The sequence below is a fragment of the Primulina eburnea genome, chromosome 14, assembly GCF_022965805.1.
Source record: "Primulina eburnea isolate SZY01 chromosome 14, ASM2296580v1, whole genome shotgun sequence".
NCBI lineage: Eukaryota > Viridiplantae > Streptophyta > Magnoliopsida > Lamiales > Gesneriaceae > Primulina > Primulina eburnea.
Window position 1 is genome coordinate 32,896,189 of NC_133114.1, and position 54,877 is coordinate 32,951,065.

Consider the following 54,877-nt stretch of genomic DNA (forward strand, 5'->3'; position numbering starts at 1 on the left):
ACCGAATTAATTTGGAAATTCGGTTCGGTTAATCGGTTAATTCGGTTTCGAAATTTTCAAATATCGGTTAATTCGGTATTCGGTTCGATTCGATTTTTGTAAAAAAATATCGGTTTAACCGAATTAACCGAATTATTAAATAAATATTTTTAATTTTATTTTATTATGTTTTAAATATAATTTATAATATTTTTATATTTAATATTGTATATTATAATTAATTTTTTTATGAATAAAGTGTTTTCTTATGATTAAAATAGAATATTAATTATTAATTTTATATATAATTTTTAAAATTTTAATTTTTTTAGAATATTAATTATTAATTATATATATAATTTTTAAAATTTTAATTTTTTTTTAAAAAAATCGGTTCATTCGGTTACCGACCGAAATAACCGATTTTAATTCGGTTCGGTTAATTCGGTTTTTGTGAAAATTCGGTTCGATTCGGTTAGTCAAAAAATTTTCGATTAAATCGGTTTTCGGTTAATTCGGTTCGGTTTGTAACCGAATTAACCGAATACTCACCCCTAATGCCAAGTCACAAAAATGGCACGTCCCCAAATCATTTATATCTGTTGTGAAAAAGTCAAAATTTATGATAAAAATTAAAAATATGAAACTCTCAAAATTACCAAACAACACACTTTATAATATTTTTTTGTCTACTCAATTGTGAATTTCTTCACAAATGGTGAGCCTACTTAAGAATTTCTTTACAAATAATCCAAAAATAAATACATCATTACATATATCATCACACACTAATTTTCAATATTCAACACCTAATTTTGAACATTCAACATTATAATTTTCAACACAAATATTTTTCGCATTTTCAACAATCTCTACTATTTTATTAAAGCTAAGATGCTCATAAAAACTGCTCCTGCGGACACCAAAATTTTTTTTTACCCTTTTGCCCCTGTGCTTGACCTCAATAATATTTTTCTCTCTCAAAATCACTCCACGTCTCAAAAAACCTTTCCACACACCTGCACAATTCTTTCATATTCTTGCTTTACCTTCAGAAATTACGCTTCCCTCACACCGACTCAGCACAATTCTCTCAGATATTTTTGTTTTACCTTCATAGATTTCGCTTCCCTCTTTCAAATCTTCTCTCTCAAATATACCTGAAAAAAACAGAGTTGCCGATCTCAATCTTCGTGGCTCTGGTGAGTTGATTATTTTGTTTTTCCTGTGTTTTTTAATAGACTTATGTTGCAGATCTTTTATTTCTTTTACGAGTCCCCGACTTTTGGTTTATTTCTTTTAGGAGTGCCCAACTTTTTGTTTATTTCTTTTACGAGTCACTAGAAATCGACATCTTGACGTTGTACCCATCTCGGAACTATGCGTTTGTGTATTTCTGAGAGATCGATAGTGCTGTGTCCGCCAAACTGGGCCTTCAGGGTTACATTCTTCATGAGAATCCGTTGAAATTGAGTTCGCAAAATCGGTTGGTTCTCATGTTGATATTTTACTGTTGTGTCAGATTCTGTCATATTTGTTTTACATTAATTGATAACGATTTGTTTTCAGATTTCAATATGTTGCGAGTTTAGGTACCTTGATTTTGCATGCATCTCTTTTTTCTGTAAAAAAGTATGATTAAGTGTATCTGCACGACATTTTAATTGAAGTTTTTGTTAATTGTGGCGTTTCAAATTTTTTATGGGCTCCGTCCTTATTTTGGTTCTAGGTATCCATGTTTTTTTTAAGAGGAAAGCGTTTTATTTATTTTTCCTGGATGTTGTGATTACATCATATTCGCTAGAAAATGTAAAGGTGACATTAAAGCTTGAATCTATTCATTTTGTTTACCGAGGATGGTGAATTTTCTCATTTGATATAATATATTCCACAAGGAGGATGTGAGAACCCGAATTTCAGCAAAAGCATTTCAGTAAGCAATACAAAATTTTCAGCAGAAGATAATATTCAGAAGCTGGTATTTTTCCAGCAGACATGTATTTTCCAGCAGACAGAATCCAGCAGCAGAAGAGCGAGGAAGCAGCAGACAATTACTGATTCAGCTTGGACTTGTAACTGAAGCATTTAAAACGGAATCAAGGCTGTTAAATGTAGATTATGATCATTAATATGGAGCCTAACAGTCAGATTTCGGCCTATAAATAACACTCTCAAACCTCTGAATTCGGTTACACAAATCTTGAGAGTATCACTTGAATTTTCGAGCTAAGACAGTGCTGATTTTCGAGCAGTAGATCCAGTAGCAAGAACTAGCAGATTTCAGACTTCTACCGAAACACTTTTAGCAAATTACAGTAAGTGGGCTTATATATATAAATATCTTGAAATCCGTTTGAGAATTATGTTCTAAAGTTCAGTTCCTGTATGTTTGATTTCTGATTTTGAAGCACCGAAACTCCCTAGTGAACTAATGGTAGGAATATATATTCTGAACATTTCTGAATTCTGATTCTGATTCTGGCCTCACCCCTTAGAGGAGAGAACATATAGGGGACTGATATCAGTTTAGCCATGAAATTCACTAACGTGCTCAGTGCTTACTAATTCTGATTTCTGTTCTGAAACCTACGAATTCTGAATTCTGATTTCCGTTCTGAAATACGAGTTTCTGTATATTATTGTATTATTGTTTCTGTATTAAAATGATTTTCGAAAACTGGGAGTTAATCGCGCCCCTGCTTACTGAGTGACAATCATAACACTCACCCACCAAACCCATCTCAGATAAGAGTACTGAAGAAATGTTAGAAGAAGAAGAGCAGATCCAGTTCTGGGGCTGGTGAAGAAGACTGTTGTTCTCAGTTTACGTTTATTATATTCCGCTGCATCTGTTAAGATACTGTAATATTTGGTTTTACATTTCCGCTGTAAAACATTATTAATTGAGTTGTATCAGACATTGAATATTCAGTATTATGAATAAAAGACGAGTTTCTGAAATTCTGTACTTTTGAGGCTTGTTGTTTTCGAATGAATATTGGAGAGCAACGCCGGTGTCAACCAACCCCGTCCCGGGACGTGACAGAGGACATCCAGGGATCCAAAGTCCCTTCAGACCTATGAATGAAATTCCAATCATTAACCTTTTATGAGAATGAATAATTTAAAATATTCACATTAATTTGAGTAAATGAAAATTTAAAAGTAGAATATATTAAATGCAGGAAACAACGGAAAAGTGCATAGATCATCTAAAGGTCATTATGGAATATATTATATCTATTGTAACTACTTTAGCGAGAGAACATAAGGCGTAATCGGCTGTAAATGTTTGATTTTGTTTGTGATGGCCGCTTCTCTGTGCGTGCTTTGTGATTTTCTCTATTTCAATATGATTGTTATTTTGCAGTGGATTTAGGAAATAAGAAGGTAGTGGGAAAGCTAATTATCGACTTTACGGCACTACCCTTCCTCTTATCACGCTTCCACCACCCTACCGCATTTCCATCATACAAACCAGTTTCTTATCTTATCTGTACGCATCAGTTTCCTTTCTCATGCTTTTATTTTTTTTCAACAGAATATCTTCTTCTCAAATTGTGCCAATACGTCAATGTTGGTAATGTTCTGTGAAAAAATGTTAATTGTAATGTTCTAAAACGTGGTTGCTCGTGACTTAGATGGTTGCATTTTAGTCGGCACTTCATGTATTGGTCATACTGTAAATATAGATGGTCGTGTCATAGAGCTCTTCTCTGTGGTGTGTTGGAATTTTGATGAATATAGTCACAAGTCACAAAATACTGACCAGGCATAACAATTTCTGCCGAAGATTGAGAGTTGCTTGAATAATTATTCTTTTTTCTTCATTTATAAGTGCTAATCAAATTTTCTATCAAATATTAATGGAATTTATATCGCACTCAAACCAGGTCGGTAACTTTCCTCTATTAATTGAATTTTATATCAAGTATTAATTGAATTTTGTAGTTTATTTAATATTTTTGATAGTGTGAAAGAATTAAATATATGAAAAAAACACAAATTTTTTATCAATTTGCCCTTTTGCTTCACCTCAATAATATTTTTCTCTCTCAAAATCACTCCACATCTCCACCAAAACCGTTCCACACACCTACGTTGCACGATTCTCTCAGATATGATTGGTTTAACTTCATAAATTTTCTTTCCATCTGTCAAATCTCCATCTTCATTATTCAATTTATACCTGAAAAACAAAGAGTGGCTTATCTTCATCTTCATTATTTACGAAATATTTAAGAAATCATAGGATATACTGGTATTTAAATCTTTCAAATCTTCTGGGAGTATTTGAAGAAGATGATCGAGTATATTGGTGTGCTTTCTCTGCAAATAAGGCTTGACCATTTTTTCTCTTTACTCTTAAATAGAAGATTTAATTTTAGTGAAAACCAAGACAAATTTAGTATGCTTTTCATTCACGTTTTTAACTTTTGGAGGAGAGTTGACTGTCTTTATTGTGCGCTAGAGATAGTCTTATTTTGATATCGTGTATTTTATTGAATCTATGCAATGAGTGGCCTAGCTTCTCATTAATAACTTATTCAACATGTGTTTTTATGTTGATTGGACAACTAAAGTTGGTCTCTTGATGATTTGTGTACATTTTGTTTACTGAGGATGTTGATGAATTTTGTTGAAATTTTATCGAATTCAGGCATAAATGATTACAACAATTAATATATTATTTTTTTTAAAAAAAAGTTTAGAAACAGAAGCTTATGTACATTTTGTTTACTAAGGATGATGATGAATTTTGTTGAAAATTTAATGAATTTCAAAAAATGAAGCAGCCTATATGAATGATAGAGATGTGAAGATTAATGTGTATAAAAAAATCAGTAACTGTGGTTAACTGATCTAAGATAAGTGATGATTCATTTCAAACAGAAACAGTGGTACTGAGAGAAAACTATATGCCCATGGTTGCTAGATCCCCCATTCAAATTTCACGCTTCAGGTGGTAGAGCCTTCGAGTTGTTCAATCTGAAGCCCGAGTTTTGTTCCTAAGACCACAAGGTTTGGTATCTACTCTTTGTGAATAATAACGTAATATCCGAGTTCTGACGAGGATAGAGTAGGATGGTCGAATATTAACCTCTTAGTTGTCTCATGAAGATCAGAAGTGGAAGCCAAAAACCAGCCTTTAGCATTAGTGGGCCTATGGATGCTTGAAAATAAATTATTATTATTTTAGCATTAGTTTCATAAAATTATTATTTTAACATGGTTTCATAAATAAGTACTTGACATCATTTACGTTTCGGTCTTTTAAGTAATCAGCTTTGAGTATTGGTCATGTAAGTTGTGTTTTTTTTTTATTTTGTTTCTATTTCACTTTTGTCACGCCCCGAGACCGGGGTTAGTCGACACCGGCGTCGTTTAACAATCACATAATCGTCAAACGACCAGCCTCGTAGCATAGTATACACCAAAACTAATTATAAATAAATGTATTTATAATTAAAAGATTGAGAAGCTGAGAGATCAAGGTTGCAAATATCACCTCATTTTAACGGGTGAGATCTTGTCACACACACAATTTTTAAAAAAAAATGGGTTCTATATATGTATGAACAAATCTTGGCCATCCAACTTATCATGAGGGCAATGCCCACATGGGTATGATGAAATAAACCCAAACTCACATAGGTATAAATAAAGATTAATTTGGAACATCTAATTGATATCTTCTTGTCGGTTTAGTTCAACCTATCCTTAGGACAATCTAACCTTTTTTTGTGTGTTTTCATCCGTAGAATGTTTTAGGTTAGGACCCCAATATATGTATAATGCAGTGCTCTTTGGGAGCCTTGGTCTTTTATATAATCAGCAAGCCAAGGCCCAAATTATATAATTTTAAAAGCATAAATAATGAACACCAGATTTGAATCTATCAAAAGTGAAAAAATGGTTTAGATGCAGGGGTGGCAGGAGCCAAGCCATTTGACACACCGATGGATCAAAACAAGAAGCTCACTAGCCATGAGCTTGATTCTGTTATGCAGCAAAGTCAAGGCAGTGTATCGGTTGATGCATTGCTGGAAGATCCAAGTGAATACCAGCGATTGGTTGGTCGGTTGATTTACTTGACCATAACCCGACTAGACATCTGTTATGCAGTTCAGTCTTTGAGTCAATTCATGCACGCTCCGAAGACATCTCACTTCGAAGCAGCTATTCGAGTTGTGAAGTATATTAAACAAAACCCTGGTCAGGGCATTCAACTGGTGCCTTCCACCTCTATGTCTCTTACAGCATATTGTGATTCGGATTGGGCTGCTTGTTCCATGACTCGTCGCTCTGTTACGGGTTATTGTATCAAGCTAGGGGCCTCGCTTCTATCTTGGAAATCAAAAAAACAACACACCATTTCACGATCATCTGCGGAAGCTGAATATCGTGCCATGGCTACCACTACATGCGAAATTGTTTGGATTGTTGGCCTTTTGCATGATATGGGAGTTAACATTTGTGGCCCTACGACTTTGTTTTGCGATAATATGGCTGCCATCCACATTGGTGCTAATCCAGTGTATCATGAACGGACGAAGCACATAGAGATAGATTGTCACGTAGTTCGTGAGAAGATCAAAGAATGGCTCATACGCACTCAATACATCCCTACACACCAACAACTTGGGGATATTTTCACGAAAAGTTTGGGAAAAACTCAGCATGCGTGCTTGCTTGAGCTTCTGGGAGTTCGTGATTCGCATTCACCTTAAATAAGGATTCTACCTTGTTGTGCATAATAAACGACTTCAAGCTTGTTGTTGACAACCACATCAAGCTTGAGGGGGGAGTATTATTGTATATGCTTTCACGCTTCTTTACTAGTTAGTCATTGGAAGTACGTTTCTTAATATTCTTGCACAGATTGTATATAAGGGAACACGATACAACGGTTTTACAATAATGAAATGAGATCATTTCTCTTAGCTCAGTGAGCTTGTTCTCAATTTCTTTACAATATTATTTCATTGACCTAAAGTTGGGAATGTATGTCGATATCCCTCAAGTGAAAGACAAACAATCCTATCCCATGTGATTATCTTTTACACAATGTCTGATCACAGTTACAAAAAAGAAATATTTACATTATACAATAAATAAAATCTTCCTTTCTCATTGAATTCCTCCTCCTGATGATACTATTTAATAAGAAATGGATCAAAAACAGTTAAATTAGTTAATTACATTCATGGGTTTGAGATTCCAGGCTGGATCCAATAGAATGTAAATATAGATACGATAAATTTTAGGTTTTATTCTATTAAGTTTTCAAAGTTCGATTTTGATCCACTAAATATTAATTTTCGATTATTTTGATCCAATTACCTATGTCGCATTTGAAAATTCGTTAATTTTCGATGTTATGCTAGCATTTTTTGATACAACATCAATAATTAGATAAAAATGACCGAAAATTCACTACAAGAAAAAATACATACGACAACGGTGAAACATCGTTGTCGTATGTTCTAAAAAACCATTGTTAAAGCCCATGTAGTTAAAGGGTTTGCCCAAAGACAACATTTTTTCATCGTCGTCATAGCTACAATTTGCGATGGTTTTCTTGAAAACCGTCACAAATAAAATTAGCGACGGTTTAATAAACCTTTATTTGCGACGGTTTATTACGGTTTGCCTTGAAGTCCGTCGCTAATTTTAGCGACGATTTTTTCATTATTTCGTCGCTAATATTTTCAGTAAAATAAAAAAATTATCTCAAAAAACTTACAATATTACTATTATAACAATATTCCTGATCTTAACTAACACTTAAAAATTTATCTTAAATCGAACTAAAATCGTGTTAAGATAAAAATTTTAAGTGTTGTGAAGTGGAAAAATTGTGTAAGAGAGAAAAAATTTAAGTGTTGTAAAATGGGGTGGAAGAAAATGGTATTTATAGACAGTTTTTTCAAAACTGTCGCATGTTTAAATTTTGCGACGGTTTTGCTTATAACCATCGCTATATTTAGCGACGATTGTGTTACAACCGTCGCTAAAATTAACAACGGTTTTAGTATAACCGTCGCTAATTTAAAAAATGCGACGTTTTTACTTTAAACCGTCGCTAAATTTAGCGACGGAGTAGAAACTGTCGCTACATTTAGCGATGATTTTACCCAAAACTGTCGCAATTTTGAAAAAAGCGATGATTAGAAACCGTCGCTACTTTTATTCCCGGGAGTAATTGTAACACCCCAGATTCGATGATTGTCCTCACTGTATCAAGACGGGTCTTTTCAGCGTGCTTATGTCCTCACTCACACGCACCCTGAGAAACTTCCCAGGAGATCACCCATCCCAAAATTGCCCAAGTCAACCATACTTAACTTTAGAGTTCTTATGTGATGAACTACCGAAAAGAAGATGCACCTTCGTGATATGAGTAGTACCAATCAAATCTTTTAAGCTCTCTTCAACTGTACATTCCATTACATTGAACAGTCTCGGAATCCCTATCCTTCCGGTGTAAGAACGGTTCATTCATGTTCCCTCCACCTAGAAGTCTGCCAGGAACCGCTCATTGTCTGTGCCACCTCATGGCACCGGGGATCACCCCCGTCGTCTTCGGTCCCGGGCCTCACAGTAATAAACAGAAAGAACAGTGTGTAAATCAAATTGTTGTTAGGAAAAATATGGACCTGACAATTATAGCCTCCAAATTCTCATCATCGATTGAAGGGCGGTAGGGATCAACAATGGGTTCTGCTTGCACAATTATCCCTGGTTTAACTGACTGAAGGGAAAAATTAAGGAAAGAAAATAGGCATATGTTTATCAAAAGTTGACATCTTCGCAGTGTGAATATACAGAAAAATGATACAATAGTGTGTTTCAAAGTTTTTGTGTAAACAACCAAAGTATGTTCATTCCACGTCATTTATAAAAGGAGAGCCTTCATAAAGTAGAATGTAGCATGCTTTCTAATTAGATTAGATCGTGCATGTTAGTATATCGATAAACAGGAAGTATATCAAATAGAATGCAGAACTCAACTCCAGCATCCACTAGTATATGCCATCAATCATGCAGCCATGATCATAATGCAGCGAAGGAAATCTATTCTTTTGCTGGCTTGAGAATAAATAACTCATGTCATTCTAACTATAACCATCTTCTTCACATGTAATGCGTACCTTTATGTAATCCTCAACGTGCTTCATTCTTTGTTCAATTGGCTCTATTAGATTAGCATACTGCAGACAGTGCTTAAAAACATCACAAGTTTGTCAACTGCTATTGAATAGAAAGAACATACATGTGTAGATCAAGAGAAAAATAAAGAACATGATAACCACATGTGACTGTTTTACATGGCATAGTTAGCTTTCTAAGATGATACATGAATACAAATAAAAACTAGCTTATCAGACCATTATAAATGAGATAAACAAAAGTGCGCGCTTTAGTCAAATCAGACTTTTGTTACAACAATTGATTATTTCCCAAAATTTGTCGGCAATGAAATTCATTATCTTTTATCCACAACACATGCTAAGGGGTGACAACTGTGACTGCAACTCCCAGCAGCATTCAGCTACTATTAACACAATGACAGCAACAAAGATTTTCTCACCACTTATTGATTACTTTGTCAAAACAAACGTCGCGTAGGTTCTACTCCCATATTCCAGTCATTTACTTCATTACATTCACATTTAACAATAAATCATAGCTGGACTCCAAACGTTTTTAGCCAACCGAGATTATCTTTTTCTTTATAAAGTTCACGTTCCGGATTCACACTTTCTAGCCACAAGGACAATTTTTTTTTTCTAGAATTATAAATCATGTGGCACATTATTAACAATCATTATACATGTCTTGAAAGTTCATTTTCTCAATTCTAAATTTCCAACCCAAAATAATACCCTTTTAAATTCGATTCAAACCCCCTCTAGATATGTAAACGATCCAAACCAAACCAAACAGTATCAGGCTTGAGCTTGGTTTGTTTAAAACTATTTGAGGCTCGAGCTCGATTCGAGCTTCTATTATCTGGTTTGTATTGAAATTACTGAGCTCGTTAAAAGCTCGAGATCGGCTCGTTAAAAGCTCGTTTAGCGTGTTAATAAAGCCAGCAGGCTCGAGCTTGATTCATTAATATCTCGTTCAACATGTTTAACAAGCCTGGCTTGAGCTCGTCTAAGTGTGTGTATATATATATATATATACACATGCACTTAGATTGAGTGTATTTATTTTGCATGCTAATTTTCTTGTATAAACGACTTTGAAACTGTATCATGGTCTCCTACTTATCATCTCAGCAATTACAAGATCAACATTGTTTAGATGTGTCGGTAGGCAATGGTCGGAGTAGGGGTCATTACCTTACCGGCTTCATGAATTTGTATGTTGACACAGATTTATTCTCTACAAAAAGAGAGAATATGATTGTTTCTCCTTTGTATACTTAAATGCTTGTTGAGTGGAATATGCGGTCGCTTTTTAGTTTCTCCTAAGCTACTTAACACACGCATTTCAGGTAAGGAGATGCTCTATATATATGTGGTGTACATTTAATCAATATAGAACACTGGAGAGTGGAGACACCATGTGAAACTCACCCCTATATTTATGTACTACTTTTCATCGAATTATGATGTAAATTTCAATAATGTAATAGTGGTTTTAAAAGATATCGAAATTAAAATCCAAACAATAATTTTATATAAAATAGTTACTCTAAAATCTTTGTACTTCTAAATTTGCCATGTATAAATAAATTTATATGTTATATATGTAGTGCTATCGCGGGATTTATCGGATTAGATAGATATCCCTCGGTCCATTTTCCTATCTCATATTTTCGATTACATTCATTTTCTCTTCGTCGATTTTCTCTTGGGCGATTTTCATTTGCTGGTAAATTTTTTAACTTTAATTTTTTATTTATTATCATGTATATAGTTTTATTTCATAAATAATTATAAAAATAAATACTTTTTATTAAATTATTTAACTATTTTTTTATTAAATTATAAAACTATTTTTTTAAATTTTATTTCATAAATAATTATAAAAATAAATATTTTTATTAAATTATATAACTAATTTTTAATTTTTTTATTAAATTATAAAACTATTTTTTTATTAAATATTAAAATTTTAGCTAGGTAAACCGTCGCTCGCTAATTAGCGACGGTTCGTCAATTAGCGACAATTTAAAAACAGTCGCTAAAATGTTTTGCAATGGTTAAAACCGTTGCTAATGTTTTGCGACGGTTAAAAAAAGTCGCTAGATTTCTTCCGTATATCGACGGTATTGAGAAACGTTGCTAATTCATTTAGCGGAACGACGGTTTCTTCCGTCGCTAAAATCGCCGTTAAATGCAATTTTTTTTTGTAGTGCAAGTAGAATTGTTATTGAAATCCAAATATCTAAAAAGAGTAATTCTTTAATACACGATCAATTTTATTTCTCAAGTAAATAAACGAATTGTTATTCGTAGAATCTGGATAATTCGGGTGGGAGAATCAAACATGAATCACCACATAATTAATAATTATTACTTTTAGTTTTAGGCAACAAATCAAGTAAATATTTTATTTTTCAAAAAATATAGAAAATAGATTTTGAATAATTTATTTTTCTTGGGATATATTATATATAAAATATTTTGAACGATTTGAATATTGGAGTCAAACGCGAATCCGTCGTTTTCTCCTTATTTACAGCAAACTATTAACTTCCTTTCTCTATTTATCTCTACTACATAAACACAATTAATTAACAAAAACCATTCTTTCTCCCTCCTGTCTCCGATCCACGGATTCCTCTGCATTCAGGTACATTAAGCTTTTTTTACATGATATGATTTTTGCATGAAGACATTTCTGCGTCTTTTATTTGATTTCGTTGATACATATATGCGTGTGTATGGAATAAATATAAACAGGAAAACACGGGGGGAGGAATGGAGGCTAATGGAGGTTCCTCAGGGTTAACTAGGAGGAGAGGATGCTCGTGCACAAAGGACGATTTTTTCCCGGAGGAGTCGTTCCAGAGCGTGAACAATTACGTGAAGGCTCTGAAACAGACACCGTTTCGATTCATAGACCGGATGCTGACACGGTCGAACGTTCAGGCGGAGCTAGATGCGAAGGCTCGTAGTGGGAATGCAATGAAGAAGACGCTTTCGTGGTGGGACTTAATGTGGTTTGGCATGGGCGCCGTCATCGGTGCCGGAATATTCGTTATCACTGGCATCGAGGCACGTGAAGATGCTGGTCCCGCCGTTGTGCTATCCTATGTTGTCTCTGGTCTCTCCGCCTTGCTCTCTGTCTTTTGCTACACCGAGTTTGCTGTGGAAATCCCCGTTGCAGGTATGACAAATCCAACCCCGTTGTCAAAATTCATAATAGGGAAAGAAATGCTTTCATATAAGTTCTTTATAACTTAAGAAATGAAATCACTGGAGTTATATTTCGAATTAACAGTAGAATTTATTTTTTATTTTTTGGTTGGATGCAGAAAATATTCTATAGTTTATGCGAATTACATTGTATCAATTATAAAAACCTTACTTGAGGACGAGGAGTTCTGTATGAAAAGCTAATACCGAAAATCCCTCACAAAATTGACCAGGGTCTCGTAGGAGTTTTTTCATGATTTGTTCTACCATTCGATTGAAATATTTAAAGAAAGCAAGAACGAACCACTATAACATTGAACTGTGATCCGGTTGACATTTCGACGAGTCAATAATCTCAAGCTCCAAAGTACTCGGGCCTATTATTTTTGTTTGATTTACCTCCTATCTTGCAGGCGGTTCATTTTCTTACTTACGGGTGGAGCTTGGCGATTTCGTAGCCTTCATTGCTGCCGGAAACATCCTTCTCGAGTACGTAGTCGGTGGCGCAGCAGTTGCGCGTTCTTGGACCTCCTACTTTGCCACACTCTGCAATCATAAGCCCGAAGATTTCCGCATCCACGTCAGTGGTCTAGCTGACGGCTACAACGATCTTGACCCATTATCCGTCGGTGTTATCATAATCATATGCATACTCGCAGTTCTTAGCACAAAGGCCTCCTCTCGTCTTAACTACGTTGCATCAGTCGTCCACCTCGTCATCATCATCTTCATCATCGTATGTGGACTCATCAAAGCCAACACCAGTAATTACACTCCCTTCGCACCATTCGGCCCCCGCGGGATCTTCAAAGCTTCAGCAGTCTTGTTTTTCGCCTATGTTGGATTTGATGCTGTTTCTACCATGGCAGAGGAAACCAAGAACCCGGCAAAAGACATCCCCATCGGTCTAGTTGGTTCCATGGTCATCACCACATTCTTATACTGCCTGTTAGCCATAACTCTATGCCTGATGCAGCCATACACTATGATTGATGTTGACGCTCCTTTTTCAAGGGCATTTGAGATGGTGGGGTGGAACTGGGCTAAGTACATCGTTGCTGCAGGAGCGTTGAAAGGCATGACTTCGGTTCTGCTAGTCAGTGCGGTGGGACAAGCCCGTTACCTTACCCATATTGCACGTACACACATGATGCCCCCATGGTTTGCGAAAGTTGATCAAAATACCGGAACACCTATCAACGCCACCATTGCCATGCTTGCTGCTACCGCAATCATATGCTTCTTCACAAAACTCGACATCCTATCCAACTTACTCTCAATCTCCACTCTCTTCATCTTCATGCTTGTTGCCCTTGCCATTCTAGTTCGTAGATACTACGTTAGTGGTGAAACCACAAAACAAAACCGAAACAAACTAATCGTCTTCATATTGCTAATCCTTGGATCCTCAATCGCCACTTCTATCTACTGGGCGCTCAGTGAAGGCTGGATTGCCTATTGCATAACAGTACCTATATGGCTCTTCTCCACTGCAGGATTGTCGATTTCAGTCCCTCAGGCCTGTAGTCCCAAGCTTTGGGGCACCCCGTTGGTTCCATGGTTGCCATCTGCATCCATTGCCATCAACATCTTCCTTCTTGGATCATTAGATCAGGAATCCTTCATCAGGTTTGGAATCTGGACTCTATTCCTCCTTTGCTATTATTTCTTGTTCGGGCTGCATGCTTCATATGACAATGCCATGGCAATCCAAGTGAAGACGACAGAGGACACTCCATATAAGAAAGCTGAAGCCGGAGAAACATCAATAGATACTGCAACTGGTAATTAGAATGATTTCTATTCCAATGGAAGATGTGCATAGTTTACTAACTTTTAATTCAAAATATGTTTATTTCATTCTTATTTCAGTAAAAGATGATTGTGGTTCTCTTGTAATTTCAAGGTGTCAGTAAGTATTGTTGATTAATCTAAGTTGGAACGTGATTAAGGTTATGGCATTGTTGATTGATCTAAGTTAACGTGATTGTTGCCAAAGAAGTTGTTTTTAAGCCACTTGTGAAACTTCGATTCAAACATGCTCAAAATATCTTTTTATTAAAAATTCGATCTTTTTCAAACCACCGTACTTGAGAGAAACATGTCTATATACAAAAAAATCGCATGTATACATGCGCAAGGAAAAGGCAACCCATAATAACTTAAGCAAACAATATATTTCAAGCTTGCATAACATCACATATCTATTTTCAGGAGAGTGTTGAGTGATGTACTGTTGCATCGTTGTGCAAAGCCCCGAATGACTAGGACAATAACATCACGAAGGCGGCGAGTCTGAAGCATCAAATCCACTTCATTCTCACCATCTATAAAAAATTCTAAGACGGTGTTGATCATTTCTGAATAGCTCGACCTACACAAGATAAACAAGTCAGGTAAGAGAAGGCAGGAATGCAACATAAATCATAGTCCAAGTACTATAATTTTTTTTATAAGAAACAATATTTTATTAAATATTCAAAGACTTTTAAATACAGAAAGTAGACTAGTAGTCCACTATCAACAAAATGCTGAACAATATCCTAACCAAATCAACAATACACAAAAGTCGAATATCTCAATAAATCTGATATTGAGTCATTTTCAAACTCAACATGAGATCAAATCCAAGTAGATATTTTAATCTTGATATTTCCCAACGCTCTTCACCCGTGTCTTCTATTTTGTCAAAATTTCTTCTATTTCTCTGTACCAACAAATGTCATGAACTACCACTCTCCAAAAAATTATGCCCCTCTTACCGAGAAACTGCACAAGATCCGTGGCGAATAAAGCTTGCGTCAACTTGGGCACCACCCAAACCAATCTCAATTCTTCCAAAGCCCTAGCCCACCATACACTTGTGCAAGTACAATGAATCAACATGTGGTCTTGAGTTTCCCTCTCCTTCCGAGACAACACACACCAATTCAGGCATAGAGCACAATGATACTTGAGTGTCATAGAAAGTAAAGACGATAATTGAAATTAAGGCAGCTTCACTTTGAATGATACAGTTAAGAGGAAGAAGAAAACGTACATGGAAAGGAGGAGCTTAACTTCCACGAATTTCTATTGAACTTGAGACTTGCCATTCCAGGAATCTGCAATGTTTATAATGGTGGAGTACATACATAAGTTCCGATATTTCTTGATGAATTATGCAGAAAACTGAAAATAATAACCTTTTTTGGAGATCGATCCTTGTCGAACAACCAATTAAGTTACACGTACACATCTACAGAATACATATAGCTTTTTTAAGAATTATTACAAGCGAAGCTATCGAAGAAAATCTTGAAATATGGCAAGTGTTTTTCGCAGATGTTTTATGAATTTTTAAGAATTGTTTTGTAGCTAGAAAATAAATATATTTTTCGCAGATGTTTTATGAAATACCTATTCGTGTGGTGTGTATATTGAATAAATTTTAATTTTTTTTCTTTTTAAAACATATTATATTTAGCTTATTTAATCAAAATTAGTGGGATCTTTGAAGATGGCTTCTCCCTCAAAATATATTTTTAAAAAATGAACTCCTTTTGTATATTTTTATATTGAGAAATTTTCATAATTTTTAAAAAAAGAAAAGTTGCATTAGCATCAGTAGATCTGAAATGAAATTATTTATAATCGTTTATTGAACTTCTAAATCCATGGATTTAAAAATTCAAAACATAAAAATAATTGGTGAGTAAATAATAATTTTTACATGATCGATGTCGTAGATCATTGACCATAAGCAACCTTATACGTCCCCCATCGACAGCTATGCTTCAGATTAAGTATGCTAAATTTGGAATCACTTAAAATTCATTATCTACCTTTTCTTGTACTCGTCGTGGGTTTGCCATTGCATCTTTTTTATATTTGAATTATTAGTAGTTAATTGTGGCATGGGATACGTGTATGCATATTATATTACGATATGAAATTTAATTTTAAACATATTAAATTCCATTTTTGTTATTATATTGATATGAATTTTTAGACTTAAAATGGTAAAGTTACACATTAATGATTAAACGGAGAAAATGTAAAAAACAAAAAAAAATGACAATTACACGACTCAAATTTACATGTTCGGCAAAACAAAAATCAATGTATTTGATTAACTTTTCACTTGGAAGAATAAGGTACATGCAAGATTTTGTAAAATGGAAAATATTCAACAGCAAGTTTGGGCTTTGTTCAGCTGTATAATGCTAAAAATATGGGGGAGGGAGAACAAATCTACAGACTAGGGGAAGGTTAGACTTCGAGTGAAATCGCTGTCAACTAAGGTAGAATGGAAGGAAAAAAAAATCATCTCATCTAACTACAAGAATCTTCATTTACGCCCATAATTTTACTCATGCACTTCTTATTCTGCATGAGAATCAACTTTTCCAATGTTTGGACCCCTGCCACTCTCTCCTGCAGATTGTGAAGGATTAGTACCAAAGTCGATCTTCGGATACGTCGATCCTCCACCATCACTCTTACAATTATCCATAGTTACATCAACTTTTTCCAATGCTAGAAGACAGAATAGCGTCCATTTTATCTGGCTCAACTGAAGGGGAGGCGTCTGGCACAACACCATCAAGTTGAGCTTCTGATCCGACTTGAAGCTCACCATTTGGTAAAGGTGGGAATTGAGCTGATTCAGATGCACCAACAGAACTTGTAGGAGGTACTTCAACAAAATCAGAACTTTCCCTCCACTCAACCCATTCTGATTGTTTTGTATGCCCGCTGTATTCAACCTCTTTGTCATCCAATTTACTGAACATATTGTCTACAACTGGTTTTGGTACAAGAGGTTCGGATGTGGCGGTGTCAGCATAATCCTCATCTTCATCGACCACGACCTCATCGTCATCAGCTCCAAACTCATGTGCCTCAATAACGGGAGTTGAGGAACCAATTGACCCAGTGGAAGGTTCGTTTGCTTTTCTTTCATTATCGAATGCAAACCAATTGGAGTTCGTGAAGAGAGATCCACTGCAAACAAGAGCACAAGTGAAGCTATAGCCACAAGCGGTAAAAGGAGAAAATAAAAAGTGCTGAAGGGAACATCAAGGAATGCAAACACTTGAATTAAAAAAGATAGTATGGGTGTCAAAAAATAATTCGCATTCGCAGACCAGTCCTGGATAATAATCAATCATCTTATGATTGCTGTCAATGCATCTTTCCCTGGTAGCAAGTCTTGAACCTCACACTTTACATGGATAGAAGACATCAAGTCGAATTTCAAGGGTTTTAAAAATTAAGTGCATCTCCCCTTCGAAACATGAAATTATAAACGAGATAACAGAACTTTACCAGTCCCAAAATGACTCGCACATTAATAAAAATGATGCCAGTAGAACTACAAAACTAAAGAACTAAAGAACTGTAACACGCCTCCAACAAAGTCAAATTGAATATTTGATTTTTGCTCTGTATAAGGTATATGAGATAATCAAACAAGTAATCCACTTGCCTTTCTTGGTCATTTCCCAAACGAAGGGAAGAAATGACAACTTCAGCAGATTCATCATCGAAATACATATCCTACAAAAGGAAAAAAAATAAGGAACTTTCTCACTCAAATGTGTGATAATGTATGTAACATGGTCCAAACACTCATAAAAATCAGCGATGAGAGGATGGATAGGGTGATGATGATATGCAGAAACTCAGAGCAGGTGCAAACACAGTTGGACTTCATGAAAAACGAAGTCGTTGCATACCTCATCATCCTGTTCAAGTGAACCACGAGCCTGCACAAAGTAAAAAATTTTAAAAAGTAACTATATTTTATGAAAACTATGTCGATGAAAACAATTAAAATCCTACATCTTCATCGACAATTAAAATCCTACATCTTCAGTCCTTCACTATGCAATTGAACTTCAAAGCTTATTATATAAAAATATTGACCTTCCAATCATTGAAAAAAGTTGTTTATAATCATTCTTGGCAAACTATTTTGGTAAAATGAGTGAACAACACTTTCACAATTTCGTTTACGCACTTGCCATCCACATTTCAGTGAATAGGGTCTCATCTGACTACATTACAAAAAACATAAGACAAATGATTCGGGCCTAGATCTTCAAATTTAGAGATTGGGTAAACATACAAAGATAGCCCTTAAATGTTAAGAGGAAGTAGAAGGATCCCAATTTGGAAGCGGTGTCTGATTCCAGTTGGTACATGGACAAGATCTAAGCTATTAAAGAACTTTTGAATGACACTACCTTAAAGTCGAGCTACATTGACAAGATTTTTAGGCATGCTACAATTTTTCAATAAAATAAAATGTTGTCAATATCACTGATTTGGCTAAGGTCGAGGATCATTGACCTTGAAAGGGTTAAAATACAGAAGACAACATATTGAAAGTAGTAGAAAAAAATATTGTATTAAGCTAGGTATATAACTGTGGCACCCAGAAAATATTCCATCGGCCATTTCCAATTTAACCCTGCAAAGCAGAATTGGAATTAATTTATCTGCCTTCAATCCTCTAAATATAGATTCTCAGTTGAGTGAGGTTTAAAAATGCGAGGACACAAGATGAGAAATTTAAAAAGAGTACAAAACAAGCCTCATCAATATCATTATTATAGATCCCATTTTGAAATGCTTGGCTTAAGTTATTTGCCAAAACTGCAACATCATAATCCCTGTCTTGGTAATCATCATCATCGCTATCTCTTGTCTGATCATGTAGTGAGTTCGGTCTCCTGAAAAATATAAAAAGAGAGGTTCATCTGTGAAAGAAAGGATTTAGGCATATAGATTGTGCAATAGTAATAACTGGAAACAAGCCCATTTTGGTCAAAATGATAGGAAACACACCTACATCACCTAAGACATAACAAGGGCCTAACATATAATACGCTTGAATTTTTAACTTTTCTGCCACAAGTAAACCTCACCAAATCGTCCACCCATTATACCAATATTTAAAATAAATTTCAGTGAAAATCTTTATTCCAACGCATACAACAATTAATTGTTGAATCCATCTCTTCTTATTGATGATATTCACCTTCATTAGGGAGTTTGAATTATGAAGTTCACCATACTAAGGATGGTTTTTTCTTGATATGTATATGAATGCCATTAGTTTCCAATATCACATTCAAAATTTGTCTCCTACATTAATATCTCCACCATTCAGGACCTAACATGTCGTGATATGTACATTCAAATTCAGCTGTTTAAAAGTTATAACAGGTCAAAGATTGAACCTTTGCCATAGCCATATGCACAGGAATAGCTCGAAAATCATAAATTAAATCTCGATAATCATTTGATTATTTTATGTTAAACATATGACTAGAATGGAAACGAGAAATATTAAATTTGAATAACCGAGAATTGTAGTTCGATTGCAGAAATTTAAATTTGGGAACTTGAGTTTAATAACTTAATTCTATTTCTGGTCCTTTTGAAGATAATGGAAATAATTGTCGAGCATTTTACAGGGCATTAAGAATGAAAATATATATACTTGATTATTTAAAATAAAAGAACTAATTAAGATTGAGTTGCCTTTGAGAATGTGTGTACTCAAATTTATTTTTCACGTGTATGTGATTTTCACTAAAATTTTAATGATCAATTTGAAAGAATGCAACTAGGAAATGTGTCACCTATGACCTAACAAGAGTAGATGGGTTGAAACAAACAAATCCATGATAAACATCGATTGAGGGAGTATGCATGCACTGTATCCTCGTTGCAATCGAATTTAGTTATATATATACTCAGGAAAGTTATCCATACTAGGTTCTCTTCAAAGTCAAATCGTAAACCTTCCTTTAAATCCACAAAACTACAAGATCTTCCCGTTAGTGGGTATAGCTATTGAATGAAGTAAGTTTTCTTGATTTTCTCTCAATTTTGATAAGAACCTTATGCACCAAGGACTAAAGCTAGTGTTAATGAATAACCAAAGTACTCCTGTTTTAGTCCAACTACTAGTTGTAATTCGTATATGAAGAGTGGAGAGGAACAAAGTTAGAGGAAGGTAAAATATCCCATATTTTCTTTATGAATTGAGTTATGGGAATTTTCTGAATTCAAGAAAACAATCTTAAGTTGTATTTTGAAAATTGAATGAATTAAACGAACATGTTACATGTAACTGTGTAGATTGATTTTCTATGTCAGGACTTCATTGTTTGGAAGGCATTAAAACTCGTCAATAAAAGAAAGTAAGGTATCTTGCAATAGAGTAATGTTCGACATATATCCATGTCATTTGATATATATGATTGTGCCTTACTTGAATTGACATGACATACGTGACATTCATGACTGATAAATCGATATATAAAATAAAAATTTTGTTAACATACATCATTTTATACATACATCGATACATGATATACATGTTAAGCCTTGATTCTTGGATACCCCAATATCATTAGATTTGAGATTGATTCTGAAATTGTGAACATGATACTATGTTTTGCATTATGTGATCCGTAAAGACATAGTCTTTCATAGCCCCTATAATTGATGAGTTGATATTAGAAATTGATTCCACTTTGTCGCCGCTGTCATATGGATATTCCCTTATACTTGATTGAGGCTGATTGGCCTGCTCGAGCTTTGATGATTTTATAGGATTTGATTGATTCAGATACATGCTCAGTGTATAGACAATTAACCTGATACCTTCATAACATGCATCAATTGCATATCATATATAATTTATAGATACATGTTGTATTTATTATGGTTGTTCCAACAGAGCGTTTTCTCACCCCCAAAGAGGTTGTTATTGGCATTGCGTGTAGACAAGTACCACAGGTCAACAGGAGACTAGAGATGATACTTATGGAAGGAGCGACACTTAATATTATTGTCTATCCCAGTATATATTTATAAATATACCGGGACATGTCTTGGAAATAAAATGCTTGTATATATTTATTTATTTTTAGTTAATTGTATGGACGTGTTTATTATTTGATTGTTGTAAAGATGTTTAATCATATTATTTTTAGTATTGGAATTACAATCAATTAATGATTTTGAGCTCATGTTAAATGAAAATTTTAAAATGGTTCACCGTTCATGCTTGATTAATTAATCATTTAATCAAATCAAATTGTATGGTAATAACAACTAAGAGTCTTGGGCCCTCACAGCATGCATAATCGAGAAAGCTGATATGTTAGGACGCAAGACACTACTCAAATGCACTCACCCGCAAGTCCATTGGAAGACATTTCCACGGCATTGCGATTAAGAAGCACACTAGTCTTCCAGTCAATCCAATCACTGTTTTCCTGCAATGAAAAAGAAAATGGAAATGAAATTTTATAGAGGTTATCAGTTTAATATGCTACCGGCAAAACACTAAACCGTTATAAAATACATGCCCAATACAACGGAATGAATACTTGGCAAATTCAAGCAACATCAACATTCCCCTAAATTCAACAAAATCATGTAGATGGTGGGGTATGGAAGCTGCATGCAGGTGATCATGGTATAACTACGAAAAATGACAACACTGTTGAAAATAAAACACTCAGAAAACCTGCAGAAGTATCTGAATCTCGCTGTTGTTATTCCCTAACTGAACAACCTTGTTAGCAATACGAGTGAGGTGCCCAATATTCCCTATCCTGGGTGGTGTTCTACCCTCAGCTGGGATAGTTGGTTGTGCGACACATTCAATAAAATATATTATATTAAATTTTAAATCCTAGGCAAACAAAAATGCAAGAAAAGGATAGGTACATAATGTGACAGAATGTCATAAACAAGAAAGTCCCTAATGAAAATAAACAAAAGCATGCCTTGTTTACATCAACGGCCAGGATCAAGTTCTTCTCTGCTTCAAGGATCTTCCCAATAACGTTACAATCATGAAGAACATGTTCAACAAATCGAGGATTCTTGCTCTCCAAGCAAGAAACTACAATATGTTCTACATAATGATGTAAAAAATTATTGTATGGATACCTACAACCAAATGAAATGCAATTTAGAGTACTCCGAAGTTGTTCACCAAGTTTACAAGAATTGTCGACATCTGGAGTGGGAAGAACTTACACAAAAAACATTTCAAAAACGTGTTTCACAGCACCTAGGCGGATAAATTCTTTTTCTGCAATCTTACTAGCAACGGCCACTAAGAATGAGATGAACTCAATAACCTGAGACATCGTAACTCAAGATTAGATTTAGTGCCACAGAGAATATCAATTTTTCTCGCAGATATAACTTCAACTGTCAAAAGGTGAGGGATGATAGAGAGGGACTGAAGTACCGTGAAGAGCAGTTTAAAAAGTGAGTGCAAAACCATCAATAACTTATGTTAGAAGAGCATTTATGTGGAAAGTGGAAACACAACAGTTATCGTTCTCAGAATACAGGCATAATAGAATAGGAAATTCTCAATAAATAAATTACTGAACAAAAACAACCATCAATACACACACAAAAAACCTCTCACAACAATATAAACATCTGCATCCTTTGCTAAATATAAGATACCTTTAAGCGAAGCTTTCCTAGAGGCGGCTGCAATTTGCCATTTGTAGTTAGCAACACATGGTCATCTTCTGATGAGACATCCAAAAGTTTGAGCAGATCACCTGACAGATAAACCAGTTAACTGTATGATTGTTACACCACCGATAAATATTTGACGGCCACAAAAACGATTCTACCGTTTGAAAGACACATTACGCATGCTTGATCCAACAACAGAAGGTTTAGATACTCATTTTTTTGCTTTGTACATTTAAGTTTTTTTCTCTTTTTTTAACGTTCTTCTCTCATTCGTGTTTATCCTTTTTCCACTTCTGTCTCCAAATTATAAGTAGTTTGTCAAATTTGGAATTGTCGTTCAGGAAGTTGTGAAAATGTTTTGGGCCATCAAAGTCAGAGGTTTCTCACACACTGAAATAAAACACACTCATATCACTTACATAGTATACAAATTAAAACTCAATGCTGAATTGCAAGCTGGATTGTTCATCCAAAAAAGGACCGCTCATTAATGAGGTCTTCATAGTTATCGTAAACTGACCACACTTGATTTGCCTAATCCATAAACAACAAAGACACATTATTAAGTGACTGAGATTGTTCTTCCAAACCTTCAGCTAATTATCTTCCAAGTAATGAATATTGTGGTGCACTTGTAGCAGCATTGCAGCATGTGATCGTAAAATAGAACTCTAAAGTAACAATACCTAGGTTCTCCAGCATGCCTTCAACAGTTTCAGGATTGGCATCAACGCCAGATCCACGAGTCATTTACTGGTTATACATGTAATACATTCCTGAAGCCAACCTCTTGGGGTCTAACAAAGATATACAGACCGACAACAAGTTAACCAAAACTGATTTTGGTCTTAAGCGCTCCAAGGCATGGTGAAACGATCTTCCAATAAAACTGTGACAGCAGCAAGATTTCAGGCAATGTAAGAAAAGGCTGTAAAGGATTGCAATGGAAAAAAATGGCACAGAAACCTTGGACTGCCAATTTTCGAAGCTAGTCCTGGGGGAGCATATCTAGTTATCGCACAAAGTGTTTCAGCAGCATTAGCATGCACTTCAGAGCAGTCCTGCAAATAAACATAGTTAGAGATTTAAAAAAAAGTTGAAAATGCACCATTCCAACTGCTATGAATAAAGAAAGAAATGATGATCTTTCAACAGGTCTGCAGACTTTAAGCAACAAAAAGAAACAAACTCATTTTCACTATCATTCCTCAGGCCACTTATTTTTAACACAATAAACTATTAAAAAAAGAAAATGCAACAACACTGGAAGAATCTGCAGTTGGCTGCAGGGTCTGGTGACTAAAGGTTTGCCCTAACGTAGATAAATTACAAAGGCAACAACAATCTTAAAACAAGAACGCTTTAGTCCAAATCTCTCACTCATGAAAGGCAGAGGTCATAAAGCATGTGTTATGGCTTCCGAATCAAAGCAACAATTTATGGACAGAACAAAGACGGATTGAAGCTAAAAATCACAATAGAAGTGCATATTAACTGAAACAGAGATACCTGTACAGGATAATGACCAACTCTATCCAATGGAGATGGCCTTTAGAGCAAGAATAGTATTGTAACAGAATATAATTCTCTCTCTCCCTAGCAATGCTAGCAATACTACTTAGAAAGTTCAACCATAAAAACTCGCTCTCCCATTATTTATTCCCTCGCATTACAAGTACAAATCTCACCATCTATCCCCTTTCTTGAATCTCCTAATACAAACTTTTAATGTAGGAGGCTTTGTACTATTTGAGCAGTTTTATATCTCGTTGTCTCGGTCCAACCCACTAGACCCTCCCTAAGTCTGAGTCTGTAACTGGATGCACCTTAGACTGATGGAGAACAAAATAGCAAGGATATGCAAGATCACACACGCTTTCTGATACTTACAAATGAACTGAATTTATCCACAATCATTTCCAGCACATTCATAGATTCCAACCAATGAATAGAATCCGAATTGTTGGTATAAATATGTTCATCAGCACCAATCAGACGAACTAAAACCTGTTGAACAACTATTATATTGGAGTTTCATCAAACATAACTGAAAGATGCAAGAGATAGTGAACGAGAAACCTCCATCATAGACGTAATTCCAATTAGGTCTACAAGCTTGCTAATGATATTTTGATGAGCCTGGCCAAGCATGATAACATATAAGGTCCTGGATAATTAAAATACCAGATATAACACAGTAGGAGTAAGAAAATATACAGAAATAGTTAGCCTTTCTACCCTTTGATCATAAGAATAACAAATCCTAGTCAGTAAACTAACAATGCCAAACACATGATACACCACCTATTAATATGGAGGAGTGCAAAAGTAAAAGCCTGAAACTACCGAGATGCCACATTTTTTTAAGTCTGAAATCTGAATAGAAAAAACATTATTCAGTTAATGCCTGGAGATCCAGCATTGAGCACATGTAAGTTAAAATAGTCAGACCTCTAGTCCGCTGAAAAAAAAAACGAAAGATAACTGCCAACTGATTCAGTAATTTGTATGTGAACTTACTCTAATATAATTCATTAGAGGAGTTGTCTTTCGCAGCAAGAGGCAAACAACAACCTAGCACGTATAAGCATGAGAATCAATCACCAAACAAAAATTAAAGATATAATTTAGTGAATAACATCCAACATATGGTAAACTTAAGCAAGGAATTGATATACAAGATCAAAATATATGACATGCTAGATCAAATATACATTTCAGGAGAGAATTTTTTGAAATGCTCTCTCCCTCTATCAAACCTCTTTCCTTCGCTTCCCTTCTCTGCTCCCTCTTCACTACCTTCAATCCTTAATCCCTCGATCGTACTTCCCTTGACTACCGGCGCCGGCCATCGGCCGTCGACGGTTGTCATCCTTTCACTTTTCTAACCTTCTCACCTTTTCCGCCTTCTCGTTTGTGGGTTCCCTGGTTCGCGCCCTTCTGGATCGGAGTACCACTATTTCGTCGTCTTAGCTGGTGGAATGATGTCACAGTCTGTTAAGACTACGGTGAGAGAGGAAATGGTGAAGATTGAGTTTAAATCGTTCTCCCTACAACTGGTGTATGGAGGCTCGATGATTCGTTGGTGTGAAAGAACAAGGAATGCTAGCTATATTAATTGGTCTAAGCAGGTGCGAGGAGACAACAGATGAGGGTCAGCCCTAGACAAAACCAACTTCTCATTCTTCGGGCACAGTCCAAGCGTGGAGTGTTAACCGGTTTGGTGCAGAAGTGCAACTTTAGTTTTGCGGGTGTTAAGATATCACAGTATTCTATCCATTTCTTTATCATTATTTATAAACTTTTATTGTTATTTTAGTGAACTTCAAAATTATTTGAAGTGTAAATATAATTTTTTAAATACATTTTATGAATAACTATTGGTGCATATTCTTAACTTAATTATTTTATTTGATTATATTTTCTATTTTCAACTGATTAATAATAATTTTTAACTGCAATCTAAATAATTTTTTATTAATTAAATATATGTGCACAGCAAGCCAACATCAAATTGACGAAATCAGTCGTTATCACAGTAAATAGCAGGACATAGGTTTGGGTAATTTTTTTTCACCAGAAACTTCGACGATTATTGAAGTTCCATTTCTACTCTACCAACAGAAGAAAGACTGCAGGTCCTAGGAACATGCAATCATAATTATTTCTGCAATACATGAAAAGACAAAATCTATTAATGCCAGAAAAGTTCACCGCCAAAACAAGAAATCATCCACTCTCTATCAACGAGACGAGGCCGGACAATATGTCACGCAAATGAAGCTGAACAGCGCACGTACCAAGCCCAATCCAAGCGGACGCATACTCGAAGATTTCGAAAAAAATTCCAACCGATTAGAAGATATATATGGATGATGAATTCGAGTATCAGTCAAATTCTTACCAAAAAAGAAAAAGGAGCCACTGCAAGGCATCAGTCACAATTCTTACCAAGGAATCAATTATCATACCTTGCTGAAATAACCAGCCAATAATGTATTATGAGAGCGGTCAAAAACATAATTATGAATTTATCATACAATCACAAAATTCTCTCTTTGCAAATCAAACAATTGGTAAGTTTCATCTTTACAATCCATCATAGCACAGAATCAATGCATGGGCATATCACTCAATTTTCAAATTCATACGCAAATAAAAATTCAAAAATATTTTGAAAAATGCTCTAGTATTTTCTCAAAAATTCTATAGTTGAAAGCTCAAACAATGCCACCTCACGATTACATATTTACCCTACTCTAGACCTCAAACAAAAATTCAAAAATGTTTTGAAAAATACTACAGTATTTTCTAAAAAATTCTATAGTTGAAAGCTTTTTTTTTTGGAAACTAAACTTTATTATTAAAATAAAAAATTTACAATAGTAGCGGACGAGTAATCCGCAAAACGAGTGTTGTTACAATCAAGAAAACACTACCACAATATCGTCATGACCATAAAAATTTCTAATCTCTAACTAACTCTGAAATAGATAAATGATTAAACTATGTCTGCTTAGTCGTCCACTTCGCAACTCTGAATTTGATCTTCTGCTAGACGTTATCCACGGTCTCCGATAAGTCTTCGAATATTCTGTTGGTTCTCTCCAGACAGATTTACCAAAAAGTGCAGTGTATTACCAAGTACCAGAATCTATTAAATCTTCTCCCGATTGGACTGCCGGGCTCCATAATGAACATGTCTTGTGCCCTTCTCGGAAAAGCCCATTCAAATCCCAACTCTTGCAACACTTTTGTCCAAATACCTCTCGAAAAAAGAGCAATGCACCAATATATGGTCCTGATTCTCTTCTTGCTTCTGACGTAAAGTGCACCATTGCGGGCATAACACACAGAAAGGTCACCTTCTTTGCACCTAGTCATAAGTAGGGAGTTTCCTCAAATCCACAATCCACGAGAAAACTCGAACCTTTTGCGGGATAGGTACTTTCCAGATATTATCATAATATGGGAATTATGGGAAGTTAGAAATTGGAAAGAAAGAACCGTAGAAAGATCGAACAGAAAACCGACCTGAAGAATCTCCCAACCAAACTCAAAAATCCCCCATGCCCAACTCTAACCTAACTGATCTAAGACCCCTAAAAGATCAGCGAACTCACCTAGTTCGAACTCATTTAAATCTTTTCTAAAACGCATGTCCCATTGAAATGTATAATTGACTACTCTAACGACAACATCTAAAAAGTTACAGATCGGTTTATTAACTGAGATGCATATCTGAAACATAGATGTCAATCGTTCTTCAAAAAATTGAAAACCCCCCCCCCAACTAAAAAAAAAAATCTTCCCAAAAAAAGAATGATATTACCCTTTTTTAGCACCGCCCAACCAATTGATGAAAAGTTGGGTAAGAACGAGAGATAAATTTCCAAGGTATAGTTGAAAGCTCAAACAATGCCACTCCATGGTTACATATTTACCCTACTCTAGACCTTAAATATTTTCAGCTTAAAGAGTCACGTAGCGCAATAAAGTCCCAAGTGTAGATAATCGATTTTTCTACATATTGAAAGGAAAAAAAAAATTCTCAAATAACAGCGGATAAAAACAATTTCTCAAATAGCATCAGGTGGTTGATCTCTAGGATAATTTGGACATGACTGAAAGTCTGAAACCTTGCATTATTGTGAGGTATCAAGCAGTTGACAATGAGAGCTCACGTGTTTTAATCATATCTACAAGCCAGAAAAAAAAACACTTGAAGTTCATTTTGACAGTAGCATATTATGTTTCATCAACTAGCAAACCACAACCTCGGGTTTTTGAAACACCATCATCGTGATATTTTGCATCTTAGGTTTTCTTATTAATTCCGTAATTAACTTAAATTCACATTTAATTTTCAAAGTTTCTATTCGATCTTGAAACTACCAAATGAAGATATTTCTTGCAACGATTTTAGGTCATTTGGGTGAACTAACATGTGTCTCAGCCTATACCCATGCACCACTACTGGTCATGGGTCTATAGGATGGTCCAGCATGAGCTACCATGCATCGTCACTCGTAAAATATCTCACTCTCAACCCTGGAAAGTGGTTTCTTTCGCTTCCCCAACATTTGAACCCAGGACCTCCGGATTAAGTACATATATTCTTAAAGTGTTGGTATGTATTGGTTCATGGATATAGGCTGAACCTTATGTTGGTTCAGCCAAATGGCCCATGATCGTTACAAAAAAAGAGCGTTTTTTTAACGATCATAGGCAATTAGGCTAAACCAACATGAGCTTCAGCCCATACCCATGCACCACTATTGGTCATGGGTCGTTAGGATAGTCCAGCATGGGCCGTACTAGCCTAACTAGTACCAACAATTTAAGAATCTAGGTACTTAAGCTGGAGGTCCGGGGTTCAAGTGTTGGGAGAGACGAAAGAAACCACTTTCCAGGGGTGGGATATTCTACGAGTGACGTTGCATGGGCATGGGCTACGGCTCATGGTGGACCATCCTAACGATTCATGACCAGTGCATGGATATGGGCTGAGACTCATGTTGGTTCAGCCTAATGGCCCATGATTGTTACATTTCTACTAAGTGGCCATCAAAAGTTCAAATAAAACAAATCCAAAAATACACCTCAAGATGAAAAATATAAGCTCTATTTTCACCATGATGAACTGTTAGCTTAAATATGAGCTACAAATTAATCTTAAACCACTTTTAACAAAATTAATAGTTAGTTGTTGCAGTAAAGCATATTTATTAAAAGACGATATTCCACGTGTCTACTCAAGGCTCAGCCTTTGTGCCTCAACCTCGCCTAACGCTCGTTCCTTAGATAAAGTGCACACTTTAACTGTGAAGCCTCAACCTTGATGCACTTTAAATGTTCAAGAAGCCTTTTATGTGTGCCTCAAATGCCATGATAGTACAATGAAGATGAAATCCAGATGACATTTATTCAATTTTGCTAATATACAAATGACTGTAATATGTAATGAAATTTTCTTAGGTATTTAAATTTTATCAAATTATTTGTTAGGATGCTTCACTTAAAGATGGAGCATGCCTTTACATGCACAGCCTCCACAATATTCATGTGCCTTATTCTAATAACTATGCAACAAAGCATGAATATAGCGAACAATGAAGATGAAAATTTTTTGTTAGATCTCACAACATTTTGTATGGTGAGTGAACAAGAGCTTACAAATTGATAAGCCGGCCATTGAGAGTTTTACATTCTTGAATTATTTCATCCTCATCCAATGATTCGTTCAATGTAAAGTTTTCTTTATCTAAAATGGTTTCCACCTGAAATTTACATTTATCTATGTTTGGATTGGCATCATAACCATTGCAAATTAAAAGCAATGGAAGACAAGCTTTCATACGAACAAACAAGACATGAGTCGCAAGTTCACCGGATGATATGGCCAAGAAAACAAATACAAATATTACCCAAATTCCATCTGAGCAATAGTTGATGGGCACTTACTGGAGATGCAGCGGAAAGTCCAGCCATATGCCAAAACATGGTGAATTTTGCAGATTGATGATCGAAGCACAGACACGGACTCAGATCTGTCGACTCAAAAACCCTAATACATGCACCCGGGTAGGCAGTCGCGGGCAACAATCTCCTTAAAAATCCAAATTTTAGGATAAATTCAGAGACAACAGAGAACGCGACCGACAGCAATGATGACGATGAAATTAATAAAAATGTGATTTAGCAGCGATGGGGACTTTTATCTGATGATTATGATTATTAGAATATAATTGGACCAAAAAACATTGTTAAATTCCGATTTAATAAACCTAATTATTATTATTATTATTTGATAATTAATATTAATAAGTAGTAATCATAATAAATAAATCATTATTTATTTTTTCCTTCAATCCATATTGTATTTTCTTCTTTTTATATTATACCAAGGTCTGGGCTTTGGTCTGGTCTACTCCTCCATACGCTTCGGGTTCTTGTACAAAATGCTTGGCGGGTTATACGGCGACCTCCCCCCGCCGTCCTCTACCTCCGACGATAGCTCCACCTCCAATGTCTGGTCCAGCAGTGCTAAGATGGCGCCGCCCACCCTCCGGAAACCCTTCGCCACTCCTCAGACCATCCTCCGTTCCCAACCCCCGAAACCCAAACCAACCCACCCCAGCAACGTAACTAGATCCGCCGCCGCAACTCAGCCTGTCACCGACCCCGGCACGGCATGGTTTCAGCCAGCCCTTGTCGGGCTCACCAGCTCCGTCATGGAAGAATACGACCCTTCCCGGCCAAACGACTACGAGGACTACCTGCGGGAGCGGAAGCGGAAGCAAGCTGAAGCCGATGTTAGGAGAGAATTGGAGGAGAGAGAGATAAGAGAGAGGGAAAGGGAAGAGAGGGAAACGAGGGAAAGAGATCGCGATCGGGAGCGTGATCTGAATATATCAGGAGAGGAGGCGTGGCGGAGGAGGGCAGCGATGAGCGGTGGTGCTAGAGGTGCGCCAAGATCGCCATCACCACCTGCTTCCGGAAACAGTACGGCAGAAGGGTTTAGCATCGGGAAGTCGGAGAGCGGGGGGTTGGGATTGGGAGCTGAAGGTAAAATGACGGCGGCCCAGAGGATGATGGCAAAGATGGGATGGAAGGAAGGGCAAGGTTTGGGTAAGCAAGAGCAAGGGATTACGACTCCGCTGGTGGCAAAGAAAACGGATAAGAGGGCTGGTGTGATTGTGAATGCGAGTGAGTCCAGCAAGAAGGTCATGAGTGTAAATTTCAAAGGGCTTCCCACGAGGGTTGTACTCCTTAGAAACATGGTATGCATTTCGAATTATCTATTCGTCTGCCCATGTTGTTCTCTGTTTTGTTTTGCTTTTTTGAAGTTTAGCGCCATAGCCATGGGAATGTGAGTCAAGCCTACACGATGGTTTCTTGAATTGTTATTCTTTGAGTTACTAATTTAGAGTAATTTTTGTGTAGCTTAGTTGAACATATAATGTAGAGATGAACTGGCTTTTTTGGAGGTGGTTCCGAAACGGATGTCATATTCCTTGAATTTTTAATCTTTTATTTATTGGGTAGCTACCTATATTAGCCTGAATAAGAAATTCTGTAATTGGTTTGTATTGAAACTTCATATCCTGATTGGGTTGTCAACCTATAGATTCTAATGATTGATATAAAAACAAATTGGACGCAACTCTCTCATATGACTCCAATGGAATGGGTTTGGAGAAGGTTTATTCTTAATGTTATCATCTTTCGGACATTTAGGGAGGGTCTAGTTCTAGCAATTATATGTGGACGTTGAATGAGATTGTAAATTAATCTTCCCAACAATGGGAAGTGTCTCATTTCTCTGGGTTTACCCTGAACATCCTATCACCTTGATTCAATGGATTTTACACTTATATGACATCACAAGCACTTGTTATGTTACGTCTAAGGATGCACATGAATAAATACATCTAAACTCTTCTAGACTGTGTTAAGACACCATTGGATTCAACTTTTGCTTTAATTTTTTGTTCCAAGGTCTTGTTTATGTTTGTTGAATAGCACTGCTGTGCTGTGCATTATACAGACAGTTTTGGTGATATAGATTCTTTGATTATCCTGTAATATTCAGACTATCCCCTTCCCTGCCCTATCCTTCTCTGATGTTTACTTTGAATCTAACTAATTGTTCTTTCGGAAAACCTTATTTATCTTGCTGGTGGAAACATGGAAAAATGAAATATATTACTTAATTGCCACTGTTTGCTGTACTTTTGACTGAAAAGAAAAGCTTCTCTGAAAATGATGGATAACTAAATTATATGAATTGTTCACTCGAGAAGAATTCACACCATAGGCTGCCGACTCCCAAGCGGAGATATGTGAGCGAGTGGTTACAAGGTATACGGATGAGAGATGCGATAGTGTTCCAAGCAATTTCTTTTTTTGTCCCTTAGCTTCCTATATAAATATTCCCTTGGATTGAAATGTTTATGAAGTACTTGAACGTATTTTGAAGGATTAAGAGAGAGTTGAAGCTCGGGTCACCTCATCTCATACCCATGATCACTGCCTGAGTTTAAATACTATCTTTTTATAATGTTTGTGTTTCTTTTGGTTCCCTGTTCTGTCAGAGTTCAGATTTGTGATCTACTTTTTGTGTAATCCATTGTGAAGGTTGGCCCCGGTGAAGTGGATGATGATTTAGAGGGAGAGGTCGCAGAGGAGTGTGCTAAATTTGGTATAGTGACTCGTGTTTTGATATTTGAGATTACTGAACCAAACTTCCCCTCGGAGGAAGCTGTCAGAATATTCATTCAGTTTGAGAAAGCAGATCAAGCTACTAAGGCCCTTATAGAACTTGAAGGCCGGTTTTTTGGAGGTAGGACTGTTCGCGCTACTTTTTATGACGAGGAAAGATTTGATAAAAATGAATTGGCTCCAGCACCAGGAGAAATTCCTGGTTTCTAGTTTCTGCACTGGAAGATTATGAATGCTTTTACCCTCGCGCATCTCCCTGGAATGAAGCTTGTGCGCTGGTTTCTTTGGAACAATTATCGGATGCTTAGGATGTATCTTCGAATTCTGTTCTTTTATTTCTAATAATGGATCAGACTACATCTCAAAAGATTTCCGAGTCAAGGTCATGTTGGAAGTGCTTCTCTCCAGAACTTTGCTCTTTAATTTCGTTCTTCGCTCACTCGGGTTTTGTTTGCTTTGTAATATGATTATTGTCGAATCCTGATTCTTCACCGAAATCATTCCCAAAAACCGCGTGGTAATTCTCTAATCTTTACTCAAATAGAAAATGTTTTGGAGCTTTTCGATGTGGTTAAATATAATTGATATAATTAACCAACCACAAATCGATGAACAAAACTTGACAGAGGTCGTAAGGAATTCTCGAAAATAAAGTCGGATTCCAGAAGTGACCCAAACCATGTGAACAGAAGGAAATATTGTGATTATTTCTAATGTTACATAAAAAAACATAAATGAATCCATTTGAGTTCAGCACCAGTGTGCACCCTACCAACCAAAAAAAAAAGGACCCAATAAATAATAAGTACGCTAGCCGATAATAAATTTGAAAACACGTGACAGAGAAGAATATTTTAATTTTTTGAAGATGGATCAACCTTTCCTGGGCAGTCGAGAACGATACAAAGCTCAAATACAGAGTTTGACAAAAGAAATTAACTGAAAGGTACGTGCATATAATAACTCAACGCTTAAGCCAAGTGCATCCGCTATTGGGGATTCAAACAAAAGACCAGTTTACAAACATGAAAGCTAGGCAGTGATTTGAATCCTCATCGTTCAGCACCTTCCACACGATCGCATGCTCGTATGAAACAGGCCTACCCATGCTCGAAACACACACTCCCGCCGGCAAATAAGCAAACCCCTGCATACATCGAGCAAACAATTAAACACGCAACCTTCCTCAAAATCGGACCATATCATCGGTACTGGGATTCTCAAGATTTCACCTGCTGCATGATCTTGGAGAATTCAGAAAGGAGAATCTTTCGACCAGCTTCATCTAGAATTTTATCAAGCATTATATCTTGAAGTGCCACCAAAGTTGTTTCCAGCATGTCAAGACCAGCCTGGTTTGCAAATGTAAATACAGCTGACGCCTGTGTAATTCAAATTTGCAATTCATCTCAGTTGCACCTCTCAAAACCAGACATACAAATGCTACAAATTGAAGATTACTAACATTCATTTTGACAGAGCAGCACATAATAGCGTCGGTGTGGTGCCAAAGTTGTTTAAGAACAGAATCACCAGAACTGCATTCCGGCTGGAAGAGTTCAGCACCAGTGTGCACCCTACCAACAAAAAAAAAGGACCCACGCAATTAGCAGTCTTAGATAATAGAGGAAATACTATGGTATTATCACAAGACACTAACAAAGAGATTACGAGAAACCATACCCATAGCTCCTGAAAATCCATTGCGCCAATGTCACTGCCTCAGGTGAACCAGGGAGCGGCTTGGGTACCAAATGGGAGCTGAGCCGAGATGGGGCTATTGCCATGGCTACTCTCTGTACCGACCCCACTATACTACGAACATATTGACGGGCCATAGCAGCTACACTGTCCTGACAATGACTTTCGAAGGTGAACTGAAATGCAATGGTCAAAACAGACCTATGATTTTGACCGCTCACGTCAGCTTCACCGGCACAACAAGCTCCACCATGTCCTACCTCCAGGGCAGAAGCCAAGTCAAGTGTTCGAGTTGTTCCATGCCCATCCTGTATCAAAGAAGAATATTTATTTCAATTATTTCACGTGATATTTCAAGACCCGATAAACGAGACTCCACTCAACTGATTTAGGATCCAATGGTATGATTCGGAAACCAGAAGGCAGTAAATGTGCATCATCACCAAATGATTCATCGATAGGTGCAAATACAAGCTGTGCACATGCACCAGATGTTTCATCGATCCCATCGCATAACTGTGACAAAATAGAAGAAATAAAGTTCACGTATTCCATAGGATGGATTTAATTCCTCTTAATCTTTCTGTAAATAATCAGAACCTGTAACAAGTACATATCCCTTGACAAAGCAATGTCCTCTGGAGAGAAGGCATGTCCCTCCAAGCGAACAACCTCCAGAAACTAAATCCAGAGGAACAAATCACATCAGAAATAACAGCAAAATCAATTTAACATTGGGAAAAACGTGTACAAGTGCATCAGATAGCTAAGGTACCTCTTCATGTTCAACAGTCTGTGCAAGTGGTAAAATCACTTGGCTGCTTGGAAACCCACCAGGTTTTGCAAAAGGGACAGCATAAGGAGTGGCTTTAAGAGAAGCAGCAGAATAAACTTCAACACCATGATCGGCCCATTCTGATCGATGCTCTCTAAGGAAACGAATAAGTAAAGCAGGCGGCACACTCTGCATCAGACAAAATACAAGTACGATTTACACTTATTAAAACACATGGACACAGGTTTCTATTTCGAAGAACAAAAAACAAACTTGGAGAAGCATTGATGCCCGAGCGCAGAGAACTCCACCAAAACTGGGAAGCACAGACAATGTATTATACTGGGAACCAAGAAATTTGTTTGGAGTCGAGTTGATGGCAATAGTTACGTCTTCCACTCCATCGGTACTCATTATTGACCAACCATCATCAGCAAAGCCGTTGACAGCATCATTAAATCCCCTAAAGTAACTCACAAAAAGTAAAGTTCGGAAAATTAATCTTACAACACAGAACCAACTGAAGAGTCCCGAATTTTCAGTTTTGGCAATGTCATCATATTCATACATAATATTTCTCACCTACACAATTTCTGACTTAAAGCTCTGAGAACAGCAGGTTGGCGACCAGTATTACACTGAATCTCTCCGTTCGTTTCTTGAGCAATTTGCCTAACATGACGTAAGGCCTGAACAACACATACAGAGTGTGCAAGTTAAATAGGCACAAAAAGAGCTCAAGTAAACACATAACAGTCCATGCGAGAGTCCTCACAGCCATAGTCATCTTCTGTGCAAGAAGTTTAGACGATTCATAAAGTGGCCTTATAACTTCTGGAACACTCCAAATCTGTGATAGAATAAAAGCCATATTACATTGTATAAGACTTATAAGGTAAATCAACAAAGAACCACGAGAAACGACTTACATCCAAGTCAACATGATCAACTATGTGGATGATACAGCCACCACCATCACAAGGACGTATGAGGCAGCCACTAGGTAACAATTCACCTCTAACAAAGCAAGTAGCAGAAGGACCAGTCGGTCCACCAGTGATAGATGTAAATGACCTCTCACAAAACTGAAAGAATCAGTACTTTAGATACAAAAGGGGATGTCGAGAAAGATGCAAGTTGCAACGTATAGTTTCACAATAGCATATAGAACAGCCTGAAATCAACTGATTGAATCAGAACGCAGTTTGAAAACTGGAAATAATGCTAAGAATTAGCTCACCACAAGACTGCCATCTTCCAAACTCTTAGTGTATCTCAATGTCCAAAAGTCACGAGCCGATGCCAGTGTTGTTGGTGCATAAGTCTTCAAGGGGAAAAAGGGTCCATTTACGTCCAGTTGAAAGCAGAATAATAATTTTTTGTACTTTGTAGAGTCAGAAGAGAATTTCTAGGCAATTAACCTGCATATACACGAGCTCTATAGTCCCCCCATTTCCTGTGGGAATCACACTTGCTACATCAATACAGCGGCAATCCCTATACCAAGTGAGGCGATCTTTGAGAAGTTCAGCAACCTGTAAAATATAGCATGTACAGCAAAACTTAAAAGAAGATCAAATTTCAAATAAAAAAATAGCATTAAACAAAATGAATATCACCTTTGTGGGCTCAAGACTCACAAGGCCACAGGCTCGTGCTGCTACCCCTCTACAGTTGCGGGACACAGCAACAATGCCAATAGAATCCGGACCAGGCTACAAAAATAAAAATAAAACGTACCACGCAACAAGCAGAGTATTAAAACAGCCTAAAATTTAAAAAAAAAAAGCAAATAAATATAATTAACGCACCTTCATCCCAATCATCTGGACCCAGTCGACAGCAGTTCCAGTAGCCTTTCCAAGGAACTCTGCCATGGCCTCCTCAGCTATCGCAAGCAGACTGATTCCATCGAAACGAAAGCATGTAAGCATCCACTAAAACATTCTACACTACAGTAACAAAAACAAAGGCAATAATTAGGATTCTTTTTGTGAATTACCCAGCTGGGGTGTTAACATCTATCTGTTGATGCTGCTGAGGTGCTGGGTTTTGCTGTTGCTGCTGACCATTCATGACCACAGACTCACAGCTTGTATCAGTGGTCGTACTCACCTATCGAGGATACAAAAAAACTAGTAAAACAATACACCGAAGTTAATTTTTTAAGGGAGCAACTCAATACCGCTAACTTACTGTGTGTATTTGCTGGCGCATATAACCGTTGTCATAAACCAGTTGAGAGACCTGCTTTTGTAAGCGATCATTCTCTTCCATCAGCAACTTGTTCATGGCACTCAGTTTCCGATTCACGGACTGGAGGCGAGATGATTCCTTTCTCTGTTTTTCGCGGCATCTACATATTACTCAAAGTATTACCGAACGGTGAGAAAAAATGCATATACCAAATACAAAGCAAGAGTCTTGGACCTAAACTCAGATAATATTAATATCCTAAAAAAATGCTACAAAAAAATTTAAATAATTAGTACCTTCTGTACCAGCTAATAACAGTCTAAGCAAGTTTACAACAGGTTAACTGAATATAAATATCAAGACATTGAAAAAACGGCACAAGTGATGCAAGTGAATTTGTAGATAATAAATAAGTATGAGCTACTTGACCAAGTAGGAAAACCTGTACACTGAAAGTAAAGCCAGCCCGAAACCATTTAAATTATTTCCATGTTACTACGCACTGTGACGTTTCTCAGTCTTGGTGAAATTTAAAAGGAAGCCATGCAACCAAACCAGAATCGAAGAAAAAACAGGCCATCTTACGGTCTTACCTTGAATGCCAAAGATAAAGCAGACTCAGTAAAGAAACTTAAAACAAACACCGAGTAAGTTAAACCAACGCAGTTCTGAAAAATAAATTTCAAGTTCTGGTAATTTGTACGGAACATTTTTTAGAGATGAGGCCCAAAAGTCGAAAGCCATGAATTTCAAGAATCTTTACAGTGATAACAATAACAGCAACAATATCATTGTGCTTGATATACATGAAGCATACGTAAAAATTCTACCTACGTATATATATCCAAAAACATTTGTAATTTTTTAAAAAAAATAAAAGATATATCCAAAAACAAGAACCCCGCACACTTCCTGATTTCCTGATAAACTCACAACGCCAAGTTTCTAAAAATTCTATCTTTAATGTAGAGAAGGACCAAAACCCGTCTATTCAATAGTCACAACATCCTCAGGACTCATACCTGCGGTTCTGAAACCAGACTTTGATTTGCTTCGGCTCAATGTTAGATAAAATAGGGCATTCCCTAATCAGCTGTTGTCTTCGCAAAGAGCTAGGCTTCGGGCACTCAGCGTAAACCCTTTCGAGAGCATCGACTTGCTCCGGTGTGTACCGCACATACTTGCTAGAATCCATCTGCTGTTGCTTGCTATTACTGCAACTGCCGTGACTCTCTCGGTACATAAAAAAGTTCTGTTGAAGAAAAGCAGCAAACCCACAATACTCAAGCGAGAAAAACCCTTGCCAAATACAGTATTTCGAGAGAGAAAAAATGGCGCCTTTGAAAGTTACATGGACAGGTAGGCTCTCTCCTCACAGAGAGCCTCCTCTTTCGCTCATGAAGATGTTGCTGTTTCGAACTTGGTGTGTGTATCTCTCGCGAGGAGGAAAATATTGGAGAATTTGTGAAGTGGGGAGAGGATTGAATGCGATCCCCGGGTCTTTATCTAAGACGCCAATCTCGAGGATTTCAGGGAAAGTGAAAGGTGGAGGGGGGAGAGAGAGAGAGAGATTGTAGTTTTATTGTACATGGACATACATATACATACATACACATACACACACATACAGAGAGAGAGAGAGAGATTTTGAAAACAATGTCGGGAAAAAGAAGATGATTACCAGTAATTAATTACCGGGTTTCTTTCATTTCTAGATCGTTCAACGCATTTTGTCACAAGTTAGGCAAATGTATTACATTATATATTATAATAAAACGATAATCTTGCTAGGAAGTTCCATTTTCTGTGATATTTTAGGCCCTCTACTCAACTTTAGCTAATATAAACCATTTTTTTATATCCAATCCAGTCCAGTCTCCAAACTGATTACGGGCATCAAATACACAGCACGCATTTATTAGAAATTGGGAAAAGGGAGAGTTGCAGGCAAGGCAGGCACATGAGGGGTGTAAAGATACACAAAACAATGAAAATATTGAGGATAATAAATGGATGGCAGAAGGGGCTGCCTTTATTGGAATCAGACTGGCAGAGGCATTTTTAAGCAAAAAACAAGCTTTGTAGCTTCCTCCCACCCAATGGACAAAATATTTAAATAATAATTTGAAAAGCTACATCTCTCTCTCCGTCAAAGTGTAATGATGCATGGCTTCTTCTCCTCTCTCTCTCTCTCTCTCTGTTGAATTTGTGTTATATATTATATACATACATTATTACACAAACATATACGTACACATGTATACATACGCATGCATGTATATGTATAGACCATTATATTTTAGTCTGTACTCGGAATACTCAAAAAATATACTACAGGCTGAAAGGAGAACAATAAATGAAGAGGAAACCTAACAAAGCGCATTTTTATTTTTGTACAAAACATAAAATATTAATGGAAAGCTGAGATTCTAAACGATTAAATATTTTACACAAATTACAAGATTATGCTTGCATTTTTTATTATTGTCATTTTATTTTAGGCTGGACCCAATAATATGCTAATACTCGAGTCATCATCATATTTGTGCATATATATATATATATAAGCTGAGTTTTGTCTAAAATAATAAGTTCTCGACAAAATGACAATTCTAAAAGAAAAAATATATGTCATTAATCTTGAAATAGATGTACTATATTAAATGATTGAAAACATTTAATTTTATGATATTTTTTTTTATATTTGTTTCATAAAAACTTCTCTAATTTCTTTTAAACAAAAATTCAAATATGAATTGAAGACATTTGAAAACACAAATTTCAGTTATTGTTTGAATTGGTTATATTAATTCTTATATTAGTTCAGATTGAATTTAATTTATTTTTATACCAATTTAAATGTAATTTATGAACTATGTGTTTTTTTTTTTTTTGTTCAAATTGAAGCTGAACTTCGTTTAAAACATAAACTATTTTTATAATTTTGCATTTATTGTATCAATTCATTTAATTTGGGATATGGTTTTAATTTATTATGATATATTCAATTGTTATTATAAATTGTATAAATAATTCATTCTGATTTATACATTATATCCAGACAATCAATTTCCAACCAGAATAAATATTAAAATAATGATTAGTTCAAAAATACATTTAATACTTAAACTCTGATTAGTTCATTGATATGATCTACCAGCATATGAAAACAACAAAAATTCAAGTTTAAAATGTATTTTCTATTATCAAAACATTATTATTATTTTTTCCACAATTTTATGTTTTTTTTATTTAGGAGTATTATTTATATTTTATTTATTTTATATAGTTCACACACATATGTATAAACAAAGTTTTTGTCATATCGGAAAATTTTTTTGCAAAAAATAATATGTTATAAAAGGAAAATATTATCACTATTAATGTACTCCCTACCGTGTTAATATTTGAAACAAATAAAAAATAAATATGTAATTAAATGTGAATTATTTTCAATATTTTAAAAAAATCAGATTTAAATTTGATGTTCTTTGAAATTATAAACTACATTTAAGTATCTGCATTAATTATATATTATATCATTCTATTTAGTTTTGATTATGGTTTTAAGTCATGTGTTATTTTTATAGATTTTATGTTTACTACTATATATCATACTAAATAAAATATAAAAAAATTTATATAATATTACATTTTTCAACTTTTTTAAAAGAGTCTCCGTATATTGTTATCATTATTATGTATCTCAATAAAATAATAAAATATGTATCATAATAGAAATTTAATATAAATATTTTTAATATTTCCAAAAATAATTTCATTTTTAATCAAAATTTATTCATCTAATAAATAATGAAAATTTTGAATTTTTGAAAATTATTTATTTATTCTTTAAAATTTTGATAAACAAAATAATATAAGATCTTTTAATTGTATTTTTTTTAATATTAGTTTCACTTAACCAAAATAATAAATCAATTTAAATAGAAAATATTGATATCATCATTTGAAATTTATCTCAATGATATAAATATTTTGATATAATAATTTTTTATAATAATATTTAGAATTTAAATATATATTATATCAATAATTTTAAATAATTATTCAAACACTAATACTTACTAATTTTAATAATTAATTTTATAAAATAACACTTCGTGCATCGCACGGATGAAATACTATTTAGAATTCAACAACACATTGTGATAAATAATTAACATATTGTGGGGACCCGGATGCTAATTATTTCCTTAATCGTTTTTAATATCAAATGAAACAATTAAGTAATGTGGGACATAAATTTTTTTTCCCCTAAAATACATAGCGGAATCGTAATGTAAATCAATCTAATTTACATATTAAAATTAAAGTACAAGTCTAGTACTTAATACATTCTTATTAAACTAGATTTCAATTACTATAGATCAAGTACTGAATCCTAGTCCATTTCTGAGCCCGGATCTCCACGCTATCTAGTCCAGCCTCGTTCTCTTCTTGACCCTTATCATGTCCCACCTGTTGTCATGCACACATACAAACAAGACAACAGCCGGATAACTCCGGTGAAAATTATATTCTCAGTATAAACCATGTATACATGCAATCATAAAAACAATATAAAAGCGTATAACAGATATTCTTCACATTTATCCAAATCAGATTATAAATCCATATCAAGAATAAATCATATTCTACACATGTACCCTCATCAGGAACATAAATCAACATGTACTATATTCCGAAACATAATCAACATAATTCAATATACACGCTCCATCGTACTCGTGACTCCACGACTCAGACTAGACTCAATCCTAGTCTAGGGATCTCGGTTTCCAGATGTGGTATTCCTATATCGACCAACAGTAATAGAAAAGACTCCAGTTCTATCCACGTCGATATAACCAAACATCCAGTGTCCTGACCTAACCGTCATGGACTGTGGCCCTATCGCCAATATCCTGTCTTGTGACAAAGTGCAATGGGCCAGTGACGAGTCCTCACTATCCGGCCCTTTTGTCACAAGATCAAATGTCTAAGACTAAGCATATCCGCCTATGACTCAAGACATACATTGTCTATAAATCCATAGACAAAAATTATCAATCGTATTCAATTGCAAATAACAATGCAATAAAATAAAGTATGTGATTTAGGGAAACTCGAGTCAAACCTCACTCGAGTTGTGCAATCCCAACTCAACATTAATTTATACATTTATCTTCACGGTCTGACGAAGTCGAAGTGTCGAAGTCAAGTCTGTCCATATCAAATCTTAAATATCAGTATCAAATAGACCGTGTCAATATACACCGCTTAACTCAAAGCTTGTTCTCATCAATACACAACTCAAAACATAATCTGATCAATATCGAATCAAGACACAATCTAATCCATATCGATGACATAATCAAAGTCACTACTGAATCTGATCAATATCAACCATAAATGTTTCGACGGCATAACAATACAGTATCGATAACCCCGTCAGTCCGAACATCACAGATATAATACCAGAACTCATAATCACTATCGATATAACTCATAATTTCAACGATAATACAAATATGATATCGCATCTCAGTCAAATCAATTCCGAAAATCATAACAATTACAGAAACAGTCTGTTCTTAAATCTGACTTCAAATATACGATGTCTACTGTATCAGAAACACCATATATGATTCCTATTCAATTCTGACAATATCATAATTTCAAAGCATGTTAAAACGTAGCAAAACTTACGTCCAGTTGTAGCTGTCGTCGCTAGGAATACAGTACTGAAGTCGGATTGAAAATCAGACGGATGGATTTTGCGGAAACCACAAATCTATGAATGAAAATGCGTAAGGATTTAAAAGCTTTCTCCTCGTTTCTTTATCTGATTTCTGAAGGAAGACACGTGGCTGATTTTCAAAATGCATGTGTCGCGCATATGCGCGCCCAAGGCCCGCGCATATGCGCCGGAAGCTTTATCTGTGCTACTGGACTGCTCGCGCATATGCGCACACATAAGTTGTGCATATGCGCGAGACCTACTGTCTCGTGCCTTCTACCACTCGCGCATATGCGCGCCTTCCGTCGCGCATGTGCGCCGAACTCTCTGCCCTGCTCGCGCATATGCGCCCGTTCACGTCGCGCATACGCGCCGAGCACTCCCCTAGGCTACTGGACACCTCGCGCATAAACGCGCCCTCACGTCGCGCATATGCGCGGAGTCTTTTGTCAAAACCGCGTATGTGTGCGCACCAACTCGCGCATGTGCGCATATGGCATTTCCTTCGCACATATTTCGCGTCTGTTCTCGTCTTTCCCGGTCCACTCCGTTCCGTCCATAATTACTTCAATTAATCAAGAAATCATCCCAGATTAATCTCAGATTACGGTAAATATAACCAAATCATTTCAGATTACGGTAATCAAATTCTCGGGCATTACACATATAGTTAGAGCTAGTCGAAAATTGTTGGTTTGATTATGTAAATAATGAATTTTTTTTATTCCCTAAACTTCATCTATAAATATTCATTCATTTTTCATTTTAAAATCACATCAAAACACCAAATCCACTCGTCTACAATCATAAATATATAAGTAAAATAAATGATTTAATGTGATATTTCATAAGGAGCGTTTATCCTTGTAAAGAATAAGACTAGTGGAGACAAAATGAAGGTTAAAATTAGAATGTTCTCGGTGAAATAATTTATATTCTCAATTCTTTTGTCTTCTTTGTTATTGATAAAGAAGTTATCTCATTGAGATGTTTAGAGTGGATGTAACCCAATTTAAGAGTGAAACACTATAAATATTGATATCTATATTATCTATTGTTGATATTATTTATGATGATTCATTGTCATGATATTGTATTAATTCCATGATATACCAACATAATAAACATTGAGAAATTTACATTTCCTCGATTATATATTCTAAATTGTCCTAATTTTTTTAGGGTTTATCTGAGAAATAAATTTTCAGCAAATAGATCGGAAGGAGATTGATCATGTCATAGAAATTTAAATTTTATATCCATTTTAATTAGAGGCAGTTAAAATTTTAAATTTATTTATTGTACTAAATATTGCATTTAAGTTTTCGATTAAATACTTTGAAACCTGATCATGGGCCATTTATATTAATATTAATTAAATAATCGTTAGCCTTTGTGTTAGCCGGCGCATGCAGTAGCCAAATAAGTGCTTTAATTCAAACAATATTGTTTCCACCATTAATTTATGTATATATTAAAGAAAGCAAAGACCTGTTTTGTTTTTGATATAATTAAATGTTAGGAATTATACGAAATGATCACCACCGTTGTATGCCACACGATAATACAATCACGAAGTATAGTTCATCACACAACACAATACAACACTAGAGATTACGTGGTTCAGTCAATCGACCTACGTCCACGGGAGAAACCAACCGAGATTTTATTGATAACACTTCAATGTACAAGATATGAGAGTTCGTCTCTTGAAGCGATAACTCTCTTCCTATCACTCAAGGATATACATTCTCTCCTCTATCTCTTTCTACACTCGTGTGTTCCTATCGAAGTTCCAAGCAAAAGAAAATGAATGCTTCCTTCTGTGAATTTTAGTCACCCTTATATATGTGAAGCTTCTGCCTCTGTTAGACTCTCAGATCAGTCCTTGAGCTAGCCAACCGCTTCTCAACCGTCTCATAACTTCCAGTAGCTGCACATACACATCAACAAGTGTTTTGGTGACACACACATTCATCAATCTTCACCTTGTCATCAAAACATAAACTTTCCCGGTTGTTCCTCCTTAATCTCCCTAGAGGGGAGATTATCCTCTTTCTGTTAAGTTTACCAAGTCTAGGCATTGCCTAAACTTGGTTAGTGGCAAGGCTTTGGTTAGCATATCTGCAGGATTGTCATATGTAGATATCTTCTGAATTTCAACAACCCCCTTTGATATTATATCTCTCACAAAATGTAACTTGACATCAATGTGCTTACACCTTTCATGAAACACATGATGTTTTGTAAGATGTATGGCACTTTGACTGTCACAATTCACCACTACCTGTTCTTGCTTTATGCCAAACTCTGCCACTATACCCTTGAGCCATATTGCTTCCTTAACAGCTTCTGTAAGAGCTATATATTCCGCTTCTGTAGTTGACAAAGCAACCACTGATTGTAAAGATGCTTTCCAACTGATGGCAGTTCCAAATAGAGTGAAGATATACCCTGTTAACGACTTTCTCGTGTCCAGGTTCCCTGCAAAATCTGAGTCCACAAAATCTTCCAGTGGCTGGTCTGATTGTTCTTGTTTTTGAAACATCAGACCCATTTTGACAGTTCCCTTTAAGTATCTCATGACCCACTTCAGTCCTTCCCAATGCATCTTCCCTGGATTTGCCATGTATCTCGATATTAGACTTATAGCATGTGAAAGATCTGGGCGAGTGCACACCATTCCATACATTATGCACCCTACACCATTTGCATAAGGTACACTTCTCATTATACGGTGTTCTTCTTCATTTTCAGGAGATTGATTCCCTGATAGCTTGAAGTGTTGCCCTATTGGTGTAGAGACTTGTTTGGATTTGTGCATTCTAAACCTTTCCAATACCTTACTGAAATAGCTAGCTTGACTGAGAAACAAGACTTTCTCTCCTCTGTTCCTTAATATCTCCATACCTAGAATTCTTTTGGCTTCCCCCAACTCCTTCATGTCAATTCAAAAGCTTCTTGAGGACTTGGAGTTCCTTGGTATTGGTGCTAGCAATCAGCATGTCATCAACGTATAACAATAGGAAGGTAGTTGTTGTATCATTTAATCTTTTCATGTAGACGCAGCTATCAAAGGAACTTCTAATGAAGTTTATTCTTATCATGAAATCATCAAATCTTTTATACCACTGTCGAGGGCTTTGTTTTAGTCCATAAAGGGATTTTCTTAGCAGACACACCTTATTGATGTTCCTTGCTTCAATGAAACCCTGAGGTTGTTCCATAAATATGGTTTCCTCAAGATCACCATGTAGAAAAGCAGTTTTTACATCAAGCTGCTCAAGTTCAAGATCAAACTGAGCTACTAATGCCAACATCAACCTTATAGACGTGTGTTTAACAACTGGTGAGAAGATCTCATTAAAATCAACACCTTCGACTTGAGTAAAGCCTTTGGCGACTAATCTCGCTTTAAACTTTGGCATTTTATCTTCACTGTTGGTTTCTTTAATCTTATAGACCCATTTGCATCCCACCACTTTATATCCCTGTGGTTTACATACTAGCTCCCAAGTCTTATTTTTCATTAATGAGTCAATTTCTTCGTTCATTGCTCTTAACCATTCATGCTTGAATTTCCCACTTACAGCCTCGTGATAGTTAGCAGGTTCAGAAAGTTCCACGCTTTCAGCTGTAACTAGTGCATAAGATACCATATCAGCTTATGCATACCTTTGTGATGGTTTTATAGTCCTTCTTTCTCTGTCTCTTGTCAGCAAGTAAGTATTAGCATCCTCATTCCAGAGTGTTGCCTTATCAGACTCCTCAATTTCATTAGTAGCTTTTGTTGTACCCTCCTCATTTTGATCTGGAGGTTCTTCTGAATCCTTCACCTCAATTTGTGAGCTGGTATCTTGAATATGACTTCGCTCATGGGTGTTCAACATCAGTCCATATCCCATTTTTGATTCTTCAAATGTGATATCCCTAGTGTTAAAACATCTTGGTCCAGTAGCTTCAAGATTCCACACTTTGTATCCTTTGATACCATCAGGATATCCTATGAAGATACACCTTAAGGCCCTTGGTTCAAGTTTATCTTGCTTTATGTGAGCATAAGCAAGGCAACCAAAGACTCTTAAGTTCGAGTAATCTGATGGAGAACCACTCCAAAATTCCATTGGAGTTTTGTAGCTCAATGCTGAGGACGGGCATCTATTAATCAATTATGCTGTTGTTACCACTGCCTCCCCCAAAAAAGATTTTGGCAGTTTTGCATTTAAAAGCATGCATCTTACTCTTTCAAGCAATGTTCGGTTCATCCTCTCAGCTGTCCCGTTTTGTTGTGGTGTCCCCGGGACTGTCCTATGCCTTGTAATTCCCTTAGTCTTGCATAGTTGGTTGAACTGATCTGAGAGGTATTCAAGACCATTATCTGTCCTTAGATTTTTCAGTCTTTTGTTCAGCTTGGTTTCCATCAACTGCAGCCACTCCTTGAATTTCTGATAAGCCTCTCTTTGGATTTCAAAACATATACCCAAAGTCTTCTTGAGTAGTCATCTATTATGCTCATAAAGTACCTTCCTCCTCCATGTGTAGGAGTTCTTGCTGGCCCCCAGAGATCCGAGTGTGCATACTCAAAAGGACCACTGGTCGTGTGCATTCCAGTCTCAAACTGAACCCTCTTTGATTTTCCAAGTATGCAATATTCACATGAGTCTAAAGTTTGGATTGAATCCCCACAGAGAAGATTTTGCTTGGATAGTTCATTCAATCCTCTTAGACCCACGTGACCAAGCCTCATATGCCACAATTCTGTTACATCTTCATTTCTTTGGACAACTGATGAAGCTCCTATGACTGTATTTCCTTGTAGAATGTACAATGAGTTTCTCTTGATTGCCTTCATCACAACTAGTTGTCCCTTTGAGACTTTAATAGTTCCCGCATCAGATTTGAAGGAGTATCCTTGTGATTCAAGAGTCCCTAGAGATATTAGGTTTCTCTTAAGTTCTGGAACAAACCTTACTTGCTGTCGAATTCTATCTACCCCATTATACATCCTCACTCTTATGGACCCGATCCCTTTTACCTTGCACGACTTGTTATTTCCCAAAAGGACCATGCCCTCCTCTGAGTCATTAAGATGTTCAAACCATGACTTTGTGGGGCACATGTGAAATGTACAACCGGAGTCCAGGATCCATTCATTCTCTGACTCTTGATTTGTGACAGCAAGTGCTTCTGCTTCTTGATAGTTGTTTAACACCACTGCTGCCTCTCCTTCCCCTTTGGTTTATCATATGATCTATACTTTCTCTCAGGGCAATTTCTCTTGAAATATCCTTCTTTATGGCAGTGGTAGCACTTGTATTTTGTTTGACTTTTAGATCTTGACCTGTTCTTCGGATTAGGCTTGTAATTCCGCCTTTCTGGTCTTCCCCTGACAGAGAGTCCTTCACCTTGAATCTCCTCATTGAGGAGTTTCCTCTGAAGTTCTTTGGCATTTAAGGCAGCTTGAACTTCTTCCAATGTGATTGATGACTCTCTTCCATACAGCATTGTATCCTTGAAGTTCTCAAAATTCTTTGGCAAGGCATTCAATAAGATCAGGGCCTTGTCTTCATCCTCTAGTTTAACTTCAAGATTTTCGAGATCATCAAGAGTTTTGATGAACTCGTCGATTTGATCTCCAAGATTATTGTCGTCCCTGATCTTGAAGGAGTAGAGTCTTTGTTTCATATACAAGCGATTTGCTAGGGATTTTGTCATGTATAAGTTCTCCAGTTTCAACCACATAGCAGCAGCGGTCCTTTCTTTGGCCACTTCTCTCAACGGTTTATCTCCAAGACACAGGATTATGGCGCTCTGAGCTTTGGCAAGGATTTCATCACCTACGGTGGCTTGCGTTTCTTCTTTAATCTTCAAGGCTTCACTCAACCCTTGCTGTACCAGAATAGCCTGCATCTTGATTCTCCACAGCGAGAAGTCATTCTTGCCAGTGAACTTTTCTATATCATATTTCATCGATCTCATTCGGCCGCAATTCTTGATTCGTTGTTTTCTTCTTCGATACCCACAGACGGCGCCACTTGTTAGGAATTATACGAAATGATCACCACCGTTGTATGCCACACGATAATACAATCACGAAGTATAGTTCATCACACAACACAATACAACACTAGAGATTACGTGGTTCAGTCAATCGATCTACGTCCACGGGAGAAACCAACCGAGATTTTATTGATAACACTTCAATGTACAAGATATGAGAGTTCGTCTCTTGAAGCGATAACTCTCTTCCTATCACTCAAGGATATACACTCTCTCCTCTATCTCTTTCTACACTCGTGTGTTCCTATCGAAGTTCCAAGCAAAAGAAAATGAATGCTTCCTTCTGTGAATTCCAGTCACCCTTATATATGTGAAGCTTCTGCCTCTGTTAGACTCTCAGATCAGTCCTTGAGCTAGCCAACCGCTTCTCAACCGTCTCCTAACTTCCAGTAGCTGCACATACACATCAACAAGTGTTTTGGTGACACACGCATTCATCATTAAAAAAAACAAAATAATCAGTCGCATTTAATATTATGGTATGTCTGAAATAGTAATTGAATAATTAAGGTTTTATACATTAATAATGTGGGATGTACGTAGCTAGTCAAGATTTGATGATGCAATATAATTAACAATTTTCAATAAATAGTTTTGATTATATAATTGAATGAATGGATCCAAATACAGATGATTATTAAATTAAAAAAAAAAGTATTGATTGATATCCCTTGGCACAAAATAAAGAATCTAAAGAGGAATTGACTTTTGGATCTTCTACGTACGTACGTACCCCCACACTAGCATTTTGAAAGTTCATAAATTAAACTAGATATTCAAATAATCTGTGTGTGTGTGTGTGTGTCTATATATATATATATATATATATATATATATATATATATATATATATGGGTAATGCTATGTGTACATAATAGGTTACATAGAGGCTTACATGTAATTATTAATTAATTATTAAATTACAATTAAACCCTCATCCTAAATTGATAGACTACACATTCCATTCATTATTTCTTCTCCTATCAATAATATTAAATTGTTTTTTTTAATGCAAGTCCTGAGATTTATCATACATTTTTTTTTTAAAAATATATTTTGATAAATATTATAATTTTCAATATTTAATAAATCATATAAAAAATTAATAGTAATGATTTTTAAAATTAAAAAAATTAATGATTGTAACTACAATAATAAATTATTATATTGTCAAAATTAGAATTAGACAAACGAAACAATCTACAATCTCTTTTACGAATCTACATCTAAAACAAACGAAACAACAAATTGGAAGAAAAAAAGTAACCTTAATTTACAGTAATAAAGATGTAAAACAAAGAGAATAGATGGTCGTCTCGATAAGAAATAGAATATTTCTATGATCTCGATTTTTTCTTCGTCTTTACCGCATATGGATTTGGAAGCGAGGGTTGGGAGAGGAGAAGAAAGATACGGTCAATCGATTTGGAGTGAGGGCTGAGATAGGAGAAGAAATAATTAATAGAATAGGTAGTCTATCAATTTAGGGTGAGGGTTTTATTTGTAATTTAATAATTAATTAATAATTACATGTAAGCCTCTATGTAACCCATTATGTACACATAGCATTTTCCTATATATATATATTGGGTAATTTATTACAATCAATATGACATAATATTATATGATTATGTATGGGAATTTTTTGTGTCTTCTTGTCGCCTATGATCGATCCACTTGCAAGATCAAACTCGATCATTTCCTGCAGGGCCCCAAAACTTACATGCCTTTGCTTCCATTTCACATCTCTCTCTCTTTTTGAGACACACATTATACATGCACAGTTAAAGAACATAATCTATATACTTTAGTTTTTGTTTATAATTCGAGTTTTTCTACCACGATGGCCGGGTACTGCAGGTGTTACACATACTGATTATTTAATATATATATATATATATATATATATATATCTACTTACATAATAATATATGTCATTCTCTATTTAGCTTAGCAAATTATAATATGATAATTTTATAATTTGACAGTCATTTTGAGATGTTCTCTTTTGAATTATATATTAGTCTATATTCTTTATTTTAGTTTTATTACATTAAATTGTTTGGTGCATTGAGTTTTTTAATGTCTCATTTTATTTTAGCGCCTCGGAGCTCTATTTGAGGAAAACTGGAATGCAGTTGGTGGAGCTGAGGTAGTTTTAATTTGGGGTTGGCCAATGGGCTTCTGCAACTCGGCATTGTAGCAGGCCAGGGATACATGCATGTTTTATCCATTAATTTCTGCTCTCAACAGACAACAGGGTTATTATATATATACCTTTCTCAACTTTCAAACATTTAATTTGGAGCCTGCATGCCGTGTTTTATATTATCACATGTTGCGTAATTTTGCATGACTTACAAGGTTTAATTCCTTGCTTTATGTGTAACTAACTAACTAACTAACTAACCTGAATCATGTTTACTTGTTTTGTGTCAATATTGTTTTTACGATTATTTATGGTGACAGGAACGTACGTACGCATATCTCTTTTACCTCTTGGAACACGTGATCAATCAATTTTTGAAAGTTAACTAGATAAATTATGTTTGAAAATTGAAATTTCAGTGATTTGTATCTGGAATGGATCCTTGGTATTACCTACGTTGGAGGAATTGCTGCTCCACTCAACCACAGATGGGTCGGTTATCAATTTCAAAGTTTTTTACTAGGCACGAAAGCGAGAGAAAAATAAAGAATTATACATTGTTACTAACCTCGGTGAATCTGGTGCAGGGGTTGGATGAAGCAAAATCAGCAATGGACGTGGCAAAACGGGTATTATTGGTGACAGATTCAAGCCATGCAGGTTTCTGGCATTCCAAGTTCATCATCGATTCTGTGCCATCTTTGAGATGGCATGTGTCGATGGACATGGATGTTAAACCGGCCGACAAAACTGAGACCAGTACGATCCATTTTTAGCATATATCAGGTGATCAGTACCGTACATGTGTTGATATGACTTTTGCCTTAAACTTGCATTTTTTGCTACTGAATTGCTCAAAGAGCCTATTGGAAAATCTGTTAATCTAGACTATCTTTGGGTAATTTGCTTTACCTCAGATAGTACAAGTTATCTTCCTCTTTTGTTCTGTTATGATCTTCATCTGTCAGCGTGTTAATTTTAGGCCCTAAACAGAAATATCCCTACAATATAATTTTAAGCATTTGTCCTGGATAACTCTCTTAAATCAACTTCTTAACTTGGATCATCCTTTTTGTTTTCTTGATTCCCGTAGGTACCACAGGACGTCCAAAAGGAGCTACCATAACTCATTCAGCTTTAGTTGTGCAATCCCTTGTGAAAATAGCAATAATTTGCTACGGCGACGATGATGTACGACTTTTCGATAGCAATTTTATGTCTGAAAATGGCATCCAATTTCACAATGAACTCTTGCAGATTTATTTGCACACCGTTCCATTATGCCACATAGGAGGACTATCATCGGCCATGGCAATGTTAATGGCTGGAGGTTGTCATGTTATGATGCCAAAGTTCGACGCTCAGTTAGCATGCGAAGGCATTAGGGAGCACCACATGACTTCTTTGATCACTGTACCTACAATGATGGCTGATTTGATCACCATTAATAGGTAAAACAATGATATGTTTATTCTTATATTTGTTCTTTCTGCCCTCATGTTTTTGCATTAATCGGTTATCTCATTAAACTAGAACTCTTTTAGGACACAGCAAACATTTGGTGGTTTTGAGTCTGTAAAGAAGATTTTGAATGGCGGTGGTGGTTTGTCTCCTCAGCTTTTCGAAGATGTTACCAAAATTTTCCCAAGAGCTACGATTCTCTCAGCTTATGGTTTGTGTTCCACATCTTACGCTAAATCTCTCTAATCATGTGGTTATAAGACGTAGCTTCTTCTCTGTGTTCTATACATTTTAAACATGTTCGTTCTCTGTTTCTTTGTTTTGCTTTCTTGAAGGAATGACAGAGGCATGTTCTTCACTAACCTTCATGACTCTTAAAGTTCCAACACGAGAGAGCCATCACCAGAAGCAAAACGACTTAAAAAACGCCAACTTAAGCGCTCAAGGAGGTGTCTGTGTGGGAAAGCCAGCCCCTCATATTGAACTCAAAGTATGCGCGGAGGAATCGTCAAGTTCAGGGAGAATATATATGAGGGATCTGCACGCAATGCTCCGTTACTGAGGTCAATCCAAGAATTCAAATCCTGTGCAAGAAGGTTGGATTGATACAGGAGATATAGGGCAGATAGATGATCATGGTAGTCTTTGGTTGTTCGGGCGCGAAAAAGATAAGATCAAGACTGGAGGGGAAAACATTTATCCTGAAGAGGTGAAAATTCTGATTTCCTTGTATTTTAATTCGAAGAAATCTGAATCCTGATTCAATTTGTTTAACAAAATAGTTAGAATCTCTTGTATCTCAACATCCCGGAGTTTCCAAGATCGTCGTTGTTGATGTTCCGGATGCAAGGTTAACAAAGATGGTAGTAGGCTGTGTTCAATTGAAAATAGGCTGGAGATGGTCTGGCCTAGGTTCCAGTAACTCAGCGGAAGTCAGAGTTCATGCTTTATCCAGCGAGAGCCTCAGACAAAATTGTAAAGACAAGAATTTGACTGGGTATTTCTTCTCTCCATGTACCTTTGATTAATATATTTGTCGTATGCTGTTACATTAGTCATTATATATGTAAAGACACAGGTATATGTAAAAAGTCTCGTGCCTTGCAGATTTAAAATACCAAAAAGATTTGTTTTATGGAGGAATGACTTCCCATTAACAACAACTGGGAAATTGAGGAGAGACCAAGTCAGAGCAGAACTTATCTCGCAAACACGGTTTTTCTCAAGTAAAATGTAATTAAGGAACATTTCTAGATCATGGTAACGGAGGAGAAAAATCCGATCTATCATCAACTTTAAATTGTGATGTTGCTGAAATCCAGGATGGTAGCTGTGAGGTCAGATCTTCACTTGAGGAGGTTGGATCGGACCTTCGAAATCTGAAAGCACAAACAAGAACGTTAGAAGGAGGTCGGAAGGTTGTTCTAGCGTAGCCCCTCTGACGCTCAAGTCAGATAATAGAAAACACAGAGAATATTGTGTGTAGAGTGGGTGAATAAATGAATGAATAAACAATGAATGAAACCTGATATTTATAGGAGAAAAATAAAGTCCTGATTTGACAGGTTTAGATTCTCAGAATCTCGGACAAGATTGGATTAAACTTTTGTGGGCTTTACCTTTTTGGTTTTATTTCTGTGTGCTACCCATTAATGTCTGAGTAGAAGTTTTCCTAGGCACGAGCCTGTCTATAGTTTGGA

At 35.9% G+C, this 54,877-nt stretch overlaps 3 protein-coding genes, 1 long non-coding RNA gene and 2 pseudogenes across 4 annotated transcripts; 3 read left to right on the top strand and 3 right to left on the bottom strand.

The window, feature by feature from the left end:
- Positions 1 to 11,665: 11,665 nt before the first annotated feature.
- LOC140813105 (cationic amino acid transporter 1-like) lies at positions 11,666 to 14,312 on the top strand. The gene is made up of 3 exons (XM_073171537.1): positions 11,666 to 11,790; positions 11,901 to 12,327; positions 12,770 to 14,312. The coding sequence occupies exons 2-3, from the start codon at positions 11,919 to 11,921 to the stop codon at positions 14,146 to 14,148; spliced, it is 1,788 nt and encodes a 595-aa protein (XP_073027638.1). The 5' UTR covers positions 11,666 to 11,790; positions 11,901 to 11,918; the 3' UTR covers positions 14,149 to 14,312.
- An 83-nt stretch (positions 14,313 to 14,395) lies between these two features.
- LOC140813106 (uncharacterized) lies at positions 14,396 to 15,373 on the bottom strand. The gene is made up of 2 exons (XR_012113834.1): positions 15,119 to 15,373; positions 14,396 to 14,730 (listed from the first exon to the last, which is right to left on the bottom strand). It is a non-coding gene; the product is annotated as an uncharacterized lncRNA (long non-coding RNA).
- Positions 15,374 to 16,436: 1,063 nt separating this feature from the next.
- LOC140811373 (uncharacterized) lies at positions 16,437 to 27,755 on the bottom strand (annotated as a pseudogene).
- A 3,002-nt stretch (positions 27,756 to 30,757) lies between these two features.
- LOC140812734 (DNA-damage-repair/toleration protein 111) lies at positions 30,758 to 33,624 on the top strand. The gene is made up of 2 exons (XM_073171089.1): positions 30,758 to 31,654; positions 33,012 to 33,624. The coding sequence occupies exons 1-2, from the start codon at positions 30,833 to 30,835 to the stop codon at positions 33,303 to 33,305; spliced, it is 1,116 nt and encodes a 371-aa protein (XP_073027190.1). The 5' UTR covers positions 30,758 to 30,832; the 3' UTR covers positions 33,306 to 33,624.
- A 313-nt stretch (positions 33,625 to 33,937) lies between these two features.
- LOC140812691 (homeobox-leucine zipper protein ATHB-14-like) lies at positions 33,938 to 39,358 on the bottom strand. Its single transcript, XM_073171038.1, has 18 exons — positions 38,790 to 39,358; positions 37,768 to 37,927; positions 37,574 to 37,686; positions 37,383 to 37,473; positions 37,191 to 37,286; positions 36,993 to 37,106; positions 36,812 to 36,895; positions 36,501 to 36,656; positions 36,347 to 36,421; positions 36,154 to 36,260; positions 35,845 to 36,034; positions 35,572 to 35,760; positions 35,397 to 35,477; positions 35,181 to 35,312; positions 34,779 to 35,104; positions 34,561 to 34,672; positions 34,328 to 34,477; positions 33,938 to 34,242 (listed from the first exon to the last, which is right to left on the bottom strand). Exons 1-18 carry the CDS (start codon positions 39,008 to 39,010, stop codon positions 34,096 to 34,098), a joined length of 2,544 nt encoding a protein of 847 aa, XP_073027139.1. The 5' UTR covers positions 39,011 to 39,358; the 3' UTR covers positions 33,938 to 34,095.
- Positions 39,359 to 51,410: 12,052 nt separating this feature from the next.
- On the top strand, positions 51,411 to 54,422 carry LOC140811374 (2-succinylbenzoate--CoA ligase, chloroplastic/peroxisomal-like; annotated as a pseudogene).
- Positions 54,423 to 54,877: the final 455 nt, after the last annotated feature.

What these genes read in the sequence shown, in the direction of transcription:
- LOC140812691 (XM_073171038.1), bottom strand. Translation starts at nt 39,010, where the DNA reads ATGTACCGAGAGAGTCACGGCAGTTGCAGTAATAGCAAGCAACAGCAG. An exon ending in TGGAAGATGGCAGTCTTGTG is followed by an intron (nt 36,657 to 36,811) that starts GTGAGCTAATTC and finishes TGATTCTTTCAG; the next exon opens with TTTTGTGAGAGGTCATTTAC. An exon ending in TACCATTGGATCCTAAATCA is followed by an intron (nt 35,105 to 35,180) that starts GTTGAGTGGAGT and finishes TCTTTGATACAG; the next exon opens with GATGGGCATGGAACAACTCG.
- LOC140812734 (XM_073171089.1), top strand. Translation starts at nt 30,833, where the DNA reads ATGCTTGGCGGGTTATACGGCGACCTCCCCCCGCCGTCCTCTACCTCC. An exon ending in TTGTACTCCTTAGAAACATG is followed by an intron (nt 31,655 to 33,011) that starts GTATGCATTTCG and finishes TCCATTGTGAAG; the next exon opens with GTTGGCCCCGGTGAAGTGGA.
- LOC140813105 (XM_073171537.1), top strand. Translation starts at nt 11,919, where the DNA reads ATGGAGGCTAATGGAGGTTCCTCAGGGTTAACTAGGAGGAGAGGATGC. An exon ending in TGTGGAAATCCCCGTTGCAG is followed by an intron (nt 12,328 to 12,769) that starts GTATGACAAATC and finishes CCTATCTTGCAG; the next exon opens with GCGGTTCATTTTCTTACTTA.